The sequence below is a fragment of the Cicer arietinum genome, chromosome 1, assembly GCF_000331145.2.
Source record: "Cicer arietinum cultivar CDC Frontier isolate Library 1 chromosome 1, Cicar.CDCFrontier_v2.0, whole genome shotgun sequence".
NCBI lineage: Eukaryota > Viridiplantae > Streptophyta > Magnoliopsida > Fabales > Fabaceae > Cicer > Cicer arietinum.
The window spans coordinates 38,631,631-38,700,347 of NC_021160.2; the positions used below are offsets into that span (position 1 = coordinate 38,631,631).

At 31.0% G+C, this 68,717-nt stretch overlaps 1 protein-coding gene and 1 pseudogene across 1 annotated transcript; one reads left to right on the forward strand and one right to left on the reverse strand.

The window, feature by feature from the left end:
- Window positions 1-11,832: 11,832 nt before the first annotated feature.
- Window positions 11,833-27,081, reverse strand: LOC101511276 (cucumisin-like; annotated as a pseudogene).
- A 375-nt stretch (window positions 27,082-27,456) lies between these two features.
- Window positions 27,457-48,614, forward strand: LOC140918914 (uncharacterized). Its single transcript, XM_073363906.1, has 6 exons — window positions 27,457-27,471; window positions 27,649-27,768; window positions 28,058-28,261; window positions 30,695-30,817; window positions 47,234-47,338; window positions 47,433-48,614. The coding sequence occupies exons 1-6, from the start codon at window positions 27,457-27,459 to the stop codon at window positions 48,372-48,374; spliced, it is 1,509 nt and encodes a 502-aa protein (XP_073220007.1). The 3' UTR covers window positions 48,375-48,614.
- Window positions 48,615-68,717: the final 20,103 nt, after the last annotated feature.

A 68,717-nucleotide genomic window follows, 5' to 3' on the forward strand; every position in this document is an offset into this window, starting at 1 on the left:
AAATGGATTGACATAAATTGAAAGAAATTATAAATGGATTGACATAAATTGAAAGAAATTATAAATGGATTGACATTAATGAGTAATTGAATTTTTAACGTATAAAGTCATTACTCACCATAATTGGAATAATATAATTGTCTATTAAAGGAGGATATTTATGTCGATATTAATGAGTGATTATAAATTATAAATTATTATCAAATTGTAAAATAATTTATAAATTATAAATTTATTAGAAATAATTGTAAAATAATTTTATAATTTATAAATTTATAAAATAATATTATTATTGAGAGGAGGGTTGAAGGAGATTAGGCGCATGATTGAGAGGGGAGAAAGGAGAAGAGGTCCACATCAGCTAAAAGCTGATGTGGGAAATATTTGTATAGGTGGATGAAATAGAATGAGGTGACATTCGGGGGTCTGTTTTAAATATATAATAGATAATAGATTCCGCTGATATAGAAGAAATTAACATATTTATTGGTTAAAACATTGGATTAAAAATTGTCATAATGAGATAACATTCGAAACTAACAAATCAGAAGCTTTGTGTTATGTTGGTTTGAGGCGATTGATTTCTGGAGGCATGTTGGTTCTGATGGCGCTGAGATCATCCACTTTTATATCCTCTAAGAAGGGATTGGGATTCATTGGAAAAATGAAAATGTTGTTTCATTCACTACACCAAAAATGACATTTAACAGCGCCACTTTTACAGCGCTTGCTAAACACAAGCGATGTTGTAAATATATTTTAAAAATAACGGAGCCTTTTACAGCGCTTTTGTTCACAAGCGTTGTAAAACAAGCGGTGTTGTAGGTCATATAACGTTTGTGCATAACGTTATAAGGCTTTTACAGCGCTTGTCCAAAAAGCGCTGTAAAATGAAGCGCTTTCGCGTATCAGTTACAGCGCTTTTTTCACAAGCGCTGTAAACACATGCGCTTTCAAATATTTGAACTACCTAATACAACGCTTTTTGCACAAGCGCTGTAAAATACATGCGCTTTCATTGAATTTAACTACCTATTACAACGCTTTTTTCACAAGCGCTGTAAACTACATCTTTCAAATAATTATATACGTTGGAAGCCCTCATATCCTCTACATCTTTCAAATAATTATATACGTTGGGAACCCTAATATCCTCTACGTACTGTGCGGCCATCTACGTTGTCTCATGTATTTTTTACACATGATCTGTTATGTTTTGTTATATATATATTAAATCTACTAAAATTGTTATATATATATATTAAATCTCTTCTACACATGATCTGTTATGTTTTGAAATTGTCAAAAATTGTCAAAAACTCATACCACATGATCTGTTATGTTTTGAAATTGTTAGTTGATATTGGTTTCTTTTTGAAACTTGTTGATATGTTTTGAAAGCTTATTATTTTTGTAACTGCATTTATATAGGTGGTATAATATGGATAGGAAATGGATGTCAGCCAATCGATTGTCAAATGAGTATGAAATTGGAGTGAAGGAGTTTGTTGAGTTTGCAGTGAAGAATGCAAAAGATCCAAATAGAGTAGTTTGTCCTTGTTTAAAATGTTGTTTTGGAAAACGTGTTAGAGAAGATGAATTAGAAGGACATCTAGTATGTAATGGAATTGATCAAAGCTACACATGTTGGATAAGACATGGTGAGAAAAAAAAAGGAAACATTAATTTTGAGAATAGTTCTACATATGCTTCAACTGATTTCGATACAGATACATATGAGCCGGACCGAGTTGATGAGATTGCAAAAGCAGTTGAAGAAGATCTTCGAGATTGTCCTAAAATGTTTGAAAGTTTGTTGAGTGATGCAGAGAAAGAATTATATAATGGTTGTACTAAATTCACAAGACTGTCAGCGATATTAAAGTTGTACAACTTAAAAGCGAGTAATGGATGGTCTGATAAAAGCTTTACAGAATTATTAACACTCATAAAAGATATGTTGCCAGATGATAATGAACTTCCCAGTCGAACCTACGAGGCTAAACGGATTTTGTGTTCTATTGGAATGAGTTACGAAAGGATTCATACGTGTCCTAACGATTGCATTTTATTTCGAAACAAATATGAACTACTTAAGGCGTGTCCGAAATAAGAAGGAAGAATCTACTCCAGCAAAAGTCGTGTGGTATTTTCATATAATACCAAGATTTAGGCGCATGTATCGCAGTGAAGAAGATTCAAAACACTTGACATGACATGCAAATGAAAGAATTAGAGATGGAATGTTTCGACACCCTGCAGATTCCCCACAATGGGAAAAAAATGATCACGAGTATACTGAATTCGGGATAGAGTCCAGAAATCTAAGACTTGCACTTTCTACTGATGGAATGAATCTACATGGTCTTCAAAGCATATCACATATCACGTGGCCTGTGATTTTGGTAATATATAACTTACCTCCATGGTTATGTATGAAGCGTAAGTTTATGATGTTGTCTCTGTTAATTTCTGGACCCAAACAACCGGGGAATGATATCAACGTATACTTGACTCCTCTAATCGAAGATTTAAAAAGTATCTGGGAGACAGGTGTGGAAGTTTATGATGGGTATAGGAAAAAGTGTTTCAATTTGAGGGCTATGTTGTTCGGCACAATTAATGATTTTCCAGCATATGGTAATTTATCAGGATATAGCATTAAAGGTCAGTGTGCATGTCCTATATGTGAAGAGAGTACAAATTGGATGCGGTTGAAACATTGTAAGAAGAATGTGTTTCTTGGACATCGTAGATTTTTACCTTATAGTCATCAGTATCGTGGGTGGAGAAATGCATTCAATGGAAAATCAGAGGAGGGTAAAGCTCCTTTAGCACCGACTGGATGTCAAATACTTGAAAAAAGCTCCTTTAGCACCGACTGGATATCAAATACTTGAAAAAGTACAAGGTTTGACCAATAAATTTGGCAAACCTTTTTCGGGAGAGCTGGTCAAAACTGGGTGGAAGAAAAAGTCAATTTTCTTTGAATTGCAATATTGGAAGTCATTGTATCTAAGACATTTCCTCGATGTGATGCATATTGAAAAAAATGTATTTGATAGTGTTATTGGTACGTTACTCAATGTTCCAGGAAAGTCTAAAGATGGCGTCAATGCAAGATTGGACTTGGTCGATATGGGAATAAGAAATGAACTGGCTCCAGTAAAGAAAGGAAATCGCACATATCTACCTCCAGCCGCTCATACTCTATCTAGAAAGGAAAAAATTGTTTTATGTAAATTTCTACACGAAGTTAAAGTTCCAGAAGGATACTCTTCGAACATTAAAAATTTGGTTTGTATGAAAGACCTCAAGTTAAAAGGTTTGAAGACCCATGATTGTCATATTATAATGGAGCATTTGCTACCAATAGGTATACGTTCCATTTTACCTGAAAAAGTTCGACTAGCCTTAACTAGATTATGTTTCTTCTTCAGGGAAATTTGTAGTAAAGTGATCGACCCTCAGAAATTACCGACATTGCAGAGGGAAATTGTTGTTACTTTGTGTGAGCTTGAAATGTATTTCCCACCATCGTTTTTTGATATAATGGTTCACCTTACTGTTCATCTGGTTAAGGAGACACAACTTTGTGGGCCAGCTTATATGAGATGGATGTATCCGATAGAACGATATATGAAAATATTAAAAGGGTACGTAAAAAGTAGAAGTCGACCAGAAGGTTGTATTGCTGAACGATACATTGTTGAAGAGGCTGCTGAATTTTGTACTGAATATCTGTCCAATGTTGAATCCATAGGGCTTCCCATGTCTCGTCATTCGGGAAGACTATCAGGAGAAGGGATAACTGGAAGGAGACTACTGACTATATCAAGGACAGAATGGGAGCAGGCACAATTGTATGTTCTGCACAATGATGATGAGGTTCAACCGTATGTTACAATACACATTGATCAGTTATCTCGTTTGAACATGAATAGGAATCAAAATTGGATAACTCGAGAGCACAATCGAAGTTTTGTAACATGGTTAAAAAATCACATAATGTCAAAATTTGATATAGACCCCGGATCAATTTCAAATAGATTGAGGTGGCTAGCAAATGGTCCGAGCTTACATGTCTTTTCTTACACTGGTTATGTTATTAACGGCTACACATTTTATACCAAAGAACAAGATGATCAGACCACTATGCAAAATAGTGGAGTCACTCTCGTAGCTGAAGCGATGCATGTCTCAAGTGCAAAAGACAAAAACCCAATATATGCAAATCTATCATATTTTGGGGTTATCGAGCGCATATGGGAGTTAGACTACACAATGTTTCGTGTTCCCATATTTGGTTGCAAGTGGGTCGATAATAATAATGGCGTTCGGATTGATGAGTCAGGATTCTTGCTTGTCGATTTTAATAGGGTGGGATACAAAGACGAGCCTTTTATTTTAGCGTCGCAAGCTCAACAAGTGTTTTATGTCACTGATCCTTCTAATGATAAATGGTCTGTTGTCCTATCGACCAATAAAATAAGTGATGATAACAATAATGATGAAGATGTTGGTAATGATCTTTTATTTGCAACATCACAACAACCACATGAAATTGATTCAACTGATGATGGTTTATATCTTAGAGATGATCATGATGAGGGAATTTGGATTAATCCATCGTTTCGTATTGTAAATGGACAAACAAATGTGAATGTCACCAGGAAAAGAAGAAGGGCATCTTAATGTATATATATGTTTAATTGTTTTATATAAGCTATGCATGTAATCTGAACTGTGTTATTGTAAATATGCATGTAATCTGAATTGAGTGTTTTATACTAAGTTCTGATTAATTTATTTTCTGATTAATTTATTTTCTGCTTATATTTAGCTTGATTTGAGTGTTTTATACCAAGTTCATGTAACAATGAGTGTTTTATATTTAGCTTGATTTACATGAACTGAACTGAATATAAATTAGTAATTTACATGAACTGAACTGAACTGAATAGAGAGATTCTCTTTTGCTCAGTGCATATATATATATAGATTCTTCAGAATACTCATTTCTAATAATTCATCATCTCCTAAAGTATTGTGATAAAGACAATGATAACAATATTTTTAATCCAATAAACAATGATAAAAATGTTTTTAATGTCATCCCAACCCAAATAAACCAAACACAAAAATAAAATAAAGAGACATTTTACAGCGCTTATCTTAAAAAGCGCTGTAAAAGATCCTTTTAAAAATAAAATAATGAGTGTTTTATACCTTTTACAGCGCTTTTCACACAAAGCGCTGTAAACGACTCTTTTGAAAGTGAGTAAAAAAGACATTTTACAGCGCTTATTTGACAAAGCGCTGTAAAAAAGCTTTAAAAATAATATTCATCAGACACCTAATTTCTTCAAACACCTTGTACGCATCATGGGAATCCAAAAAACATCAGACACAAACCCATTTCTTCAAACACCTTGTACGCATCATGGGAATCCAAAAAACATCAGACACAAACCCATTTCTTCAAACACCTTGTACGCATCATGGGAATCCCCAAAAACACCAGACACAAACCCATTTTTCGCAACATGGCAATGATCCTGAATACCAATTAAGTTTCGATTTAAGAAGGAAAGAGAATGTAAAGAGATAAAAAGGGTGTTGAGGTGGAGATTGAATTGTGAAAGAGTAAGCTTTGATGTTTGTGAAGAAGATGCATAAAAGGAGAAGAGTTTGGTGAAGAGGAAGGGATTTTTGTGGTGACCAGTTACTACTATGTGGGTTTTGCATGCATGTTGAGCTTGTTTAAAAAATAACATAACATAACAAAACACAAAAACAATAAGGCCTTTTACAGCGCTTATTTGGAAAAAGCGCTGTAAAAGAGCCTTTTAAAATTAACATAAAGAGACATTTTAGAGCGCTTATGTGGAAAAGCGCTGTAAAAGGCTTTAAAAAACATTCATATAACATAATAACACACGGAGGTCTTTTACAGCGCTTATTTGGGAAAAGCGCTGTAAAAGAGCCTCTTAAAATTAACATAAAGAGACATTTTAGAGCGCTTATGTGTAAAAGCGCTGTAAAAGGCATTCAAATAACATAATAACACACGGAGGTCTTTTACAGCGCTTATTTGAAAAAAGCGCTGTAAAAGAGCCTTTTAAAAATTTAACTAAAGAAGCCTTTTAGAGCGCTTATGTGTGAAAGCGCTGTAAAAGGCATTCATATAACATAATAACACACGGAGGTCTTTTACAGCGCTTATTTGAAAAAAGCGCTGTAAAAGAGCCTTTTAAAAATTTAACTAAAGAAGCCTTTTAGAGCGCTTATGTGTGAAAGCGCTGTAAAAGGCATTCATATAACATAATAACACACGGAGGTCTTTTACAGCGCTTATTTGAAAAAAGCGCTGTAAAAGGCATTCAAATAACATAATAACACACGGAGGTCTTTTACAGCGCTTATTTGAAAAAAGCGCTGTAAAAGGCATTCAAATAACATAATAACACACGGAGGTCTTTTACAGCGCTTATTTGAAAAAAGCGCTGTAAAAGAGCCTTTTAAAAATTTAACTAAAGAAGCCTTTTAGAGCGCTTTACAAAATAAGCGCTGTAAAAGGCTTATAAAAAGCGCTGTAAAAGTGTTACGTATATATAACAGTTACCTCTTCAGTTTCCTCTTCATTACGTAACCTTCATCTCAACCTTCATTTCTTCTCTTCTTTTGCAAACCCTATCATCCCGTCCTTTACGAACCTTATTTCCACGATCATCTCCTTCATTTCGAACCTTATTTCCATCCAAGATCATCTCTCCCATTTCACACAATATATTTTCATTGAAATACGTAACCCTCATTACGTATTTCTTCAAACCGTATTTCTGTGAACCATATTTCTGTGAACTTTCTGCAAACCCTCTTTTCTTTGCATTTCGTCTTTCTTCGAACCATCATTATTCAGGTATTGATGTTATTAAATTTTTGTAATCATTAGAATGCATGTTGAGCTTTTTTAAGATATACTGATACATGTTGAGTTTGTTTATAATAATGCATGATCCATGTTGAGCTTGTTGATGTTATACTAAAGTGCATGTTGAACTTGTTGTAGTTAAATGGATACAAACAAAGATTTAGAAGTTCAAAATGAAGAAGTTGGCACCTCTAAGACTTACGAAAAAGAAGTCAAACGTGGTGCAACTATCATGCAAAGGGTGATTAAAGCACGGAGCAGTGGCATTAAATTTGAGGTATACTATATATACTCTGTTTGCTGTGTGTTTTTTTATCTTTTTTTAGGGTTTAGGGCATGTACTTACTATATGAGTTTATTAGGTTGGCTGGAACGAGAGTGGTCAGCCAGTTGACCCCAACAGCTCCATGTTTGTAAGCTACATTGGGGCTGTTGTTCGTCAAAATGTCCCAATAACAATAGACAACTGGAGAGATAAGGCGTTGAAGGATGCCAAAGATATCATCTGGAATGACATTCAAGTAAATATTTTGATCTACTCTTTTGTCATTTATAATTTTTTTTCTGTAAAATACATTACTTATAATTGTTTTCATTGCAGACCACTTTTGTTCTTGATGAGGAACGAAAGTCATATGTTTTGAGAGTTGCTGGGAAAATCCATCGTGGATTTAGATCCCATCTCTCAAATTTCTATCTAAAAGATAGAGAAGGAAACACAAATGCTGAACCTCCAAAGATATATCAACATTATATATCAAAGGATGAATGGAGTGCATTTGTTTCCAAACGTTCTGACCCGGCGTTTGTCGTAAGTGATTAATTTATTAGCATTTGTGTTTTATTATTCATATTCGTAGCGTATTTTAAATTTTTACACAATTGCTATTTTTTTTTTATATAGAATATTAGTAAGGCAAATCGCGAACGGGCAAGCAACCCAAAACACCCATACAAGAAATCACGTATGGGATATGCACGCCTTGAACAAAAAATTGTAAGTAATTAAACATCACTTGTAATTTGTATTATAAACTATAGTGTGTAACTAATTTGTATTATTTTGTTTATGATTTTAACGAATAGAGAAAAGACACCCAAGCCGATCAACCCTTGGGTCGTCATATCTTATGGAAGGAAGCGCGTGTTAACAAAGAAGGAGTGGTTGATAATGAAAATGTCAAGAAAGTTGTAGAACTTTGTGTAAGTATATTATCACTTTAATATTTTTTAATATTGTATTTTAAAAATGCTATTGAACTTATCTTTTTAATGTTACATGTATTTTAGGAAACTATTGAACAAAGTTCTGAAACTCAAGAGGGCAACAAGGATACGTGCAGGGACATTCTTGGGAAAGTGTTTAATGTCCCTGAGTATTCCGGTCGAGTGAGGGGGAAAGGATTTGGCGTAACTCCCAAAAGCTTTTTTCCTCAAGAGAAGCGCCAAAAACCTTCCAACGAGGAAGTATTAGAGAAGCTCAGAATCTTATCGGAGCAAGTGGCACTCTTGGTGAATACGAATAAAGACAAGCAACTTCCGGTTCAGCTCCAACCTGAAATACAAATGGAGAGTGAAACCGGGAGTTGCAACGTCGGTTTGAAGAGTATTCCCGAGGTAATTAATTACTTACTACTTACTTGCTTATGTAATTACTTATGTATTAAACAAACTTATATATTAACTGTACTTATGTTTTAACTATTGATGTAGGGTGTCACTACATGTGTCCTATACTTGTCCTCGCCGACTCAACGGAAGGTGGGAAAAGGAATATTGCACAATACTTCGGGAGAAGTATTGCACAATATTCCGATCCCCGCGGGCCATGTCAAAGTATCGCCTACGGTTGCTTTCGAACCAACTGCACCGTTGCCCATACCGGACAACGATGGAGATATGAAGTTCTTAAGCGACGCTATTGGCAGTTACGTGGCATGGCCCACACACCTTGTTGCCCTCGAAAAAAAGATTCCCAAGGACAAATCAGTTACATCTCCCGAAAAGGTTTGTCACATTTATTGCCTAAGGTTTTTTATTTTTTCAGATTCAATAAACTAACATTTTACCTCATTTTTGTAGGTCCAAATAAATAAACCACCCCTACAGCCAAAAAAAGGCAGCAGACCTCAAAAATTGGAGGTTAATAGGGCTGCCAAACTACAAAGGCTGGAGGGTAATAAAGCTGCAAAACTTGCAGCAACAAATAAAAAAAATGCCATAAAAAGCTAAAAAGCGCTTTTCATTTCAAATAAATAATTTACAGCGTAGCGTTTAAAAAAAAAAACACATTTTACAGCGCTTTTTTTAAAAAGCGCTGTAAAATGTTGTTTTAAAGCGCTTGAGAAAGCGCTGTAAAATGTACAACAAAAGCGCTGTAAAATGCAGACCCATAATTTCATATAATGGGTGTGCATTTTACAGCGCTTTTGTTAAAAAGCGCTGTAAAATGCAGACCCATAATTTCATATAATGGGTGTGCATTTTACAGCGCTTTTGTTAAAAAGCGCTGTAAAATGCAGACTCATAACTCATATAATGGGGTGCATTTTACAACGCTTTGTTGAAAAACCGCTGTAAAATGTGCATAACAAGCGCACGTTATATTTACATGTTTTATAGCGCTTTTTTAAAAGCGCTGTTGTATCATTTACAGCGCTCGATTCCACAACGTTTTTTTTTTTGAAAAAGCGCTGTAAATGGATTAAAAAAAGCGCTGTAAAATGTAGTTTTTCGCATAGTGATTTTTATTTAACTAATTAATAAAGTTTAAAGTATAAACAAAATTTAATTATGTTTTAATGTATTTGCATTGTCATAAAAAAAAAAAGGCATGTGACATTTGCAACATGAACTAAACATGAACCAATGTTATTAACCGTAGAGACTAAAACAAGTAGTCAAAAATATTTTGACAAAGAATGTTTAAAAGAAAATTTTGTAGAGATTAAAATAAAAAAGTTATCTTATATTTCCTTTTTTACACAATGAAGTTAGTTTATTTAATTTGTTGTTGTTAAAATTTATGACAAGAGTATAATAATATATGAAAATAGTATAGTATTTTTTAATTTGTTGTTGTTATTTTGATATAGATCACAAGGCCTTTGAATGTAGAATTATGAATGTCATGTAATAATAGATATTAATATATTAGAAATACAAAATACAATATGAAGTGTTTAATATTTTTTTGTTTGTTATTTTTTATGTATGTATCATGAGAATATTCTTTTGTAGTCTTCGTATATTAAATATGTGATAATATATATTAGAAATAGAAAGTGATTTTAAATTTTAACCCTATTAAGTTTATGTATTTATCTGCCTATTATATATTTTTCAAATAACTATATTTTTAATTAACTACATAAAATTTTGTAAAATTCATTTTCTTTTCACAAATTATAAATTTCAACACTAATTTTTTTTTATGGTCTCAATTTTCTCTTTATCTACACTTTTTATTTATCTCTCTATCCTATTTTTGTAACATGCGTTAATCAAAACAAAGTCGTGCTTACGTGCAAACACTATTTCAAATAATTACTACTTAAAATAAACAAAGGATGCTAAACCCAAAATCAACTAAAATAGTTTCAGTAAACACATTTCATAAATATATGCTATCATGCATGGTTCATATTTAGAATTAGGGGATTAGTAATATTTTTAAAACATGTTAGAAGAATGTGACCCACAATTTTAGTGACGTGTCACCTTGGGTTTCTTACATCATTTATATAATATTTTTGGTAATTCTTTTTATATAATAATTTATTTTTGCATATATTATAAACATACTTAAAAGATGAGTGGACATATCAGGATATAGTGATGTTAAATTTGGCTTTCAGTATACAGAATTGGGTTTTAGTATGCTGAAAAATCTCAATAATTGTAAAGAATCTTGATAATCTCTCTAACTAACAACAAATGTGTGTGATATAAAATTTACAAGTTTTTTAAATAAGTTGTCAACATGTCCCATCTAGGACAAAAAAATTGTAAACTCAACCAAGACAACCACACAAACGATATGAATCTCGACCACATCAATAAAGTAGTGGAAAGCTCAAGTTTTAAATTGGTGGTTGATAGTTTACCAACACAACCTCGGTGAAGATCGATTTAAACATAGAATCATCTAAAGTCTTATTACTAGTTTAGTCTAATTAAGATTGTTTCAATCATAAGATTATCTGTTGGTCGGTATTAAGATCGATTTAACCGTTGTATTTGTAAGCTTAAAATCAATTTAACCATTGGATTGTTGTCCTTTGTGGAGAAACGTTGCCATCGAGAAGTGTAGATGTCGATTTCTTTCACAGTCGAGAAGTATTGTCCTTTGTGGAGCAAATGTTTGTTCTTGTCTTTTCTATTTCCATTCGTCTTCTTCCCTTCGTCGGTGTTTTAACCCTTAGTCAGTGTTCTTTTTCAATTGAATAGAATATGAAGTCTAGGTAAAGAAGAACAATTTTGCAACAAACCAGGTGTTTCTTCTAAACAGGTTTTTTCCTTTCTCTGCTAATTTTCTGATAATTATGTTTCTTACTTAGCAATTTTAATTATAGGTCATTTACCTAACATATTTGGTTCTAGCAGTTTCATTTTGCTATTGATCAATTGGACAATTTTTTATCTCACAAAGCTTAGTCAAAAAGATCTTATGTATGAGGAATTTCTCAGAAAAATAAAGTTTCAAAACAAAATAATGAAAGTAAAAAACAAGAAGAAGCTCAAATAAGGGACAAAATCTTAATGTCTTATAAGTTTTACAAACACCTTTCAAAGACTTGCATTCAGTGATTAAGGAAAATAGCCAAGAAGCAGATAGAGTAAGGAAAAGTAAAAAGTCCATTCCAACAATGTAATTGTCAGAATTGAAAAATAAAAACTCAAATGGTGAGGCATGAGTACCATATCAGATCAACTATCGTAGGAAAGAGTGATTTGGAAATTCCCAAAGAAGTGCAATCAGTTGGAGTCCCTGCAAAGAATTTGCATAAGGACATTTTGTAACATAGGAGAATCTATTATATATATTTAAAACAGACCCCCGAATGTCACCTCACCCCGAATGCCACCTCATTCTATTTCATCCACCTATATAAATATTTCTCACGTCAGCCAAAAAGCTGATGTGGACCTCTCCTCATTTCTCTCCTCTCAATCATGCTCTCAATGCCTAATCTCCTTCGATCCTCCTCTCAATCACTAATTTATAAATTTATGAAAATAATCATAAAATAAGAATATATGAAAAATTATTAAAAAAGTTACTTCCATATTAAAATACACAAATTTATTTAAAATTATAATATATGAATGTATTAAAAAATATAATGAACAAAAGAATACAATTTATTCAATAATAATGTACAATATTTCTTTTGAACAAAGAATACCATTTATTCAATAATGATATAAAATAGTAAATTAAAAATTACAATATAAATAAAATTTATACAATATAATTTTGTACTCTCGTCTTCCTCTGCTCGTTCATCCAAAATAATAATTGGACTCCTTACTTGAAAATTTCCATCATCCCAAACTAAAGAAGCCAAGTTGATAGACTTCTTTAGTTTTCCTTCTATGGTGAGAACATATGTTTTTTTTTTCTCCCAGTGAAGTGAACGACAAAACACTAGGGTTTACTGAAACAGTGAGTCCTTTAGGTACTATCACAATTGCTCTATATATCGACATCGGTAATCCAACATTTGTAACAGTCCTTTTAAAGCTTCCACTTAGGTGATGTTTGGGACGTGGAGCTTTGAGAACAAAGGATGGATAATTCAAATCTCTTGCTGATACAGTGTCGAAGCAACTAATGACATCCTCTGTGATTAGCTGTAAAACTGACTGGCTGTAGCCTAGTCCACATAAAAAGCTTATGCAGTCTATTTCCGTGGCATCATATACCATGCCGGGATTCACAGCCTTAACAGGGTCAATTTGGCCTGCTCCGTAAGCAAATTCTGCATCTTGATTATAAGTGGGACTCATCTGCTTCGCTGCAACACAAGTCATACACAATGTTTTCTTTTTTATATTAGCTTAAGATATACTAAGTAAACTATATTGACCTCAAAGTAGTAGAAAATTTTGAAAAATCCTTCAAAAATCTTCTTAATCTACAATTGTTAGTATCACTTGTACCAAGCTATGTACTTTATTATTTATTAATAACTTTAAAGATAAATTAATTTTAAATTTATTAACTTTAAGTTTTATCTATTTTTTTTATTGTTTATAATTTTTTTAGTTGACAAAATAAGTTCAGTACTATACACTAATAATACTGACAATAAAAATTGACAAAACAAACATAAAAGTTTGAATGTATTAAAAATTTAAAATAAAGTGAAGTATAAATGTACTTATTTTTCAAGAGAATACATATTTTAATATAAAAGGAAAGAGAAGTGTAATTTAAAATCTTCACCTGTTTATAATAAAGATTCAACTTTGTAAAAGACAACTATTTTCAAATATTAAGTAAACTATGCAGCGGGATAAGTTTAGTTTTCTTAATGCATGCACATTTTGATTGAGGTGTGAAACTACTCATTTCAATTACCTGTTGTCATTAGAGCTGAACGGATAACAGCAGGTGACCATGTAGGATGAAAAGATTTGATGTACCCTGTTGCACCAGAAACACGTGGACAGGACATTGATGTTCCTGACACAATATTGAACTCTAATGTTTTGTTCTCACCAAAATATTCAGAAATTGAGGAAAGTAGAGACCAACTAGCTATAATATCTACTCCTGGAGCAGTTAAATCAGGCTGCAATATTAAACAAAAAAATGTTAACAAGAAATTAACATGATAAAGATTTATTTAATTTATTAATTCATATGAAAGATACCTTGAGAATCTCAAGTGTAACATTGTTTGGACCCCTTCTTGAGAAAGAGGGCACCTCGGGTGCCAAAGTATCTCTTAACTCATTTGTTTTGAAAATTGTTGCAGTTGGAGTTCTGCAAAATGATTTATACAATAAAAATTAGATGAGTTTGGTTTTGTAAATTATTGTTAGTGAATAAGGAACTCTGATTTAATACCTTTTAGAATGCATGTATTTGCGTATTTTGGTGGCATCCTTGTTGTGAAGATAACACGCAGGCAAAGGAAAACTGTATGCGACATTTATATATGTTGTCCCTTGTATCAAGAGGCCCACAACACCTACTCTAAATGCCTCTGAGTCCCCTTCATTTCCTTCGCATAGAACAATTTTTCCTTTCACCAATTTTTCATCCAACGAATTGAAGGGGCAATTTCTGCAATTTTGGAACAATTTCATTAGCAAAATAACATATTTTTGGGAATATTCTGCAATTCAATTTTGTAGCACGTGACTATTTTAAATGTTATTGGGTTAAATATATCGAATGCCCCTTAAAAGTATGGCATATATATATTTGACAAATTTTCGCCTTCATTGGTTTGTCATAATTGTAAATTTTTACATTGTTTTTAAATTTAAAGATATGAAGGCAAAATACCGAGATGAATCTCCATCGAAGCCTGCTTCCTTATTCGGTGCATATCTGGAATAGATAAGAGGATACAATTCTCCTTTTAGATCAAAATTATTCATAGAGGTACCCTGTACATGAAGCAAATATATCATCATTCTTATCACTGTTATGATATATAAAAATGATTAATCTTCTAATTAAATATTCATATCATGAACTTCCAAACCAAATTGTTTTTCCAAACCAAAGTAATTTAAGAAACAGAGACTACTGTGAGAATAAAAATAGTGATTTACCTCATAAAATTTGTTATTCCCTAATTTGACTTGGGTAACAAATTTTCTATCCAAAGTGGTTGCAGCCACAGAAATTGCCCAAGGTGCAACATTCATTACCGATGCATGATTTGGACTTGAGTTCCCAGCCGCACATACAGTTAGTATTCCATTTTTCATTGCATGGAATGCACCAATGGATAATGCATCGCTGAATGAGTATCGGCAGTTATTTTTCGTCCAAGCGAAAACGAAATTATGTCGACTCCATCAGCAATAGCATCATCAAATGCGGCGAGAATGTCCATGTCCTCGCATCCACCAGACCAACACACTTTATAAACGGCAATTCGTGCTGATGAAGCCCCACCTCTTGTCATTCCTTGCCCAAACCCTAACATATTGGCCATGCTAACAGGGTTTCCAGCTGCTATTGAAGCTACATGGGTTCCATGCCCATTTGTGTCTCTTGGAGATACGCTCAAGTCTTTATCAAAATTACTTTTATAATATTTAGCTTCAATTATTTTACTACAAAAAAGTATTTTATATTATTAGCATTTCAACATAAGTTATAGAAATATGAAATTTCTACCATATGAGATTACTAGCAGTCACATTATTGGTCGTAGAGTGAAGATTAGACAACTCATAGTATCTTTTGTATTTTAAATCATTTTGAGGATGGTAAAATATGTGTCATTAGATCTTCATTCAACAACCAATATCCACTTACTGTGGTGATTAATTTTTTTTTGCAACTTTAGGAAAATTGACTATGAATTTATAGCATATTACTTGTTGCAGTGGAAATCAAAAGCTTGGCAGGGTCCCTTCCATTTGCTAGGAGGTGAGCTCAATCCTATATCATTGAAACTCTGAGACTCCGGCCAAATCCCATGATCGATTACTCCTATGATAATGTCACTCTCTGGTTGTGCTATCTCCACATTTATTGGAAAACTAATAAAGTCCCAAGATTTTGTTGTGAGGACTTATTTTTTTTCATTGGGAAAGACAGATACAACCCCTTCATGCACTACATTACCAATTTTAATGGTTAACAAACATACAAATATTTAAGTAGAAAAGATTGGTCATTTTTCAATTAAAAAATATATAATTTCTTTATTACCGGCCATTTTATTAGCTTCTTCCTCTGTTAATTAAGTCTGCCACAAAGCCACTAAAACTACGTTTATAGTGCTTGAGTATAGACTTTGATTCTTGTTTGCTGAAATTGTGAATAGAAAAAAGTGGTAAGTAATTAAGTCAAGTATACAATTTATATTTTTGTTTTTTATTAAAGCAGTAAATTTTTCAAATATTTGCTATGTATTTTTAACCAATAGACTCGACCTGCTTGCAACTTCTAACATGTTTTGATGACGGGCCAATGATGAAACTTCATCGTTCATAGTCTTGCCGGTGTAGACAATGTAAGTCTACATTTAAAACAAACATTTATCATAAATAAGAACATAAGTAAAATATGAACCTTGACATTTGATAAAGAGAGATGAAGAATATTATTTGCCTTTAGGTCATCTTTGGATGTTCCGTGACATTGTAGCAATAGTGAAGAAATGTTAACAAGGAGAAGCAAAAGATATACAAAAGATGTCCCTTCCATTTTCAAGCTATGCACGCAAGAAAAAATGTGTAAATACAAACATGCAATGAAACAAGTGTAAATAAATCAAATGGATTCTGTTTTTAAAACTATTCTCACTTTTATTGTTTTTAAAACTAATAAATGAAAACAATAAAAGATATTAGTGACATACATGTAAATAAGTGAGCACAAACATTAGTTTTTTGTAATGACATTAATATGAAATCAACGTGGAGGGGTTAAATATTCAATTAACATATTATATTGTAGTCTTTAACAATAGAGTATTAATATGTAATATTTTGATTACTATTGTATAATTTTAAGAATATATTTCCTAATTTTCAAAATTTAGGGATTAATTTCACAAATTCTGTTTTTGAACTAAATCTTTTTTATAAGAATGATTGTGTGCAATTTAGTGTTCTCCATTAAAAGAATATGGTCTTCTCCATAAATGAAAATCATACACAAAATTAGTGTCCTTAATTCTAAACCACGTCCAAGAAATGTGTACATTTTCAATTAATAATGCAACATCACACACTTTATGATTAAAAATAATCGAGTTACGAGATTTCTGTATATAACATACAGAAGCCAATAAAATGGCGCTAAATTTGGATCAGATGCTTCGTCCACCCTGACCAAAACCGTAAAATTGAATAAAATTAGCTTCAATCTCTTTATGTAGCGTGCAACTCAACCCATGCCACCTCAAAATAACCACTCAAATCGATCTAAACATTGGAAAAACATAAACAAAAGGGAAATAGATTCCTCATCACCACAACTCACCACACAAAGCAATGAATCAATGCATTTAGCTCATCTTCTAAGCAAATTATCTTTTGTAGGTATGCGATGTTGAATGAGACATCATGCTAACATAGTTTCCTTCAAAGGAATATCTTAACAATTTCGACTATAATAAACGTGGCAAAACAAACATAAAAGACGAGTGTATTCAAAAACTTACATCAAAGTGAAATATAAATGTACTTATTTTTCAATAGAATATATATTTTAATAATGAAAGAAAATAAAAGTGTAATGTAAGCTTCTCACCTACTTGTAATAGAGATTCAACTTTCTAAAGACAATTTTTTTCAAATGTTACTTAAATTAAGCATGGATAAGTTTAATTTTCTTTATGCATGGACATGTTGATTGAGATGTGACACTACTAATTTCAACTATTTGTTGTGGTTAAAGTTGAATAGATAACAACAGGTGATTATGTAAGATGAAATGATTTTATGTACTTATTGTACCAGACACGTGTAAACGTAATATTTAAATTGACACAATCTCAAACTTTAATGTTATATTCTCATGAAGATGCTCAAAAATTAAAAAAAATTAGAGATCAACTAGCTATAATATCTACTCCTAGTGCGGTTAAATATAGCTACAATTTTAAACAAAAAATGTTCACACCAAACTAACATGATATAGATGTATGTAATTTATTCTTTCATATAAAAGATACCTTGAGAATCTCTCTAAGTGTAGAAGTTGAAGTCCAAGAAAGCAAGGATGAAATGGCACGGTGAAGGGATAGGAGCACTAATTACTTCAATAGAATAGCCAAAATGAGACAAACCCTGCCCTTTTATAATACTTAGGTGTTCCAATCTTCAAAGGAAATCCAAAAGCTATTCATTTTCAACTTATTGTAGATAGAATCAAAGTTAAACTATGCACTCATGCGGTAGATGGTGATGGGATGATTGTTGAGTAAATGGTGTGCTAACTTAGCTAGGATATCAGTTGTTTATCTATAAAAAAATGCTGAAATAAATTTTTCATCTCTAGGATATCAGATGCATAGACTTTGCAAAATTTCTTCCATCTTTCGTCCCTTGAATACTTTTTGTATTTTGTCGATTTTAATCTCTACTTTTTAAAATTTTCACACGACAAGTTTCACATGACTTTTTTTAATTAAATATCTAAAATATTACTAACTTATTAATTTAATCGTTTAATATTTCTACGTTGTAACAACAACAAAAAATAAGAAGAGATAGAGTTCAGTTCTATTCAGTGACATTTATAAAATAACAATAAATTTTATTGTATTAACTATAATTTGTCCATTCCCTATTTTAGTTTCCCTAAAAAAACTATGTTTCTTAGTTTTTAGAAAAAATTTCTACCTCCTTATTTGAAAAGAAATGTGCTTAATTGTATTTGAATTTTTAAATTTTTTAATGATTTTTTACATAGACGTTTAAAACGTTATAAAAAAAATTTCCATAAAAATTTAGAAATTTTTAATTTAAAATAAATTAAATATAAAATTTTTAAATGTTATAAATCTAAGATGAAAGTAACAAAAAAAATGTGAATTTAAAAATCAAATTTTGAATTACTGTTTTATGAAAGAACTTTATGCAGTATTGTTTTCTTGTTTATAAAAATCTTATTCAAAAATATTTATGACATTTTAAGAGAGACTAAAAATATTTATATAATAATTTTGTAAAATTAAAAATGTTAAATTTTTTAAAGAGACTAAAAAAGATTAAAATTTTATAAAGATTAAACATTTATTTAACCCAAAAAAGAACATTATAAAAATTATAGAATTAAATAAATTTTTAATCATTATAAAATACCAATATTTTACTTTGAATTCCTATAAAATTTTCTACTTTTTAAATTCTCTATATGTGATTTTTGTCCCCGATGAGATGTCAATTGAAGTTGACCAAAGGAAGATGACGTGGAACTACCAATTATAATTGCGTTAGCGATGCCACATGGGCAACTCTATGTTTTTTAGTTATTATTAGTAATTTGGAATTTTTATGGTACAACTGAAAATATTTTGATAGTATTAAATTAAATCAATTGAAAATAATGAGTATATTCGTCCATATTTTAAATTTAACATCACTAAAATTTAAAGTTTAAAACTTTTGTTTTATTTTATTTTATAATAATTAATATTTATTTATTAAATTATATAAAAAATAACTAAATTTTGTTTCTCCTCCCGTTATCTCTTTGCTGCATAGTCTCTCATTCATTCTTTATCGTCTTTTTCCTATGTTCTTCTCCGTCTTTCTCTTTTGTTCTGCATCATCTATCTGTAGTCCCTATTGTTAGTTCGTTAAGAATCAAAAATAAACTTAGAAACGATGATGATGTGTGGTCGATGACACCAAGACAATATGAATGCAAACATAAACGAATTGAGAATGAGACATTATGGTGAGAGAGTTTTTCTCACGACAGTGGAAAAATGACGAAGGAGAACGATTTTCTTTGAGTGTAGAGGGTTTTGTAAAAATAATTGCATCAACTTCATTTATATATATATAAATGAATTAAATCTATTCAATGTATTTGGTTTATATTTCTATGTTATTTGACTTACTTATATTTTAAATTAAATATGTTCAATTTGTTATATTTCCAGTTTCCACCTCAACCATATCACTTTAATAATATTAATATTAATATGTTTAGTTATTTTGATAGAAGATGTGGAATATATAAATAATATTTTAGGTTTTTTTATTACTTAGAAAAATATATTTTTGTTGATAATAAATAGTAAATATTATTAATAAATATTTAATGTTAAAATTTGTTAAATATAATGTATGCAGCATTAGTTAACTCAATAGTAAAATAATTAAATATATTTTTTTCAAAGTTATTGCAGTTGAAAATTTTGGATTGAATTCAATTTGGTTGAGTAAATGAAATTTTGAATGGTGGGAGTATTTGTTGTGAGAATTTAAATACAACGAGTAGTAATAATATTGTATATTTATTAATATTAAAGAAACAAAATATTATTTGTAATTAATCTAAAGGTAATTTATTTTTTATGAAGGTTTGTATGTCAATAATAGTCAATAAAAATTAAAAAATATAATAATATAAATAATATTTTCGACTTTATAAACTCAAAAATAAATAGTAAATTTACCTTATAAATACTTTATCTTTGTTAGCATATAATGAGATAACATTTTCAGTCTCACTAGAAGCAATAAATAAATTAAGGTAATCCACATATCGACCAAATAATGTAACCTTAAACTTAAATATCAAAATATATACATAAAAAGTATATATAAAAGATATAAATATATATTTAATATATAATTAAAATAGTATCTATGATATATATATATATATATATATATAATACGCGAAAAGATATATGTAATTAATATATTATTAAAATGATATAGACATGTTATATATAATTATTTGAAAAAAAAATATAAATTTAGCTGCCAAATTTAATGTCAGTCTGCAATACCAATGTTAGTTAGCATCAATTTAACATTGGATCAGCGCATGCTAGTACATAGTTTTTTTTTGTTTTCTAAAATCATTAGCGTAGCGCCGGTTTGTGCGACGCTAAATTAAATATGACAAATACAACATAGTTGTTTTATTTTATTCACCCTTTCTAATTTGTAAAATTAAATATTTTACTTATTTTTTAAAGTAAAATTTCTTTATTTTTATTTTTCTGTGACCCCATCCATCTCATTTTCCTAGACTCATTTTTTCCCCTAACCCTCACTCACGGCGGCCGTTTAGGTGTGTATCTAATCTATTATATATATTTAAAACAGACTCTCATGTCAACTCTCATGCCACTTCATAGTATTTCTTCCACATGTGCAAACATATCCCACCTCAACAAAAAAGCTTATGTGTACGCCTTAGAGAGTTCTCTTGTGTGTTTTTATGTTTCACCTCATTTTTTCTAATTAGTTTCTAAATAGTTTTTTTCCTCTTTTAATCCCTCTAATCCCTAATTTTTTTAATGACTTCCTCCAACAATTTCTTCTTCCCTCTTGTGTACGTCCCAGTCATTTGCCATCCTCGCAAAATCATCTTCTTCTTTGAAATTGCCGACTCTACTCCAAAGGTACACTGCAAGAGGTATAGGTTGGCCAAAGATACACTGAAATAGGTATAGGTTGGTTCGTTGCAACAAAAAAAATTCTTCTCTTTGTCTATTTCTAATTTTGGTGCCATGTTCACCTCATTATTTTTTACTTAGTTTCTAAATAATTTTTTCCTCTTTTAATTCCTCTAATCCCTAATTTTTTTAATGACTTCCCAGTCATTCGCCATCCTCGCAAAATCATCTTATTCTTCGAAATTGTCGACTCTACTCCAAAGATACACTGAAAGAGGTATAGGTTGGTTTGTTGCAACAAAAAAAAATTATTCTCTTTGTCTTTTTCTAATTTTGTTGTCATAAATTCAATTATATTCTATACAATCTTTGAAATCAATTTGGCTCATAGTGACTTAATGTTATGTATAGTTTCTTACATGAAATTCTATCACTGCGACTATCCAGGAAATCCAAGTTGGGATGAGACCAGCCGGCAAATTTCGCTACCCATCATACCCAGAGCAAAATGGTACATGAAAAATTCAAGGAATTAGTGTTTTCCAATGTTATGACAAAGTATATTTATACATCAATATTTTTTTCATCTCTCTTCTAAACTCTTTTCCTTCTTTAGTTGTTTTTAAGTGTCACTTTGCTTTGTGTGTCTCATATTCTTAGTTTTACTTCAATGTAGTATATGTTGAGTAGCTTACAAATTACAGTTGAAAAAGTTTGACTCAAATAATTTTAAGCATGTTTTAAAAGATGTCTGACATTGAATTGAATTGAGTAAATTTGATCATTTTAAATTTCAGAACACAAATCTGAATGTATTGTAGAAATATATCAAATGTTAAATCGATCTTTGTGGTAATTGTGAATTTTTTTATTTTAAATCGGATTTATTAGAATTTTAATTTACAAACATTCACAGTATTATTAATATTGGCAAATGAATCATAATCATTAACATTTTGATTACAAACTATTAACTGTCAAACAATTATAAGTATACAAATAATTACAAATAAATTACTTTAATTTCATCTATTATATATATTTAAATATTTTTATTTGACTTTTTACTTTGAATATTGGTAAATATATATAATATATAAATATTTAGAAATGATGGACAAAGTCATGTCTCTTTTAATTTTAGTCAGTTTTATTTTACTGAAACTAATTAAATTTAATTTGTTGTTTTATAATGTTAATTGACATGAAATTAAAGTAATTTATTTGCAATTATTTGTATTTGATGTATACTTATAATTGTTTGACAATTAATATTTTGTAACCGAATTGTTATAAATTTTAGATTTTGATTTTGAAATCAAAATGTTAATGGTTATGATTACTATATTAATATTAATAATAGTTTGAATGTTTGTAAATTAAAATTCTAATGTATCCGATTTAAAGTTAAAAAATATCACAATTACCACAAAGATCGATTATTAAAATGATAGTGAGAGAAAAAAATAATATTTGTATTTGATTTTTTACTTTGAATATTGGTAAATATATGTAATATATAAATATTTAGAAATGATGGACAAAGTCATTTCTCTTTGAATTTTGGTTAGTTTTATTTTACTGAAACTAATTATATTTAATTTGTTGTTTTATAGTTTTAATTGATATGAAATTAAAGTAATTCATTTACAATTATTTGTATTTGATGTATACTTGTAATTGTTTAACAATTTCATAGTTTGTAACTGAATTGTTATAAATTTTAGATTTCGGATGAGAAATCAAAATGTTAATGATTATGATTACTCAATTAATATTAATAATAGTTTGAATGTTTGTAAATTATTAAAATTATAATATATCCGATTGAAAGTAAAAAAAATTCACAATTAATACAAAGATCGATAAGTAAAATGATCGAGTGAGAGAACAAACAATATTTGTATTTAATTTTCAACTTTTAATATTGGTAAATATATATAGTATATATAAATATTTATAAATTATTGACAAAATTATGTCTTTTTGAATCTTGATCAATTTAATTTTATTGAAATTAAATAAATTTAATTTGTTATTTTATAGTGTTAATTGACATGAAATTAAAGTAATTCATTTGCAATTATTTGTATTTAATGTATACTTAAAATTGTTTGGCAATTAATATTTTGTAACCGAATTGTTATAAATTTTGAATTTTGGTTTTGAAACCAAAATATTAATCATTATGATTACTCTATTTAATATTAATAATAGTTTAAATTTTTGTAAATTATTTAATTTATTCAATTTTAAAATAAAAAATTTCACAATTATCACAAAAGATTGATGATTAAAATGATCGAATGAGAGAACAAAAAATATTTGTATTTGATTTTCTACTTTGAATATTGGTAAATATATAGTATATAAATATTTAAAAATGATGGACAAAGTCATGACTCTTTGAATTTTGGTAAGTTTTTTTTTATTGAAATTAATTAAATTTGATTTGTTGTTTTACCGTGGTAATAGACATGAAATTAAAGTAATTTATTTTGCAATTTTTTATATTTGTTGTATAATTGTTTGACAATTAATATTTTGTAATTAGTTTTCAAATTAAAATGATCGAGTGAGAGAACAAAAAAATATTTATATTTGATTTTCGTTTTTTAACATTGGTTAATATATATAGCATATAAATATTTAGAAATGATGGACAAAATATGTTTGTTGGATTTTGGTCAACTTTATTTTACTGAAATTATTTTAATTAAATTTATTGTTTTATAGTGTTAATTGGTATGAAATTAAAGTAATTCATTTGCAATTATTTATATTTAATATATATTTATAATTGTTTGAGGATTAATATTTTGTAATTGTTATAAATTTTTGATTTCGATTTTTAAACCAAAATGTTAATCATTATGATTACTCTATTAATGTTAATAACAATTTGAATGTTTGTAAATTAAAATTCTAATATATCCGATTTAAAATAAAAAAATTCACAATTACCATAAAGATGTATGATTAAAATGATCGAATGAGACAACAAAAAAGTAATAAAGTAAAATACAAGATGAATGTATTTCCAAGTATTTTACTTTAATCATTTTTAGTTTCAACAATAAAGTAATATATTTTGTAACTCAATTGTATATCTTAATTTCAATTATCAAATGTATTACTTCAATATTTAACATATCCAACGATCTCAATATTAATATGGTACTTTATTTATTCAAGTCATTCGTCTAAATTGATACTTCTCTTCTATTAATTATATTGGTAAAATTGTATATATATTATTGATATAAATACTTAATTATGACATAAAACTTCATATTTTTTTTTCTTCTAAATCCACTTAAATTTAATAAATAAAAATATACCCGCGCAATACGCGGATTAGCATCTACCTAGTTATTTTTATTGCTGACTTCCACTCTCATCCATCCCTTTAGTTTTCCCTCACTCAGAATAAAACCCTCTATTTTCCTCTCTGTCACCGCTCACACTGCACAAAATTTTGAAGATTGCAACAGACAACTTGTGACGGTTTCAAATCACTCATTTCTCTCAATCCCCAAATTTCTCAAATCCCTCTTTGATTGTGCTTAAAAACATGGTATGCTTCTTGTTTCTCAAATCCTTTGAATGATTTGGAAATAACTAAATATACTTAATTTGATTGTGCTTAAAAACATGGTATGCTTCTTGTTTCTCAAATCCTTTGAATGATTTGGAAATAACTGAATATACTTACCAAAAAAAGATGATGGATATCTATGTGGTGGTTTATATATTCTATATTCTTAGTCATGGTATCATGCAAGTCGTTGTGCTCAACGAATATAGAGGTTAAACCTCCGGCGATTTGTAAAATGCCAAATTAATTGAAAGCATAATGATAGATATAATCTTTCTCAATATCTTAGATATCATATTTTGTCTTTGAAAAAGTGAAATTCACCATGATGCTAATATTCTGTTATGTAAGCACCATAATATATTGAACTTACTTTCAGAAGTACAAAGAAGTGAAATATCACACTCCTCTCTCATTATTTTATTTCCAGTAATATTTAATAACATATACCCAACTAGACACTTAATCTACACTAACCCAAAACTAAAAGAAATAACTTCCTTCAAATCAAGCCAACCACCTGTGCTTCCATCTTCTTCTCACTATGTTCAGTTTCAATCGGATTATTGAACCAAAAAAAAAATTTTATTTCCAGTAATATTTAATAACATATACCCAACTAGACACTTAATCTACACTAACCCAAAACTAAAAGAAATAACTTCCTTCAAATCAAGCCAACCACCTGTGCTTCCATCTTCTTCTCACTATGTTCAGTTTCAATCGGATTATTGAACCAACAACAAAATATTATACCACAATTTTTGCTTTAAAACCAAGAAACAGAGTCCAACACAGGATATGGGCTTAATATGCACAACTCAATCATGACAAAAAAAAAAACATTAAAACCAACACTCTTTTAATAACTTATTTTGTTTGTCGTTTATATTTTGTGGCTCTGTTTGCAATATTATATGTGAGCCTAATGAAATATTACGAGCCATATCATGATTCAAAGAACAATATGAAATTTTATTTTTGTAACAAACGTACAATATTTCTTTTGAACAAAGAATACAATTTATTCAATAATAATGTACAATACTTCTTTTGAACAAAGAATACCATTTATTCAATAATGATATAAAATAGTAAATTAAAAATTACAATATAAATAAAATTTATACAATATAATTTTGTACTCTCGCCTTTCTCTGCTCGTTCATCAAAAATAATAATTGGACTCCTTACTTGAAAATTTCCATCATCCCAAACTAAAGAAGCCGAGTTGATAGACTTCTTTAGTTTTCCTTCTATGGTGAGAAAATATGTTTTTTTTTCTCCCACTGAACTGAACGACAAAACACTGGGGTTTACTGAAACAGTGAGTCCTTTAGGTACTGTCACAATTGCTCTATATATCGACATCGGTAATCCAACATTTGAAACAGTCCTTTTAAAGCTTCCACTTAGGTGATGTTTGGGGCGTGGAGCTTTGAGAGCAAATGATGGATAATTGAAATCCCTTGCTGATACAGTGTCGAAGCAACTAATGACATCCTCTGTGATTAGCTGTAAAACTGACTGGCTGTAGCCTAGTCCACATAAAAAGCTTATGTAGTCTATTTTTGTGGCATCATATACCAAGTCGGGATTCACAGCCTTAGCAGGGTCAATTTGGCCTGCTCCGTAAGCAAATTATGCATCTTGATTATAAGTGGGACTCATCTGCTTCGCTGCAACACAAGTCATACACAATGTTTTCTTTTTTATATTAGCTTAAGATATACTAAGTAAACTATATTGACCTCAAAGTAGTAGAAAATTTTGAAAAATCCTTCAAAAATCTTCTTAATCTACAATTGTTAGTATCACTTGTACCAAACTATGTACTTTATTATTTATTTATAACTTTAAAAATAAATTAATTTTAAATTTATTAACTTTAAGTTTTATCTAATTTTTTTTTTATTGTTTTATAATTTTTTTAGTTGACAAAATGAGTTCAGTACTATACACTAATAATACTGACAATAAAAATTGACAAAACAAACATAAAAGTTTGAATGTATTAAAAATTTAAAATAAAGTGAAGTATAAATGTACTTATTTTTCAAGAGAATACATATTTTAATATAAAAGGAAAGAGAAGTGTAATTTAAACTCCTCACATGTTTATAATAAAGATTCAACTTTGTAAAAGACAACTATTTTCAAATATTAATTAAACTAAGAAGGGGATAAGTTTAGTTTTCTTAATGCATGCACATTTTGATTGAGGTGTGAAACTACATATTTCAATTACCTGTTGTCATTAGAGCTGAACGGATAACATCAGGTGACCATGTAGGATGAAAATATTTGATGTACCCTACTGCACCAGAAACATGTGTATTTGAACGTAACTTAAAAACCAATTAAGAAGTAGAGATACACAATTTTTAATACAAGTTATTGAACTATTGAAAATTTGTATCCATGATTTTTTTATGGTTCTCTAATTATATTCTCTGATTTTGCTATGGTTCTCTAATTATTATTTCTATATATATATAGAGATGTTTTTTTATTTTATTTTTTTGAAGTTTTCTGAGTGTTTTCTTATACAGATAAAATGTGATGGAAGATTCTTGTGGATATGTTTATATGTTGAGAATGATTTGTTGAATGCCATTTTGTTTAGGTTGAAGATGGCAAAGCTGATTGTATAGAAACGATTGTTGAAATGTTTGAAACTCCTGATAAGGAGCAGTATTTCACTACTCAGTGATTTTATAGAGCTGAAGACACAATGAAAATCTTGATTTTGTTCTTTGTGTTTTATATATTTAGTGGAATGTTTATGGAATTTTTAAATTTGGAGATTTGAAATGTTTGTGCAGGTTATTAAGGATCATGGTAATCTTGTTGATAAGAAGAGGTTGTTTATATCTGATGTTAAAGATGAAAATTCTCTTGATTGTATTGTTTCCAAAGATAAAATTGTGCAAATTGCTCCAAATGTAGGTTTTTTGTTTATTTGTTGTTATTTAGTTTGTGTAATTTATGATTGTTTTTGCATTAATTAATAGCTTGAATGTATTTATAATTTTGTAACTGCGGATGGGTACAAGAAGAAAATTCTTTTTTGTGATTTGTATTATGATATGAAGTACATTGTGCCTTAACCTTTTCAAAGATTGTAAACGGTACCGATTTCATTATTTATATATAATGATTTATGAAAAGTTTATGCATGCCACATTGTTGAGTTTTTCAAGTTGATTGTGGTTTGCTTTGATTGTTAACCAGCCCGAATTAGAAAGTAATTCAACATCTACAATTTCATGTGAATTTGGTTATAATGGTTGTGTTGCTGATAGTAATGTTGCCAATGAAGGGAAGTGTCAACATAAAAGTTCTGATAAGGAAGAGTGGACATTATTAGATTTGTATTCTGGGTGTGGAGCCATGTCCACTAGCATTTGCGTTGATTGTGTTGTGATTCCAGCGAAGGTACATGAGAGCCAATAGATGGCTTGAGGTAAACTCCAGTTATCAAACTACTGAAAGTATTGTTCTCCTTAACTTTTCTTTACTATATTTTTATCATAATGCATATGAATTAACATCAATTAACCAATAGATAAGGAATTGTCCTAGTTCCCTATTTGTTGGAAAAAAATCTGCATTTGTTACACTTTATCACCCCTATATCAGACGGGGACCAATTCGTCATCCCAAAATCAAAACTTGAAAGTTACTGCTCCTAAACTATGCACTTCTGCTCTACTGCATTTTTCCCACTACTGCATTTTTCCAATCTGCATTATTGTATGTGCCTCTCCAATTTCATCATCTCATAGCTTTTTGTTTTTGGCATCTAATATAGCCCATGTATGTCATTGCAGATTTCTCAACTATAGCTACATTGCCACTAAAAATGATTTTGGACTTTTTCATATTAATGAAATGTCTCAAGGCTTTTTCGTACCTATTTAGGACATGCTTCAATGCTTGAAACTCACTTGATGTAGATGTCATACTCAAAAAGCTATCATCACAAATAACAAATGACATATTATTGGTGCATGCATACATACCATAAAGCCATGTATACGACCACTTATCTTCTTCTCTTTAGAGTAAAGAGGTTAACCTTTATGCATAAAATATACAAATAAGAGGAAAGCGGGTTCCCTTGTCTCAACCCCTACCTCGTACCACAAGTCCTACCTCATTGTGATTCATAGTAACATAGAATTGAATAGTGCATACATACATATAGATCCAATCCACCCATTTATTATTAAAACTGAGTTTCAACATGACAACATATAAATAATTCCAACTGACTCGACCTTACAATTTACTCACTTCCAACTTTAATGCTACCTCTCCTATCTTCCCACTTCTTTACATTTCATACAGTAAGTAAACAATTATTCATAGATTCAACTATTCATTATGGCTTGTATAGTGCGTTTCAAAAAACAACATATGGTTTATATAGTATTATGCTTAATATAGTTTGTATAATTTTAGACTGCATTGAGGGTGGTCTAGTAGTTATCGGCTATGCTCTCTCAACCTCCAAAAGTTTGATATTTTTCTAGATTTTAGAGTTGGAAAGTATAAAACATCAATTCGCTAGTGAAAAATGAGATTGATATTGTTATTAGAAGCTTCAATATGGTAATATTTTTTTTTACATATTTTGAATAAATATTGGAGCAACCACATTGACAATCTAGTATGTTTTCTTTACGGTTGTTTGTTACTAGTATGTTTGTTAGGCCTATGTAGAAGTTAATTCATGTTAGCAGATACTGGATACTAGATGTTAGCCAATAGATAAGGAATGTCTTTAGCTTTCGTGAAGTTTTAATCATTGGAGTTTGGCTATTGTCATAATGCAGGAAATTAAAGTTGCATATGCCACTAATGAAAAGTGTCAGTTGACACTGATGCCGTTTTTCTTGAGGATGCAATAGTAGATCTCCCTCTGGTAGGTTTATTTTTCTTACATATACATTGTTAAATTAGTTTGTTTGATTCATATAATGTTTTGATGAAATTTCTTGCCTTTTTTTATTTTATTTTATATCAAACTGGTTGCAAATGATGAGATTCACGATGAAATGCGATATGGAACCACTCTTCGTACCAATTTTCGAAAATACATCAGATTAAAGATGTTTTTGCACTTATTTGAGTTTTTAAGTATGTTGTGTCTTGGTTATCTGCAATTAGAATACCATATTGTCATTGCAGGGAAATGTACGTGGCTATACTAAAATTAAATGTTTAACATATTGATTTCATTAAATAAAATTGAGTCAATTTTTATAATCAGTCGAAATCTACTTAGTGCAGATTTTGTCTTGCTTTGCATTGTTTTTGTTATAACTAAAATTGTGTACGTTGTGATCGCATTGCTTTAAAATTACAATTAGAAGTGAGATAAAATAAAATAAATTTAATAAATAATAATAAGTTTTAGTGATAGACAGTACCGTAGGAATAGATAAATTCTTAATTTCTATTTATTTGCTTTTTAGTGACAATCATCATGGTAGGTAGAAATTAAAAACATGTAGTGATAGTCTTAAAAACATAACAAAACGCACCCTTAAAGTTGACAGTGGATCCGAGTATCACTCAAAATATTCTTGACTTTTACCAATAACATGTGACTTTTAGTGGCAAACTTTGTCTGTCACTAGAAGTCAATTTTCATGTAGTATTTAAACCTTACATAACTTGAGGGTAGCTTTTTAATTCTAAAATAATTATGTAAATTTTTTTAGAATCTGATTTATATGCCTTAGAACCTAATTTATATGGCCGTGTTATTTCTGATGTGCCTATGAACCTGTTAACTAGAAATAATTGTAAGTAATGTTCTTCTATTTTATAGTGATTGTATCTATAAATTATATCTTGTAGGATTCATTGGTTGAACAAACGTCTCAAGGAACATTTGTTCCATATGAACGTAAACATATCTTGACGGAGGCCACTGAGAAACCTAAGTACCCTGGTCGTGTTCGTGTTGTTGGTCGAGGTGTGGTGTAAGACCCATAATTTTAAAGTACCCTTTATGTATTTTTGGTGTATTTTGGATTTTGACTCGGAGGCTTTTTAGCCAAAGTTAATAATAATTTGGAGTTTTTATAATCAAAAAGATATTTTGTTGCCGATTAGAACTTCTCGTCGATAAATAAATTGAATTAACTGCGGTGAATCCTGTACGGAGAATTTAATGCGTTACGGGTGAAACGGTAATTTAACAAATATCTAGATATTTTGAGATATTTGTTAAGTTATATTTATTATGTATATATGTGTTTGTTTGGGGGGAAAAAGAAAGGAAAACTAGAAGGAAGGAAAAGGAAAAGAAAAGAGTATATAAAGGAAAGAAGGAAAAAGGAAGAAAGGAAAAACAAAGGAAAGAAAAAGAAAGGAAGGAAAATTCGAATTTTCCATCTTCTTCCTCTGATCAACCGTGACCCATTTTTCCTCCTTCTCCCGTTTTCATTTTCGTCGCTTTCTTTTCTTCAAAACTAGTAACCCAAGGTTGGGTGAGAGTTAGAACAAGGATTTCGCAACTCCACTCTTCCTCCTTGATTCGAAAACGAAGAAAAACGGTATTTGAGATCCAAACACAAACCCTTCCATTTCTTCTAGATCCAAGCTTCATTTCGCGAAGAGTTAGAAGGGAAAGTTGCTCACTACCACGCCACGATGCTAGGGGACCAATTTGGAGGCGACGTTGCGAGCGAAGATTTTACCGGCTTTACTTGCGGTACCGGAGAACCACGTTGAAGCTTAAGAATGGGGAATCTCTTAATGTCTCGGTTACTTAACTATCGTTTTTGAAAATCGTTTCGGTAAATGAGTATTAAGAATGGGGAATCTCTTAATGTCTCGGTTACTTAACTATCGTTTTTGAAAATCGTTTCGGTAAATGAGTATTAAGAATGGGGAATCTCTTAATGTCTCGGTTACTTAACTATCGTTTTTGAAAATCGTTTCGGTAAATGAGTATTAAGAATGGGGAATCTCTTAATGTCTCGGTTACTTAACTATCGTTTTTGAAAATCGTTTCGGTAAATGAGTATTAAGAATGGGGAATCTCTTAATGTCTCGGTTACTTAATGTTTGTTTTGAAAATCACTTCAGTAAATGAGTATTAAGAATGGGGAATCTCTTAATGTCTCGGTTACTTAATGTTTGTTTTGAAAATCACTTCAGTAAATGAGTATTAAGAATGGGGAATCTCTTAATGTCTCGGTTACTTAATGTTTGTTTTGAAAATCACTTCAGTAAATGAGTATTAAGAATGGGGAATCTCTTAATGTCTCGGTTACTTAATGTTTGTTTTGAAAATCACTTCAGTAAATGAGTATTAAGAATGGGGAATCTCTTAATGTCTCGGTTACTTAATGTTTGTTTTGAAAATCACTTCAGTAAATGAGTATTAAGAATGGGGAATCTCTTAATGTCTCGGTTACTTAATGTTTGTTTTGAAAATCACTTCAGTAAATGAGTATTAAGAATGGGGAATCTCTTAATGTCTCGGTTACTTAATGTTTGTTTTGAAAATCACTTCAGTAAATGAGTATTAAGAATGGGGAATCTCTTAATGTCTCGGTTACTTAATGTTTGTTTTGAAAATCACTTCAGTAAATGAGTATTAAGAATGGGGAATCTCTTAATGTCTCATTTACTGAATGTTTTGTGTGGAAATCGTTTAAGTCAAAAGTATATTAAGAATGGGGAATCTCTTGATATGTCTGTTTGCTTAACGTTTTTTTTTTTAAAATCATTAAGATAAATCAGTCCGTGATAGGAGGCACCTCGGTAATTGGTACTTTGGCCTGCGATAGGCGGTACAATTATGATTTACGGCCCTTCGAGGAGGGGTTTGGTTTAGAATTCCGAGTCCATGCATTTTGGCATATACGCATTGCATTAGGGTGCTTGGCACGCGAGTCGTGTTTGATTCGAGTCTATGTTTGAGTGTTTTGAATTTTGATTTATCGTGGTAATCGCGTTGAAGGTGCTAAGTGTTATGTGTTAATTATTGTGTGTAAGTATGATGGTTTTCGAAATCCCATTTGTCGTGGTAATCGCGTAGGAATTGCTAAGTGTTAGGTTGTGGACTTGATTAGAAATGACTTGAGTTAATTCATAAATTTTTGGAAAAATGATCAGGGAAATCGATTTCCCAATCGATTGGATGGAAGTCAGGGGCTTGGCCAAATGGACAAAATCGATTAGCCAATCGATTTTGTAATCAGTTTTCGAAAATCCTTTACGAAATCGATTGCCCAATCGATTGGGCCTTAAGTCAGGGACTCATCCATATTCGACCAAATCGATTTGGAAATCGATTGGCTTAAAACCTGGGAGCTCAGTACTCACTCAATCGATTGCCAAATCGATTGATTCAGCTCAGGATTCTGTTTTCATTAAAAACCTTCATCCCAATCGATTTCCCAATCGATTAGCTCAGTGAAAATCCTCAGTTTGAGTTAGATGATTGATTACTCATCAACTTATCCATGTCTTGATTGTATGTGTTAATTAGGAGATTGAGAACTTCATTTTACTTTCATTTTTAATTGGCAAAGTATAGTATGAACTTTCCGCATATTGGAAATCCTGATAAGGTGCATGCTTAGTTGAAAAGTTATTTTGAGCATTTAAAAACTTAATTGCTATGTGTTAACTGTTATTTTTTGGTTGGTGACCCTTTACAATTATTGTGGAAATCTGGGCCTTGCCCTCAGATGAGAGTCGGGACGGTCCTACCGGTTCGTACCCTACGGACGGGAATGGAGATGGGAAGGCTTGACTGCAGTTACGTTAGGAGAATCTCACGGGGCGCGTGGAGATCACCCAGGGTGTATAGCTTTTTGGTAGGATGATCAGATTAGGATGATGTATAGGGACTAGGCGTCCTTCTTTTTGGATTGGAATATTTTTAGTTTGGAAAACTGTACTTATACTAATATTGTCAGTTTGACATCTTATTTGAATGGGTTCCATGTACCATTTGTTGTTGTGTAAATGTTTTGGATTTATAATTGGAGAAACTTTTCCGCTGCTTGTAAATAATAATGACTCAATTATTTATCCAAAGGCATTTCCTCGTTTATTCCTCTGTTTTAGTTTAATTTCTTTTAAAAAAAAAATATACCCTCGCTTTGAAAAACGGGGTGTTACATGTGGGGATTCAAAAATATTTTGGATTACATTCTAAGGTTGATTCTTGAACTAATTGAAAATGCTTGAAACACTTGTATCATTTTAGTATCTTTATACTGCTAATAGAAGATTATGTATTTTTTTTAACAAGTAGTGATGATTATGTAGCTCTGAATTTGATAACTCTGATTTTGTAAGATTTTTATGACTCATTATCATTGATTTTTAAATGTAAAGCTTCGTATGAAGTTTTGTATTTTATGGTTGAATGAAAAATTATAGTTAATATGGTAATATGTGAAACTTTGATTATGTATATGACAGGAATCAAAGTTATGAAGAAAAAAAATTTAGAGAGTTAATTATTTAAATTGGTTGACTCATCAATATAATAAATCAAATTTGAATTTGACTTATTATATTGGTTCAAATTAAACCGACCTAATAAATCAATTTTGAATTTGACTTGTTATATTTGTTCAAATTTATCTGATCTAATAAATCAATTGTGAATTTTGATTTGATACATCTGTTATTTTAGCCGATTTTATAGTTAACTATTTATTACAATGCTTGATGTTAGATCGGACAAGTAACCGATCTAACATGTACATAGGAACCGATGTAACAAGGTTAAAGTGCACTATTGTATTTTGAAATACTAGACTTATATTAAAAATTAGTTGATTAAAAGTGAGATTATTTCATTAAATGGTATGTTATAAACTTAAAATTTGATAAAATATATATATCACAAGAACAAAGTATTTCTTTGCAAGTATGTTGAGTCATTTCTCTCTCTAGTGGCCAAGGCGCATATGTCATATATCAGAAGAGGCATCTTCAATTGCATTACTTCTTCCTTGCTTAGCTTCGTAGGCATCATGTAGAGAGAAGTGACACTTTTCTCCTTTGCAATCGCTACATACCCTTTGATGATTTTATATATATCACCACCACCAAAGTAAGTATGATAACTTCCAACATCCAAGGCTTTCACTAAAATCAAATTGATACAAATATCAACAATATGTCTAACATTCTTCAATTAAAGCTTGCAACCAATCCCAGTTTCAACCCAAACATCTCTCACACCGATAATTTTACATACTCATTCGTCTTCCATTTTTACTGTCCCAAAATTACCAACACTGTAAGATGAGAAGAAATCATGTCTAGGGAGTAACGTGATATGAGGCACCTGAATCAATAATCCAAGTTGAAACATGACATGCAAGTTTTAAGGAATTATCATCACAAACAATGTAGACATCACTAACAGATGCAACTGTTGTTGTATGTTTATCATTTTTTTTTGCCTTCATCTCCTTTCCTTGATTGATCTCTCTTAAAGAACCTGCAATTTTTAAATGTGACCTGCTTTGCCACAATTATAGCATATCACTTTTTCTCTAGTCATCGACTTGCTACGATTTCAGAGTTGTCGCGTCTATGGAAGTGTCTCGATTTACTTCTCCTCAGTGACTTTGTAACTAGTGCTTCTGACTTTGATGAATGACCAATAAAACAAATTTCCTTTCTTATAGCCTCTACATTCAACATGTAACACTCCAAATTTTATAATAAACTAATTTATTAATTAAATAGGATTTCAAATAATTAATTTGATGTTAAAATTACTTTTAATATATGTTGATAAATTTTGGGATAATTTTCGTTATATGGGTGCTTTCTATGATGTGCAAGTTTTATAAGCGATATAAATAATAAATATTATATTTTATATATTTTTCTAAAAATAATAGTATTTTAGTGTATTATTTTAAAGAATAAGATTTTATGCGATTTTAAGTGTATATGTGAGTTGGTAATCAATGTGATATTTTTTTGTATGTTTGATTATTTGTAAAGTGTGCACGTATTTATATTTTAATTATTTTTAAGTATCTCGTATTTTAATTATTTACTTTATAAATAATTATCTTTAAATATTAGTAATATTGTGTTTGAGTTTTTTATTTTTAAATACTTGTTATGGTATTGTAATTTTATATATATTTATTATGATTTAATAATTAATATAAAATATTGATGTGATATTTATTTATTTTATAATTTTGACTATTTTCTAAATTGATGGTATTATTATAATGTGAGTATTTGAGAAATAAGTATAATTGTAGAGATTATTTTGAATGTGAGAATTTTAATTATTAGTAATATGTTTTTTTTATATTGATTATTTTAATTACTCTAATTTATAAATTATTAGTAATAATTGTAAAATTGGAGGGATATTAAAAATGAGATTAAATAATTATTAATTTTATTTTAGAAAAATAAAAATAATAGTAATAATAATAATAATAATAATAATAATAATTAAATGGGGTGAAATGAGTTAGATTAATAATAACTAATATATATAAAAGGTCAAATATAACCCAAATAGGCTACAATTCAAAAGCTGAATAGCAGCCCCGCACTTGGAGAAGAAGAACCAGCCACACTTGGAGGAAAAAAAAAATACAAAATTGACACCAGTGATCGATAACTGTCCTAGAAAATTTATCTGTTTTCCCCAAATTTGAGTATGTTGTTTCTTATATTTAGTTAGTCAATTAAACACGATTTTTCATATTTTTAACAACCTCAATTTCTCACTGAAATACCCGACTTCTCTGTTTGTAGAATTCGTTATTTTGCACCGTTCTTCTTCACCGTAAGTTTGATTTGAGTGAAACCAACGCCACAACGACCGTGTGAAAAGTGGTTATATTATCCACTAATTGGTTTTCTGATTTATGGTAATTTTCCTTGACCGATTTTCGAATTTAGTTTTTTAGAATACCTTCTCATAATTTATTTTTGACGTTTACCCATAAACTATCGAGTTAGATCGATTGAAGGACAAATAGTCAAGAACAAAGACGATTTGGTCGTGGAATCGTATTCATAGGTGAAAACGTCGAAATAAGGTAAGGGGTGGGAGAGCGTTTGAATTCATGAGTATAATATATTGTGAGATGAACAGGAAAACCGTATTTCCCAATGATTCATCCGGAGATCGCTACGTACGGCAATAGCCCTTTGAGTGATAAATTAATTAATATGCAAAATATAAATTGTGAGATTAAAATATAGAATAGAAATACTTATAAGGTGTTGATTGATTCGTTAAATGTGTGGTATTTGATATTATTGTGATATTTGATTTATTATCGTTAAATGTGTGATATTTGATATTATTGTGATATTGGATGTCAAATGAATTTTATGAATATGTTTGATTAGACATGTTTAGGTGATGTGATAATAAAAGGTGGATGCATTTTGATAAGTTTTATGTGATTATGATGATGTATAATTAATAATAATGATGTTATAAATTTGTGATAAGTCTATGTGATGATGTATGATTGATGAGATTGATGTTATAAGATTGTGACGAGTATATGTGATGACATGTAATTAATGATAGTGATGTTATAAATTGTGATGAGAATATTGTGATTCTAATTTGTGTTTGAGATGAAAGTCTTAATGGAGTACCATAGACCAACGATGGGAGAAAATAAATATTGAGAATTTGTGAAGTGGAGATTATTTTGTCATCATATAGGTAGGGCTTGACAAGCCTAGTGATTTCAGGGAAGTACAACTGAATGAGCCTGATCGTGGCGGTCTACTGTTGAGCCTTAAGGCAAAACTGTTAGACCTTGGAGGTATTTGGGTGGGGAATTCCTAGGTGACTTGGAGGTAGCACTCCAAATGTCGGGAGCTACCACGCAACACACGTTTACCTCGACTGTCGCGTTTATGTGTCTCGGGTTGAGTTGAGGGGATCTATGAGGTCAGAGCCAATTTGAATTGTCCGTCCACCGAGATGATGACATAGTATCAAGCCTCCTAACCAAACACTTCAGAGTTATAATGGTACCACATTGTGAAGTAGAGTCTAAGCTCATGCATAGCATTGCATTTCCTTGTGATTGTTTCGTTGTGATTGATGTGTTTCAAAAGTAATTATAATTACTCTTAGATGATTTGATGCATATTATAATGCGATGATTATTTTACTTGAGTGAATTTGATGTTATAATATGATACTATTTACTTAAATATTTTGATATATCGTAATATGATTATGATACAATCTATTATGATTGTTGTGTGTTCTTATTACTTATATTATACTATTAACATGATTTCAAAACTCACCTCCTTCGTTGTTTTTGTTTGACTGGCTTGGCCCTGCATTTGCAAAATCACAGTTGTTGCACCTTCTTTCGTTCATACAAATCTTTTAATTTCTCTCACATCTCGTTAGCATATATTCCAATTTCAACATGAGGATATACACTCATATCCAACCACTATCTGATCAAGGTCATTGCCTTTATTTTCATCTTTTTATAGTCAACTTCAGATTTATCTTTGGGTTTAGCAATGTCACCCTCAATGGTATCATAAAAATCTTTACTATATAGCATGTCTTCTGTGAGAGTCTTCCAAAGTGTGTAATTAAAATAGTTGAGCTTAATCATATTGAGACCTTTGTTTTCTTCCTCCATTTAAATGCAAAAACCAAACCAACCAAACTCTTATATCACTTTATTTGGAAATACCAAAGATAACTATTTCAATAATACATAATATTTTCCCCCACCTATAAAAATAAATAGCCAAACAGAAAATATAATTCCACATAGCAACAACAATTGGTAGAAAATTAAATATCAGACAAATACAATTTTTAACTTGGAAAATTTTCCACAAAATGAGAGAATGAAAACCACATGACCTAATTTAGTAAAACCTTTCACTATTATAATTAATATGTACATCAGAGTTTTCCTAGTAACATTAGGAAAAATCGATCGACAATAGTCATCACCAAGGAGTGGAAACCAAACAAATAACAAAAACATTTCACTAAAGTGGATATTCTAAAGTAACTATCAGGGAATGTAACATTATTAAATTGTATATTAAAAGAACAAACTCAACGGTAGAAATAACATATTAAAATTATAGATCAAACAGAACATATTTGCTACACACCTATTATCACCAAAAGCCATTTTCTTATTGTCCTATATGTTATGTGGTCACCCTTTTTCTCTTGTTCTTTCTATTGTGTGTGGTGCTCTTTTTCTTTTCTTTTCTTTTCTTAGGGATTTCAAAATCCCTTTTTTTTTTCCTTCTTGTCATGGGCCTAGCCCAAAATTGTTCCCTTTTTTTTCTTTCTTTTCTTTAGTATTAATAATAATAAATAAATAAATAAATAATTAGTGGATTCCACTTGGAGCATGAGTTCACCCAATATTTATTATATTTAGTAACAATGATATTTGTTTGTTGCATGAAACCAATATATCTATAATAGAAGTTTAGCAATGAAATATCTCAGGGATGCTTATTCTATATTATGCATTGTGGTGCTTAGAAATCATTCTCAAGGTATCATTGGATTATATCACAAACAAAAAAAAAACTATATCAATAAAGTTACAAGTAAATTCAAATATGAAAGATTATAAACTAAGAGATATCTCAATCACTAAAAAGAGACTATTTTAGTCTCAAATTTTCTCCAATAAAAGTTATGGAAATTCAATAAATTAAGTGTTTTTTATTCTTTAGTTATTGGGAGTCTTATGCATCATCTTATTTATGTGCATTTGGAAATAGTATATATAACATATGATCAATTTGTGGATACTTGATTAATTTATGTTTAAATTGTTTACAAAGATTAGTTATAGAGAATACTAAAGTTTATGTTCATAAATCAAAGATCTTAACAATTTGTAGATCATTCGCATGTTCAACTCTGATATTTTTTTTATGTCAGCATAAAGTGGACACCTTAACTCAAGAAAAGGTTGATTTATTGAAAGACTACTTAAGTTATATTAAGCCAAAAGTCAATCACATATTGCTTCAACAAACTTTTATAAAGTGTATTGACATATATGTAATTTTTGTTAAAAAATATAACATATAGAGATAAACTGTATGCTAGTTGACCTAATAATAAACAGTTTGACAAACTAAGGTCTTTCATATGATTTTTCGTTATTAAGGATGCTTTAGATCAATGGGAGTCTCTCGTCTTTTATGTTCTATACTTTAGTTTTGAAATTGATACATATTTTATTTTATAATTTTCTACAAAAATAAAGTTTAAAGGTTATTATTATCATTATAACCAGTTATAGATCGTGTATGCAAACATTGAATTCGCACTTGGAGATCAATTGGATCAATAAAGACTTCACTTGGATCAATAAAGTTTAGTTTGATCTCAATAAAGACTTCACTTGGATCAATTGAAAATAAGTATGATATAGAGATAACATTGTATAAAAAATTTATGTCACTCATCCATATTGATATGTGTCATCAAGTGCATTAGTGTGGTAGTCATCGGGATTTAGTCACGTTATACGTCAGTAACAACAGCCGCAGTGATCTCATTATTGATGTATGCGGTACACCATATTGTAAATGGAAAATCTTAAAATAAATAGCATTTGGATACAAGCATAAAGAATTCTAATATAATTATCAAGATATATTGTCCAAGTGAGAGATTGTTGGAATATTTTATTAATATTTTAATTAACTATTATATTCCAATATTATTTTATGGGCATGTATCTTTATTTAATTATATTGTTTATTTATCAATTAAAATCCTTAATTGATGAATGATTAAATTATGTGATAAGACTAATTAGATCTCTAATTAGATAATTCACTACAAGAAAAACACCATTTTGTGGCCAACTTTATAAATATTTTGTGGCCGAATAAAACTCTCACAAATTAGTGACCGAAAAAGCCCTCACAAATGTCAAAATTGAAATTGGTCTTTATTTGTGGCTGAAAAAGCCCTCACAAATTTTTAAATATTTAACTTGATTTTGTGGCTGCCTAAGCCCTCACAAAAAAGCCCTCACAAATTTTTGTGGCTGATCGTATATTTAACATTGTGATTTTGTGAGGGCTTAGGCAGCCACAAAATCCAGTTAAATATTTAAGGATTTTGTGAGGGCTTTTACAGCCACAAAAAATCAATTTTGTGAGGGCCAAATCCGTCACAAAGGCAGACGGGACCAGTGGCATTTGTGGCTGCAAAGGCCGCCACAAAGGAATGCGCACGTGGCATTTGTGGCTGCAAAGGCCGCCACAAAGGAATGCGCACGTGGCATTTGTGGTTGCAAAGGCCGCCACAAAGGAGGCCCAATACAGCTGGCGTTTGTGGCCGCTTAGGCCGTCACAAATGATTGTACCGTTGGATTTTCTGGCGGCAAAGGCCGCCACAAATGGCATTATAGCCGTTGGCTTTTCTGGCCGCCCAGGCCGCCACAAATATCAATATATCCGTTGGCATTGTGGCTGCTTTAGCCGCCACAAATGCTCAACCTGAATCTATATATATTTTTCTCCCCTCCTCCTTCATTTTTTCACATCCAACTTCTCTCTACAACCTCATTCTAACCATTCTCTCCTCCTTCTCTCTACACAAAATTACTCTTAAGCTTCATTTAAATTTGGTAAGTATAATTATATTATATATGTAGTTTTATAATTTTATTTTTTAATTTGATATAACTAATTAATGTTATTGATTTTTATTTTTACAGTGCTTGTTAATTATTTCGAAGACTTGCAAGCATATCGTACGTGAGTGAAAGCTTGAAGTCAGACGCTACTCGGCATCAAGTTAGTATTTTATATATTTTAAATTTAGATTAGTAAATATATATATTATTTTTAAAATATAGATTAGTAATATTTATATTTAGATTAGTTTTATAAATTTATTTTTAAAAAAATAGAAATGATGTTGTTTACATATTAATATATGATAAATTAAAGTTTCAAACCACGGTTAAAATATATTAGTTTTAATATAATTATTATTTAAAAAAACATTATTAAAATTGATGATATTATTATTTTTTGTTATAAATAAGTCTTGATTATTAGTCTTGATTTTTAAAAAAACATCATTTAAAATTTTATATAGGTTTATATATATTTATTGTATTGATATATATAATTTATTGTATTGATATATATATTATATTGATAATAATATATTATATATTATTGTATTGTATTGATAATAATATATTATATTGTATTGATATATATATATAATTTTATTTCGGTTTATATATATTTATTGTATTGGTAATAATATATTATATTGTGTGCAGATGCATGCTCCCCTAATTGACATATAAATATGTCAAAATTTATATATAATGCTTTTGAAAAATAAAGCAATTAATATATAAAACATCGATATATATATAAATATATATGCACATAATTTATATATTTATTTAATTTTTAGAATAAACATATACATATATATATACACACACACACACACACACACACAGATATATATATATATATATATATATATATATATGGATTTATACCGTAGTTGGATGTACGATAGGAATTTTCCTGGAAGAAAGGGTCTTAAACAACGTTTTGCTAACAAGGTTGAAGACTTTCTGAATTTTGCGAGAGTGCAACAAATTGTCCAAGATGAAGGGGGAATGAGATGTCCATGTTGTTTATGTCGATGTAGACGGTTTAAAAGTGAAGATGAAATAAGAGTGCATTTGTATGCAGATGGATTTATGCCTAACTACTGGATTTGGACTAATCATGGAGAAGAGTCTCCAGCGGCGCCTAATACTAGTACATCTATGGAGAATTATAACACAGGTCCTTCAAGTAGTACTACCATGTTAGGTATAGATTATTATAACTATCAACACTTTGAGGCGATGAATGATATGATCTCGGATGCTGTTGGGGTTAATTTGTCATTCAATGAAGATCAATATGACGATACCGATGGACTTCCCAATGAAGAAGCTCAGAGATTTTATGGTCTTTTGAAAGAGACAAATAAACCGTTGTTTGAAGGTTCTTCAAACTCAAAGTTATCAATGTGTATTAGACTATTAGGTCTAAAGTCTCAATTTCATGTTCCTGATTTAGCTTTGGATTTCATGACTAAAATGATGCTAGATGCAACACCTGTTAGAGATGGTTTGCCGCAAAGTTATTATGATGCGAAACGGTTAGTGTCAAAGTTAGGATTAGGTGTCAAGAGGATTGATTGTTGTGTTAAAGGTTGCATGTTGTATTATGACAATGAATTTGGTATGAATGATGCTAACTTAGTTGAATGCAAATTTTGTCAACAACCAAGGTATCACCAAAGGAATAACTCTAGGGTAAGTAGGGGAAAATCAATTCCAAGGAAAGCAATGTTTTACCTACCTATTGTATCAAGATTGCAGAGATTGTTTGCATCAATACAAACTGCAGGAAATATGACGTGGCATTATGAGAATAGAAGAAATTCAAGCGAGTTGCGACATCCGTCTGATGGTCAGGCATGGAAACACTTTGATCAAATGCATCCTGATTTTGCGTCAGATCCACGCAATGTAAGACTTGGATTATCCTCAGATGGATTTACGTCGTACATACAAGCATCGTCTACTCCTTATTCTTGTTGGCCGGTTATTGTTACTCCTTACAATCTTCCTCCTAATATGTGTATGTCTAAACCTTATATGTTCTTAGCTGCTGTGATACCAGGTCCTTCTAATCCTACAACTGGTATTGATATTTTTTTACAACCTTTGATTGACGATTTGAAGAGGTTGTGGAATGGTGTCTTGACATATGATATTGCTCGGAGAGAAAATTTTATGATGAGAGCTGCATTGATGTGGACCATTAATGATTTCCCCGCTTATGGGATGTTGTCAGGATGGGGCACCCATGGTAAATTAGCTTGTCCTATTTGTATGGAAGATACAAAAGCATTTACTTTAAAATTTGGCGGGAAAGCATCGTGGTTTGACTCGCATCGTAGGTTTTTACCTGCTGATCATGCATTTAGAAGGAACAAAGCTGCATTTATGAAGGGCTATGCAGAAAGTCTAGGACCACCGCTTAAGTTGACATCAGAACAAGTTTGGAATAAAGTAAAAGATATGCCAAAGGTACATGTTGTTAATGGTGTGGCCTGTAAACCACAAGGTTATGGACAATGGCACAATTGGACAAAAAGATGTATTTTTTGGGATCTACCGTATTGGAAAGATAATCTTTTGAGACATAATCTCGATGTAATGCATATTGAGAAAAATTTCTTTGACAACATATTTAATACTGTGATGAATGTGAAAGGAAAAACAAAAGATAATGACAAAGCCAGAAAAGACATAGGTATATATTGCAGACGACCAGATTTGTTGTTGGTGGAACAAAACGGCAAGACCCTAAAACCTCGTGCGAATTACACTTTATCTACTGATGAAGCCAAATCTGTTTATCGTTGGATCAAAGAGCTGAAGACGCCTGACGGTTATTGTTCTAATTTGGCAAGATGTGCTGATGTGGAAAATGGGAGGATGCATGGGATGAAAAGTCATGATTGTCATATATTTTTAGAGTGTTTACTTCCTATTGCCTTTAGTGCTTTACCGACACATGTATTGAACCCACTTATTGAAGTGAGTCAATATTTCAAGAATTTGTGTTCTTCAACACTCTATGATAAAGATCTCATCAAGATGGAAAATGACATTCCGATCATTCTATGTAAGTTGGAGAAAGTATTTCCTCCTGGGTTTTTTGATTCCATGGAGCATCTCTCAGTGCATCTTGCAAGTGAAGCTAGGCTTGGTGGACCAGTTCAGTATAGATGGATGTATCCATTTGAAAGGTGATATATATATACATATACTTGATTTTCAATATACTTCAACTTATATATACATGGAGCTTATTGTACATCTCTTTGTATATTATAGGTTCATGGGTTATTCAAAACGGTCGGTGAAAAACAAAGCTAGAGTTGAGGGCTCAATTTGTTCATCTTACCTTCACCGTGAAACAACACACTTTTGTTCTCATTATTTCAACAACGAAACGTTGTCACCAGTTAACGGAAGAAACGCTACTGATAGTGTTATACGTCATCCACATGCTTTATCAGTTTTTTGCTTGTCTGGTCATCATGCTGGTAGGGATTTTCCGATTTTCTGGCCAAGCGACAAAGTATTTAATGCGGCACATGTTCACGTTTTGATTAACTGCACCGAAGTTAAACCATACATTGAGTACGTTTCAAATTTCTCTTCATATTAATTATATTTAATTATATGATTAAATTGATATTCACCATATATATGGTCATCGATCAGGGCATTTTTAAATACGGGACAATCATCTGATGATATACATTCAAATTTCCCATTATGGTTTCAACAACAAGTGCATCTCGAAGAACAAACTCCTATCAACATCCACTTAAGGCACTTATCTATGGGCCCGAGTAGAAGTTTCAAAGAATGGCACACCTATTACGTCAATGGATACAAATTTCACACTGAATCTTGGACTGAAGGAAAAGAAACAATTAATAGTGGAGTTTGTATGAAAAGTGTCTCTGATAGTGGTGTAGTAGAAGATTTCTATGGCATAATTGAGCATATTTACGAAATTGACTACACGTTCCTAGATTATGCGAAAAAAGTGGTGTTGTTTTACTGTAAGTGGTTTGATCCATCTAGCAGAGGAACTAAAATAAATTTGATATCCAATACTGTAGACATTCGTATGAGCAAAAAATATCCACGGTTTGATCCATTTGCCCTGGCCCATAATGTAAGACAAGTCTATTATGTTCCTTATCCATCAACTGTCAGAAGCAAACAAGGTTGGTGTGCTGCAATCAAAACAAGACCAACGAGTGGAATCGAAGAAGTTGAAGCAGGTCAAAATGAAGAAGTTGCATTTCAAATGGATGAAATGTCAAATTTGGATCATGTGATTGGAGATGAGACTATTAGTCAACTTTGTCATGAGTCACACATTGGAGAAGAAGTTGATGAACAAGAAATAGATGAATTAGAGAATGATGAAGGCAATGACTTAATTCACTCATCAAATGACGACGACGATGATGACGAAGACGAAGACGAAGACAATTAATTAATTATATATATATGTGTGTTTCTATATCTATAATATTATATATTGTAATTGAAATGAACGACACCTTATATATATATTTTTATATTTTATATATATTTCTTTATTTATGTCAGTGTTATAATTTATTTATGTATATTTCATTATTAATTAATCTTATGTTAATTGTATACACACATATATTATATTATATATATGTATGGATATGGATATATATATATATAGACATGGCTTCAGTGTCGGGAGTAGGAGGATCAGGAGGTTCGGATGGATCGGGAGGAACAGGAACGGCGGCAATACGAGGAATATCCAAAACATCACGTGGTAAGAAAAAAGTTGCTAAACGTGTTGTTAATGACCCATCTCTCATGCCGATGCCGTCCATTGGTACTAGTGGTGGAGCTATTCCTCTATATCCGGAGGTCCCAGTAGAGCCTTATACCTTAGACGAAATAATGGATCCCGGATGTGTTGATTGCTACAACCGCATTGTCATCATTCCAGAAGGAGATGGGTATGTAAACTATGATTGATTAAATATTTCATTATTATTGCAATGTAAATACATTATTAATTTTATTAATTTATTTTTATATTTAATTTGCATATAAACTTTGAAGATATCTTCCTTTTAAATCATCTGCAAAGGCAATTGCTGAAGTCATACAAGAGAAATATAAAAAACCATGGTTGTCTTGGGGTGAGATAAAAGAGGATAAGACACCTCAAATTAGGGAAGTTGATCAGTTTTTACATTGTTTCAAAGTAAGTCATTAGATTAATTTATTTAATTACTATTTATTTATACATTTGATTAATTTACTGAATTACTAATTATATTTTTAATATTTTTTAAATTTCAACAAACAACAGACCAAATGCACTTGGAAAAGAGAGCATGATGCCGCAGTTTTGGCTTCATTTGACCATCGCTTTTCAAAGCGTCTCTCATCTATGTTGGCTTACGCACGTAATAAGGGGGAGGAAAAACGGCCTAATTGGATTGGTGAAAATGTTTGGACTGCTTTGTGGAGGAAATGGAACACAGATGCTTACAAACAGAAGAGAGAAAAAGCAAAGACTAATAGAGCATCTGAGAGGGGTACCAGTACTCATAAGGGAGGTTCCATGTCTGCTGGAGAAATTAAATATTATATGGTAATTTATTATTATTTATAATATATATCTATTAATTTATATTCAATTAATCATCACATTTCACCAACTTATAAACTTGACATTAATTTAATATTTTAGGAAAAGCAACTTGGAAGGGAGGTCACTCAGGCTGAGATACATCGCTATCTTCATGTTAATCCTGAAACAAATGAGTATACTGATGAATTATCAAAAAATATTCAGGTAATTATTATATATTAATTGTTATATATTAATTAGACCTATAAATTATTATATATTAATTATTAACTATTTTATTTTTTTATTTTTAATATAGGAACAACTTCAACAAATCATGAAAGAATGGGATGATCATCAAGCTACTCTTCCTCCTGCTCAGCGAGCTGGTCCAGTGCAGCGGAAACAATATGAGACCGCAAGTTTTATGCACATCAGTGGTGGCAAGTACAAAGGGCGTGTGCTGGGTGCCGGTAGTTTATCATCAACCTTTAAGAAAGGTCCAACCGGCTATATTCAGACTGAGACGTCTTCTTCTTATGCTAGTACGGATCGATCTCATCGTCCGTCGATAGATAATGATCTTGACCAGTTAAAGAAGCAATGGGCAAGTGAGCAAGAAGAAAAGACACAACAGCTGATACAAGCCGCAATTGATAAATTGAATGAGGAGTGGAAACAAAAGTTTCAAGAGCAGCAGCAGCAGTTTCAGCAGCAACAACAACAATTTCAACAACAACAATTTTCATTTCCTCCTGTGTTTCATCAGCAGTTCCCGCCTCGGCCTCAATACTTGCCTCAACAACCACTATTCCAGCAGCAACAAAATTACTCTCAATACTCCCAGCAGCAGCAACCGCCTCCAAATTTCCAACAGCAACACCAGGATCCTCCGAACTCTGCCTTCCAGCAAGTACAGCAGCAGCCGCCAATGTTTCAACAACAACAATATTTTCATAATTATCCGTATGTTCCGTCCTCTTCACATCAAATTCCTCAACCTCAACCAGATCATCAAACTGCATACCGACCAACTATGCCAACAGCTGGGTTGATCAGACCAGATTTAAATCAACCTCAACCAGCTAGGGCTCCTCATTCGACTAGTGGTGGTGCCATTGAAGATGAAATTCAATTTCAAACCATGATGTCTCCTCCAACACAAATTCATAATACTTTTGAGGGACTTCTTTCGTCGGGCATGGCAGGAAATAATGATGGTGTGAGTGGAGCTGATCAGAGGAATTATTATGAGGATTGATGTCATCTGAATAATTTCATAATTTATTTTTGGGTTGTATGAACACATATTAATTATGTTGTCTTAGTTAATTATTGTGTGTTTAATTTTGCGTTTGTAAGACATTATTTATAAATTTTGGGTATGTAAGACATTATTTGTTAATTTTGGAATGCATGTTTTATTTGATTTTGTGGTAATTAATTTAATTATTATTAATATTATATTTTTATATATAATATTTATTTTTATTTTAATATTTAATTTTATTTAAATTTTAATTTAATTTTAATTTTAATTTTTTTTATTTGTAATTTAAATTAATCTTTAATTATAATTATAATTTAAATATTTTATTTTAAATTTAATTTTAATTTTTAATTATATTCAGATTAGTTTATTATATATTAAATTTATTTTATAATGATATTATATTTTAAATTTAATTATAATTTTAATTTAATTATAATTTTAATTTAATTACAATTTAAATTTAAATTTTAAATTTATATTTATATTAATTTATTATATATAAAATTATAATATAGAATTAATTTTGAATTTAAAAAAATTAATTTTTTAATATACGTAATATTTTGTGGCGGCCTAAGCCCTCACAATTTTATTTTTTTTAATCTGGAGGCCATTTGTGGCGGCCTGGGCCCTCACAAAAGCTGATTTTAAAATCAGTCTGTCCTTTGTGGCGGCCTAAGCCCTCACAAAGGCAGACTTTTGTGGCTGCAAAAGCCCTCACAAATGTCTGTCTTTTGTGGCTGCAAAAGCCCTCACAAATGTCAACCTGTTTCTGGCACTTTGTGGCTGCAAAAGCCCTCACAAAATTTGTGACCAGCTTCTTTGTGGCTGCCAAAAGTCCTCACAAAAGCAACCTTTGTGGCTGATTATACCCCTTTGTGAGGGCAAAAGCCCTCACCAAATGCTTGTTTTCTTGTTGTGTATACCCATTTATCAAGCATTCATAAATACATTTGAATTTAAAAAGTCGATATAAAAATTATATGTTATTATTTATAACTTTAGTGCATAATAAGAACAAGTTGACACATTTTGAAATTCATTAAAAGTCATTCTTAAATTTTTAATTTTATAAATCAACTCACAGATTTATAGAAGTCTTGAAGTCTTTATTGATGGTTTCATATTTTGTGAATCGACCAACACAATTTAAAAAAAAAATTATTAATCGATTCATTCATGATATATAGTTGATATATAAGTGGATTCACACTCTTTTAGAACATGAAGAACATGTTAATTTAGTTATCTGTTTTGAGACTATAAACGTACTTTGGAAACTGGAAACGAATGTTGACTTCATGTTTGATGAGTTATTCAAATCCATTTGCAAAATTAAATATAATTGTAAATATGTGTTGTGTCAGAAGTAATTATACGATTGTTTTTTCTTTAGCCGTTTCTGTTTGGAATAAAACTTTCCTATTATACCCCAATCATCAATCTACGCTATCCATTTGCTAGTTTGTGATTGCTCAAGTTTTTCGTAAATTAACAATGGCAGTAACAATGGCAACATATTATTATTGCAATATTTTTTTGCAATTGCTATGTTATTATGATGCTTTTTTTTTTAGTTATTACATGCATTACTTTTTGGCATTTTTTTCGAATATACAATAATTTAAAATGCGCAGTCTAAAAAAAAAATTTAAATGCAGTAAACAAATTTATCATTTTAATTTTTTATTGGATTAAATATAAATTGTAAATTATTTTGCACATACATTCAAATATATATTTTTTTATGAATGTATCAAATTTCATATATTCTTAGTTTAATATATTTGCTATTGAAACTTATTGTGTTTGTAGTAAATTATTATTATTATTTAAGTCATACAAATATAAATATTATATATTGTAAATTTATGTCCATTATAGTAAATATACATTTTAGCGTACTTTTGACTAATATAATTTAAACGAACTTTATTTGTCAAACGAAGATTAAAGACATAATTCAAACATAATTAATCACGTTAGACAAAACTCATTTTTAGTTAAAAGTACGTTTGCAAAATAAAATTTATTTAAAAGTACATCTGCAAATGTTAATCTAAACACATACAAAATCCTAGATTTCTAAGACACGTGAGAATTGATTCACAAACTCTATAACTATATTCACAAAACTCGCAAAGTAAGTTTTTGTCAGTTTGTTTATAGTTAAAAAGTGGAAATGTGGTAATTTTAGTTTGGATACATTGTACTTTGACCAACATCTTTATATACTAATCTCGTTTCATTTTCATTTAGAATAGTTTCACTTATTCCTAGAGTTTCTTCCATTCAAGATGATAATTTAGGTTAAACACTTTTCTTATTCAAGTGATGTTAGCAAATGAAGCTATTTGAGAAACATCAAGAGATGTGATATCTTTTGTTGGGGTGATTATTTTAGATATGAGCAATCGTGGGGATATCGATCAACATCATGTTGTGGTTATGAAGAGGAATTTTATTTAGTTTTTAGAGAGAGATTTTCTCTAAGTGTTATCTTGCAAGAATTGAAGGGGTGTTTCTTCTTGAAAACAATGGTTCAAATTATCTTGGAAGGTGTTTCAAGAAATGTGGTTTAAGAGTGTTTAGGAAACACGAGATTAGTGTATGAGTTTGTAACAAATGCGGGTAGATCTTGTAAACTTTCTAATTGATAATAAAGTAAGAATATAACACTCATTATTAATTGAGACTAAATTTATTCTACATACAAGAACGAAATATTGAAACGAGTAAAAATCGTTGTGTGCTTTTCTCTTTCCTTTAACTCATTTAATATATGTTTATGTAAATTATCATTTTGGTATATGGTGGCACAAAATTCTATTTTTTGTTTTGTTTTTAAATGGTAGAAAAATTAGCAACGTTAACAATTCAGTTTTTAATCCACTTCATGTTTTAAATTGCTCAGCGTCAAGTCTATTTTGAACTCATCTAAAAAATTGTGAATTGTAATCGTAATTGAAGTTTCTATTATAATTTATTAGAGTGTAGTGAAACAATGAGTGTGTCAGGGGAAAAATTTGCGTGCAAAAAAGAGCCATTGTATTGTTAACCGAATTGGGTAATTTATTTGGTGAGAAAGTTGAATTAATTTTGGTTTCATCTCAATCAAACAAATAAATTGTGTAATGTATTGTAACCAAAATTTGATAGACACCGGTTAAACATTGTAGTTACAATTAATGCAAATGTTTAATTATCTGTTATTTTTTAGTTTCGAAAAACTTTTAAAAATTAATTTATGCCACCGAAAATATTACTGGATTGAGTCGCGGACTATGTCGCTCTCTTTAAGACGTTTCGCGGCACTGTCCAAAATGTCCAAGGCAGACTATCAACCACGAAGTCCCCATGTAAGAATGTCATCCTTCAGAACATTAAAAATAATATCTTTTGTTGCCATTGTTTAAAGTGACACCTACGACCACAAGGTTAAGAGCCTTGCGCTCTACCAACTGAGCTAGACGGGAATTTTGTTTTAAAAAATCGATCATAGTATATAATCGTGTTTCATTTTAAGCTTTACATTATTTTGATTGGAATGTAGGGCGCAAGCAATCCAAAATTTATGTACTTTGAACTACACATTTAACAAAAGACACTGTGGTGTGGCCCATTGTGCACCACATGTAGTAAATTTTTTATCGTATACCCTTTTATATCTCTACCTCACATTTTACATATTTTATCTTTTTAAAACAAACAAAAAGTTGTCTTACCCCACAACCTTCAATTTGTATTCTAAAAATCTTAAAATTTAGATTGAATTATTTAGTATCAGATTGTGTCAACCGACGTTGATATGGAAGTGTATTTTTAACCAAAAAAACATGATAGAATTAAGTATTTTTTTAGTCGTTTAATTTATTTTTAAAGTTTAAATTAGTCTGTTAATTTTTAAAGGTATCATTTTAGTGATTTCCGTCAAATGCATATAAAAGTGTATTATATTACACAGATGTAGCAAAACATGTATTTTATAGTTTTGATTAAGAGGCTATATGATGCGGCGAAAGAGTTTGTTCATCTTCTTCCTAAAACTTTTCTCTTTTTAATTGGGAATTAGAGTTTGAGAAAGTCACGTTGTTTTCCAAATCTTCTTCGAATTTCTGCAAATACAAGTCATGAAACAATCATGTGCCTTTTTTATCCTCATATCTAGAAACCTTGAGAATGTTACGATACTCATGTTTTTCTCTTTCAGTTAAGAAGAATATCGTTGACATTGATTTCAGGAATGTTCTAACACATATATAACTTTTAAGGTGAAAAAAACAACAGATGAATGCTAAAAAACTTCGTACTAATCCTTAACGCAACATATGACTTGTTTGTTATTGCTCTTAAAAATTTTCATTATATTTTAACATTTTTTTGGTGCAGCGGTGTATTTCCAATTATATTTTGGATTTGTTATTTCTCAATGTTTTAATTTTGTTGGTTTATCAAATTTTAAATATTATAGATTGTGTTTCACTATTTTAATTTCCTCTTTGTCATTAAAAGAGAAAAAAAAAAGATTTATTTGAATATTATTAGTTAGTATTTTATAGGCAAAATTATAGTTTTAGTCTTTTATAACATTTTGATCAATTATATTTTTTTTATTTAACATCTATCATTTATCACTTAAAATTTTTCTAAATTAACCTTTTTTTTTTCTTTAACTTTTATTAAAAAATACTGAGATGACAAGTCACATAAGTATTTTTTTGATATTTTATATTTATTTATTTGAATTTTAAAAAAAAATTAAAAAATTGAGAACAACCTTAATCACCTTCTTCATCACCATTTTCACCATCTTATTTCTAAAACCAAGAAAAATTAAAAATCAAAATTCCCAAATTAAAAAATAAACTTCTAGATCTACTCATCACATCAAAATCCCCAAACTCAAACAAAACCATACTTCTATTCAAAAATCCCCAAATTGATGGTCAACCTTTTGTTGTTGTTTCTAGAAATCCATATCTAAAAAGTTAAACCCACAAATTACAATGCTAAAACCATAATCACTCATGTCATTTATGGTTATTGAGAGCACAAGATCTCCAAAGAAGCTTAAGGTCGTTTTTATCCAAAATCAACTCACCCTTTAGAAAGCTCCAAATTGTAAATTTAAAAATTGTTAGTGTCTCATATTGGAAAGCTCTCATACATTGAGTAGTTTTCAACTCTATAAATATGAAAGTCCTACATTGAATAGTTTACGAATGTGATATTGCTTCCATCACTATATAGAAAATGTCAAGCTCTTGTGTAAAGTACAACAAAGTTGGATGCAATTCTCAAATTTTATCTCTTTTCTCTCTTCTGCATAATGAACTTACGAGTCATTTCCCCCATTCCTTTTCGTCCCTCCAATTTTTTTGAGTAGTCCTAACACCACTGTCCTTTCAGTTTTTTAGCAGCTTTTATGTCGCAGTCCCTTCGATTTATGAGTGTCCCTTTGATTTTAGAGCCGTTTTGTGTTGTAGTCCCTTTGGTTTATGAGTGGTCTTAAGTACCATATTTTTAGACTGACCGTTATAGTTATATTGAAGCTGTAATTCAAGAACAATTTTCTACAGTGTAGTAGAATAATAATACTGTTTTAACTGGCCTATTTTAGCCTAGGGACATCGTGTTTGATAGCCTACCTTGCATAATTTTGGGCAATTCCGTGAAACTTCTTAAAAAGAGCGATGTGATATGCGAATTAATTCAGTCATATCTTCGGTGTCTGAAAATTATTTTAAAAACTAAAAAACAACAGTTTTAAGATGTTTGTCTCTGCCGTGTCAACCGAAGAGATTACTAGATCTAGTTCCGCTGCTTCTGATTTAAATAAACTATTTCAGTTTGAAGGATGTCACTTCAAACGATGACAACAAAAGATGCTACTTTTCGTAACTATGAAAATGTTGTCAATGTTCTAAAAGATGACATTCCAATTGTTTCAAAAATAGTTGAACAAACAAAAAAAGATAAGAAATATACTGAATCAACTCAATGGGAACATAATGATTACCTTTGTAAGAGTTATGTTCTTAATGGATTTGTTGATGATCTATATGATTACTACCATTATAGCAATACTGCTAATGGGATGCTTTGAAGAAGAAATATGATATCGAGGAAACTAAGGCTAAAAATTATGGTATGATCCACTACCTCAATTATCAAATGACCGATGAAAGATCCATGGAGGCTTAATCCCATGAAATCAAAAGATAGCTCGCGAGATCATCTCTAAAGGTATTGTTAGAATCAAATTGGTTTGAAGATATATGCTCCTCACTTGTTTTGATGATAACAAAATAGTTTTGTGGGAATAGTTTAATGCACTAATATTTTGATTAAGTATGCAGGTCTTAGATCAAGTGAATTTTACAGATTCTTATGTCGAATCCTCTGATAACTACACAAAGACAAAGAAACAACTTTGCTTGACTCCATTTATTTTAAGTTTGATACGCAGGTGATGATGTGTCTTTGTTGTCTCTAGAAACGCAAGCAATGTTGTAGTTCAATTGCCTCTAATGAACTCAAATGTGTTGTGGATCGTCTGCCTCTAATGACTACAATTCGCACTCGATCATTTGCCTTTAATGAATTCTTAAGTTTGACAAACACGTGATTGACTCTGCCTTTGATTAATCACATCAAGCGTCTGATCATTTGACTCTGAGTTACTATGTATCCTCTAAAGAAAGTCAACGCTCATAAAAAGTTAACACTCTGAAGAAGTCAAAGCTCTTATAAAAGTCAACGCCCATAAGAAGACAAATCATTTGCATATCATTTGACGGACATCCTGAATCTGCTACTTGTCTGAGGATCGTAAGACATGCTCTAACATCGCATCCTCTTCTTCCAAACTTTTTTAAACAGAAAACGCTCAATTGATTACAAGATTAGTTTTGGAAAGTTTCTATGACAAATAAATCTAAAATATATGATATGAAACTTCATGAATTATATTGATTTCTTACAATCTAGACAATAACCATAAATCCTAATCGTTATCTATAAAATGATGTGCATCCCTCAAAGAAAAAGACAAAAAACATATAAGCTATAAGCACATCTATATTCTTGCTAATTATCATTCTTTTCAGTTTAGTATTGAAAAAAAGTTTTGAAGTAACATATTTGTAAACAGTCTCCTAAGCAAGCTAATTTAGAAAAGCCCAAAACCTTTCATATTGACTATTGTTAATAATTAACGAGATCAGGTTCCTCCACAAGAAATAATTAATTTAACGAGATTTTGTTGTGCGCTTTGGTCCCAACAACTGGCATCATAACTTTGGTTCTCTTGTGGTAAATTATGGAAGTCAATACAATTTTTATGATGACCCTGAATGGATTAAATTATGCCCTATATAAAAGTAAGATGGAGTATCTGCTTTATGTGAAGAGCTTTCATCAATCTATGTTTGATGTAACAAAGTTGGATAATAAGACTGTTGATCAGTGGACTCTACTACATAGACAAGTGTGTGGACACATTCGTATGTGGATTGGTCATAACATGTTGAACCACATCTGTATTCTTGCTAATTATCATTCTTTTCACTTTAGTGTTGAAAAAAAGTTCTGAAGTAACATATTTGTAAACACTCTCCTAAGCGAGCTAATTTAGAAAAGCCTAAAACCTTTAGTTTGTAACAAAGTCGAGTTGTGGTTGCCTTCCTCAATAGCTTGACTATACTAAGCTAGAAGGTTAAGGAGATTGAACATAATAAGTGTGACTAGTAGGTGTTCAAGTGTAAGTTTGATTCCGTAGTGATCTAGTAGATTAAATCCTTATGGTTGAAGAGACATTACATAGTTATCGTATTGGTAGTGTACTAGGATAAATCGTTTGTGTCTCTTTGCTCTGTTTTCATTTGGCTACTCTCCTTTCTTTACTTTAGAGTAGCCATGCAAAAAGTTTCTCAATCAGAAAACACAATTCAATCCCTCTTTCTTGTGTCTTTCGTTCAATAAATGGTATCATAGCTCAGCCTCAAAGCTGAGCACTTAACCGTGTTTGAGTAAAGATTTTTTTTTTATGAATAACTGTAGTGAAGAAGTTACATGTGGAAACGTTAACATGCCTTCCTTGTTTGATGGAGAGAGATTCGAGTATTGGTAAGACTCAAAGTCCTTGGCACTAAAATCCCAAGGAAGAAAGATGAATTCTAATACTCTACAAGCAGCTGAAGACTCATAGGAAAGTGAATGGGAAAATCAAAGTGAAGACTCAGATGATGAAGAGTTGTCTTTTATCTCAAGCAAAATCCATCACATAAGGAACAACAGAAAAACCATTTCATTTCAAATAAGAAAGGAATATCCTAAAGGAAAAACTTTGGATGACTCTAATGAATCATCTGATGAAGATGAAGAGCATGCAAACATGACTCTGATGGAAGATACTCACTCTGATTATGACTTTAACTCTGATTCTATTGATGAAGAAATTAAGGTATTCTCTTACCTATCGCATAGTGAACTCATAGATATGTTAAATGAGTTTCTCAATAAGAATCATAAAGTTTCTTTAAAACTTATGTCTTTTAGGAAGGCTCATGACATCTTAATAAAACATGTAGTTCCCTTGAAAAGGATTTTGAAAACCTACAAAGGGAAAATCCCATTCTAAAAGAAAGGTTTCGAAAACTTCAAAGGATAAAGTTTACAATTCTGTTAAGTATTAAATAGCCTTTCAAGAATTTTTGGCAAATGGCATAGACAGAAGTAAACAAGCTTATATTATCTATGTTGTCAGCAAAAACAATAAACATGACATATACTTTGAAGAAACGACAGAAAATCCTAGATTTACACAACCTGATATTGTTTGAGCATACTGCTATAAGAAAGGTCGAAACAAAATAACTTGTCCTATGTTGAAAACAAGGAAAAACAAAATACCTTTTAGAATTAACAAATCATAACCCAACTAAATTTGGGCACCTAATAATAAAATAATATATCTTGCAGATATCCTTAGCAACAAAGTCGAAACACCAGTCATGGTACCTGAATAGTGGATGCTCACGACACATGACAGAGGAAAAGTCAATGTTCTAAGACCTGACCCTCAAGAATGGAGGATTTGGAGGTGATCAAAAGGGTAAGATCATTGGGCATGACATAATAGGTAATGGTTATCTTCCCTCTATTAAGAATTTTTTATTAGTAAAATGACTAATGTATAATCTATAGAGCATAAGTCAATTGAGTGACAATTGTTATGATGTAGTCTTCATTCAAAAGTCTTGTAAGGCAATAAGTTATACATATGGATATACTATTTACTGGCCAAAGGAAAAATAATATTTATAAAATAAATTTATCTGAATTAAACAAACAAGAAGTCAAGTGCCTTATGTCTATAAGCGAGGAACCATTTCAATTTTTATTTATTTATATTAAAATAGAAGTTGGCACAATATTCTACAGGAAATTTACTTGCGGAATTACCCAAGGATCTGAAAAACATAAAACATTGCATAGGAATTTGGTTTGGAAGTTTTACGTGGAATCTTACCTACATATAAATCCTCAAGAAAAGGGATAGAGTTTGTTGCAAAATTATTGTTACGCAACAAAATAAAAATTTATCTACGGTTTTACCTACGAAATCTAATACTGTAAGAATGTTCATAATATAAATGTAATGTGCAGGAAAATCTGATACATGTGGAAATTTTGCGCAGGAAAACCTAAAGAAAAAATGCTTATAGTTGGGATTGGTGGACTGCGGTTGGGACTGATGGACTTTGAGTTTGACTCAAAAATGGTGTTTGATAATTTCTATATTTATATTACTGAATTTGTGGGGATATCATTGTGCAACATAAATCATTTGGTCTGAACGACTCGTAGTATTTACCCTTGGTTTGAGAGATTTTCAATGGTAAAATCTACGGTGTCTGATTTATAGTTATGTTACTTCTTTTATTGTTATTATTTTTCGTATTGGCTGTTGTTATTAATTTATGAGTCCAGGTTCCTCCACAAGAAATAATTAATTAAACGGGAATTTGTTGTGTGCTTTGGTCCCAACAACTAGCATCATCACATTGGTTCTCTTGTGGTAAACTATGAAAGTCAATACAATTTTTATGATGGCGTTGAATGGATCAAATTATGCCATATATAAAAGTAAGATGGAGTATCTGCTTTATGTGAAGAGCTTTCATCAACCTGTGTTCGATGTAACAAAGTTGGATAATAAGACTTTTGATCAGTAGACTCTACTACATAGACAAATGTGTCAATACATTCGTCTATGGATTGGTCATAACATGTTGATACACATTAGTTGGGACACATGCTAAATCTTTGTGGGTTAAGACTAAGCAACTATATGCGAAATTAACAAGTAACAATAAGATGTGTTTGATAAATAAGTTGTTAGCCTTGAAACTTCAAGAAGGGACTTCGGTTGTTGATCATTTGAATACTTTTTAAGGAATTATAATTAGTTGTCTGCTATGGGTATTAAATTTGATGATGAAATTTAAGGGTTATTTGTTCTCGATTCCTTGCGTGACTCATGGAAACTTTTTAGAATGTCATTGTCTAATTCAACTTCTAATGATGTGTTGTAAATGGACATTGTTAAAAGTATTGTTTTGAATAAGGAAATGAGAAGAAAATCTCGTGACTTTTTGCCACAACAAGATGTATTGGTTACTGAATCAAGGGAGAGAAGTAACAACCGATATTCAATAAATAGAGATCAAAACATACGCAACTCTAGAAACATGTATAAAGTTGTTGAGTGTTATAATTGTGGTGAAAAGTTGTAAGATATATGCCTCGTTGACTGTGATTTTGATGCAACTCCCAAACATACAATGTATATGCATTATCTGATTAATCTAATAGTTTGAGTTGAGATACATTTCAGGAAAGAATCAAACACTACAATTGGACAAATCTTGGATCTCAAGCAATCAAGCAAAGATTGATCATATCATACAAGGCTTGAAGATTATGTGTAAATGTGTCTATTGTTCATAGTGTTGATTAGTTAGATTCATCATTATGATTTCACACATCTAATATTTGCCAATTAAAACTGAAATCATAAAATAAGTATATTAATCAATCAATTGGTAAATCAATTGGTTAATCGATTTTTGGAGTCATAGAACCAAGTTTTCACTAAGTTAATCGATTAGCAAATCGTTTACTTAAAAGTTTTTATCAGACCTGTGTTCTATGATTAAAGGAGATCGATTGGACAATCGATTGATATACTTTTCTTAAGTTACAAGCTTTCTACTAATCAATTGGTTAATCGATTTTCTGATTCACAGAACAAAATTTTCACTGAGTTAATCGATTAGCAAATTGATTACTTAAATGGTTTTGTCAAACCTGTGTTCTATGATTAAAAGAAATTGATTGGATAATCGATTGCATAAATGAATCAGTTTATCATTTATCAGAAACATACTGCATATTCGATTGGCACGTCGATTGTAACTAAACATCTGAGTTACAGGGAGAAATCAGTCGATTGGCAAATCGATTTGATTAAGTGTCTAAGTTACAGGGAGAAATCAGTCGATTGGCAAATCGATTTGAATGAGTATCTGAGACACAGGGAGAAATTAGCCCATTGCCAAATCGATTATGTTAGTGAAAATGAATCGACTGAGTAATCGATTGTTTGATCTCATATTTTGAACAAAACAATTATAAATCGATTACTCAATCGACTCTGATATGAACTGAGTATCAATTTCTGATATATGCACTAAAAACATCGATTAGCAAATCGATTAGTTCATCTATTTCAACAATTTCAAGAAAAACAAGAAACGCGAAATCGATCCGGCAATCGATTGAGCTGGTAATACACATTAATAAAATCGATTGGGAAATCGATTTGTCTGAAGTTTTTCTGAAACTATATAAACTGAATCAATCAGCATTTTTTATAATATATAGAAATATATAGAAAGAACTAAAAGAATCTCATTGACTTTTCGAAAAATACACTTTGAGAAAAACTATTATAACTCACAAACATCATTGGCAAATACTTAGTGTGAGAACCATTGAGATTGAATCAAGTACTTTAGTCTTTTTGAAAGAATTATCATTGTAAAAGAAAGTGTGTGGAAATCCAGTATTGTGAAACTGATGGTCATCTTTTAGAGTGTGTGTGATCATCTAAAAGAGATCTCAATCTGATCTTGCTAGAGCTTGGGGATTAGTTCTTAAGGATAGATTGGTTGTTGTTGTGGATTGATGTTGAGTTAGATGTATAGGCAATGAAGTGCTGGAAAGTCTGTAAACATACTCAAATCATTTCTAGTAAAGGCTGGAATCGGTAAGTGATTCCAGAACTGGACGTAGACTATCGAATTGATAGTCGAACCAGTATAAAAATCCATGGTGCACACTTCTCTATCTCTATACTCTTTATCTTGATAATACATGTGTTCTTGAATCTCAGTTTTGAATAAATTTTTGAATCTATTACTGTTAAATTGGAATTAATATTAAACAAGTTGGTTTTAATATTAAGTTCATCACTTAGGAAGGAATTAGATAATCTAGTTAAAAATATTGTATACAACTTCCTAAGGATAGAGGTCATTACACCAACAAAAGTGACATATTTAGAAGAAGTGTTGGTTTTTGAAAAAGGAGAATGAGAACAAAGGTAAAGGAAAAAATAAAGAAGATTACAATGAAGACAATACTAATGTTACATTCCATGATGACTTTGGTGATTTGAAATTGGCTCGTGAAGGTGTGTTAAAGTGTGTTTGTCTTGTTGAGTTTGATTTGGAGACGACTAATGTTACCAAGTTAACTTTCAAGGGTGTGAATCATGTTCTGGACATTCGATTGAAATTAATTTTGGTGGCTAAGCTTTATGATGAAGGCTACGATATTCGGTTCTCGCGGGACACTTGAAAACTAACCAAGGGTTCTATGATTATTACTGGAGGTACGAAATCTTCTACTTTTTATGTAAAACATGCAAATGTTATTAAAAATATTCATGAAGTTGAACTAATTGAAAATTTTGAGTTATCGCATAAGAGGTTGTGTCACATAAGTGAGAAAGATATGATTAAGTTAGCTAAACGAGATGTGTTGTCGAACATGAGAAATCCAGACTTGAAAAAATGTGATCATTGTTTTACAGAAAACAAGAATAATTTTTCTTTTCAGAGTCACTCACCTAAAAGACCAATATTATTTTTTTGATTTTGTGCATATGCATCTATGCGGTCCTTTGAAGGCAAGAATGCTTGGGGGAAGTGCATGTTTTATGATGTTTATGATGTTCATTCAATAAAGACTTGGTTATACACTTTGAAGAGTAAATTTGATGATTTGAGGCTTTTCAAGAAATTTAAGATCTTAGTTAAGTGTGACACTAAGAAGAAGTTGAAGTGCAAACACACAAATAATGAAAGTGAATATTTTAAACCATTTGACTCTTATTGCAGAGAGGTGAATTATATATAGGGGTGGTAAAAGGTCAGGTCAGACCAGACTTTAAAAGGCCTGAGTTTGGCCTACGATTAATTTTTTAGGCATAAGTCGGTCTACGGCCTATCATAGGCTTTTTTTCCGGCCTGGCCTGGCCTGACCTTTTTAAAAGTCTAGTTTGGTCTGGAAGCCTATTTAAAAGCCTTATTCATATTAAAATATTTAAATACTCTACTCATACCACATGATGCTCTCCACATACCAATATCAATGTACATATCTATACATATTAAACAAAAAATAAATTTTCTAACAAAATAATTTTAAAAAAATCTGAAACAAACATCCTTTAAACCCTAAAACATAGTTTTTTGGTTTCAAAGAATAGATTTTTTCTGAAACAAACACACCCATTATCACCTCTCAAACAAATATGGAACGACTACTGAGTGATTGACTAATTGGATGACTACTGAATATGGAACGACAACCAAATATAGAATGGCTACCGAATATGGAATGACTACTGAGTGATTTCCTAAGTGATAGAATTTAAAATAGAAAATAGTATTATTAATATAATAATAAAAAATAATATTAATAAATAATAAAATATATATAGGTCGGCCTGTCAGGCCTAATAGGCTTTTTTATAAGTTTGAGCCTGACCTATTTAAATAAATAGACTTTAAAAATAGCCTGAGCCTAGCCTTTTTATTAAATAGGTCAAACCATAAGTTGGTCAGGCCATAGGCCCCTGACGGGCGGCTTAGCTTATTCCCATCCCTAATTATATACCAACAGTCAACACATATGAATGATGGTTCTTAGAGGATAAATAAGACCTTGGTTGAAATAGTTAATTGTTTGTTGTCACAACTAGAGCTTCCACAATCATTATGGGTGAAGCATTGAGCACAATTGTGGATATCCTATACCTTTCACCATGTGTGTCCTTGTAATATAAAGTACTAGAGATAATTTGGTCAAGTATGAATGTTTCTTATGATCACTTGCGTATTTTTATATGTAAAGTATTTGTGCATACCCTTAAAGCGGAGGTTAAAGGTAAACATTATGTATTCGTTGACTATGGTCTAGATGGATTTAGGTACATGTTTAATGATTCTATTGTGAAGAAACTTATCAGAAGTTGTAATGCCAAGTTTTTAGAAGACTAATAGTTGAAAAACATTATTAGTACAAATGTCTCATGTGAGCCTAGATAAGAATCAACAAAACTTGAGGTTTCTAATCAACCAAATGAAGTCAATGATGATGATTTTACTAAAGATGAAAATTGTCACAACGAACGAATGCAATCAAATGTTGAACCTGATGCACATAGAAAAACCATCATAGAAAGAAATCCTTTAAAGATGTACATTGCTGGACAGTATGCAATTTTGAATGATGTTAGAGCTTCTGTATTTGTTGAAGATACAAATGATGATGGTGTTGATTTATTTAGAAAGCCATCATTGAAAAGAAAGTTGAGACCTGCGACACGGTTGTCAGAATGACAACAATTTTCTCAGTGTGTGTGATATGGGCTTTAGCGCATGTGTGACAAATAAAAGGGAACTCTATCCCTAGTTGCAAAATTTCAGCAAGAATAGTTGTGCGAGAAAATTCAGAGGTGACCATATAACATACTAGCGACTAAGTGAAATAAGATTTTCTCTTACAAGTGATTGGTGGATGTTAGTTCCGCAAACCTTCTTCGTTTTGGCTGAAATTTTTATTAGTAGTTTTGTCTTTTTTTAGAGTCAATTTGTGATACCCACTTTTGTAGAGGTATTTTTCTATTGTTTAGTTTCAACTATAGAGTGATAATTATTGTTCTCTAGTGTTACTATGTGAACTATTGATTGTAGTCATTATATGATACAATGAAGTAATTTTTGGGGGTTTTTCTAGGTTAAAATTTATGTGCAATTTATAGCTATTTTACTCATTTTATTGTTATTATTTTTAGTATTGGTTGTGGTTGATAATTTCTAAGTTCAGACTCCACAAGAAATAATTAGTTTAACGAGTTTCCATTGTGATGGTCCCAACACACACTTGTAGCCGTAATATTGCATATTTTAAAGTCTCCACAAGCTACGTGATCGTAACCACAATTTAGTGTAATCAAAATTTTGCATATATTATAACTGAATTTTAAGTATTCTATTATGAAACTGACAAGTTTATCTAATTCAAGTTCGTTAAAATAATGCAACACATAATTTAACATATCCCATATTGATGAAACTTGGAAATTAGTTTAAGCATTCTTATTATTATTATTATTATTATTATTATTATTATTATTATTATTATTATTATTATTATTATTATTATTATTATTATTATTATTATTATTATTATTATTACTATTATTATTATTATTATTATTATTATTAATTCTAATGCAATTTCAGATAGAATTAGTTTAATCACAACATATATCATTATTTCTTTGTCTCCATTTCAACCTACATTGGTGGTTAATGTTATTTTTGAATTTTGAATAAACAGTTTAAAAATCACAATTCATGCTATCGAAAATATTATTGGGTTGAGTTGCGGACTAGGTCGTTCTCTTTAAGACATTTTGTGGCAGTGCCCAAATTGTGCAAGGAAGACTATCAACCACGAAGTCATAAAACAACACAGATTCACTGTATCGGAGTTCCATTATATCGTAGAAAACCGTTCTAGAATTATACCCTCAATATGGCGGTTAAAGTCATTTTCAATATGACGATTAAAGTCACTCGCAATATGGTACTATGACCACTCATAATTACGGCATAATAACCGCTCTAGAAACCGATAGGTACGTCATAACTCTAAAAGACAAAAGGACTACGACATAACAACCGTTCTAAAAACCGAAGGGACGACAGTACAAAACCACTTGTATCGAAGGGACAGAAAGAAAGGGGAGAAGTGACTTGAAAATTAGGCAAATAGAGTATAAAAGGGAGAAAAGAGACAGTTGGGAAATGCATCCGACTTTGGTGTACTTTTTGCAACATTTTGAAACTCATTATATAGTGATGGAAGCAAACTCACATATGTTTTCTATCCAATGTGAGACTTTAATGTTTACAGAGTTGAAAGCTACTCAAAATAAGAGAGTTTTCTAATGTGGGACTTCAAAAAAATATCTTTTCAATGTGGGACTTGAATTTTAAAAAATATGTTTCTTTCCACTTGAATTTACAAAAAATATTTGTTTTCCAATGTGGGACTTGAATTCTAAAAAACATGTTTCTTTTCACTTGACTTTATAAAAAAATATTTCTTTCCAATGTAGGACTTCAACAAATTTTGAAATGTACACAATAACATACAATATGTTCCAACAGTTAATATATCTGAATTTTACCAAAAAGATGAAGTCACTACAATCGTGCAAACCACAATCATCAAATTCATAAAGCAGTATTTCATAATGGTTATACCTCTTTGCACCTCTTGTTTTCTAAACTGTAAGCAAAAAAAGGCGCATACAATTTTCCAATATGCATAACAAAAAAAAAAAGATTATTTTCATATAATGGACGATAGAATAAGTAAAATAGAATAAAAATGTAAGAAAACACTTAATTTTTCAAAATATTATACATGCTCAAATTTTTTATATAGAAAAATGTAATGAACCTTCTGTTAACAATGAAAAGAGGAAGAAAGAGGAAGAAGAGAAACAACCACTCTAGAGTTTCATAACATATAATGAACCAATCTGAAGTTAATAGGGTTACGATGAGTATATATAGAGGAAAATAGAAAATATCTAAAATACCCTTACTACTAATATATAATAATATTATCTAATATATCCCCTCAAACTCACGATGCATTAACATGGAGCATCGAGAGTTTGTCAACTAAAAAACGGAAACGTTTCATGGAATGCATCTTTGTGAACAAATCAGCAATCTGTAAAGAAGAAGCGACAAATGGTAGAGTAATAGTTCCATGCTGAAGATGATGACGAGTAAGATGACAATCAATCTCAATGTGTTTGGTGCGTTCATGAAAGACCGAGTTGTGAGCAATTTGAATAGCACTCTTGTTATCGCAGTGCATCGGAGTTGGCTCAGAAAGAGAGATACCCATATCAGACAAAAGCCAACGCAACCAAATTATTTCAGCGGTAGTGGATGCCATAGCACGATACTCAACTTCTGTAGAAGAGCGAGAGACAATGTCTTGTTTCTTACTCTTCCAAGAAATAAGAGAGTCTCCAAGAAAGACACAAAACCCTGTGGTGGATTTACGATCGGTGGTATCACCACCCCAATTAGCATCAGAATAAGCTCGTAACTCCAATGAGGATGACGATGGAAAGAGAAGACTTTGAAATTGAGTTCCTCGAAGATAACAAAGAATCCGAAGAACTGCTGCCCAATGTACTGTAGTGGGAGAGACAACAAACTGACTAACAACATGAACAACATAAGAAATGTCAGGCATGGTAATCGTAAGATACACTAAGCTGCCAACCAAAGTACGATACAAAGTGGAATCTGGTAAAGGAACACCATCTGAGGGAGCATATTTTACATTCAACTCAAGAGGAGTATCTGCTGCTCTAGTATCAGAAAGACGAGCCTGATCAAGAATGTTGGCAATGTACTTGGATTGAGAAAGAAGGTAGCCTCTAGGAGAGTAGGCAACTTCAATCCCCAAGAAATAGCGAAGAGTTCCCAAGTCCTTCATCTCAAACTGTTTGGCTAACTGCAATTTCAACTCATTAATTCCACTAACATCATCACCTGTAATAATCATATCATCAACATATAGAGAAAGTATAATGCGACCATGAGTGGTGGACCTTATAAACAATGCAGAATCATGTTCACTAGAGCGAAAACCAAGAGAAGTGATCACAGTAGAGAATTTCTCAAACCAAGCTCGAGGAGCTTGTTTAAGACCATATAGAGCCTTTTTTAACTTACATACTTCCCCTGGATCATGAGAAACTCCTTGTGGAGGGACCATATAGACTTCTTCATGAAGCTCACCATTTAAAAAGGCATTTTTGACATCCATTTGGGAAATATGCCATTGACGAATAGATGCAACTGCAATAAGAGTACGAATAGTGGTCATCTTGGCTACAGGAGCAAAAGTTTCTTCATAATCCATACCATATTGTTGAGAGAAACCCTTAGCAACAAGACGTGCTTTGTAGCGCTCAACTGACCCATCAGACTTAGTTTTGATCTTGTATACCCAACGAGACCCAATAGCACGTTTTCCAGGAGGAAGAGGTACTAATTCCCAAGTGTTGGTTTTGTGCAATGCAGATAGTTCTTCTGCCATAGCCTGCTGCCAAAGAGGATCAAGAACAGCCTCTTTATAGGAAGAGGGCTCAGACAAACTGTGAATAGAGGTTAAGAAAGAAGCAAACGAAGCTGAGTAAGTTGAATAGACAAAATCAGGTAACTGAGTAGACTTACGTTGACGAGAAGGGTAACGAGGAGGATCAACAATCGCAGGAGGTGGTTGGACAGCCGGGGGGACAAGAGGGATGTCATCATGTGGAGTAGTAGTATTTGTCCTGCAATTCTCAATAGTACAATCACTAGAAGCGCTATCATTAGGACCAAACGGATCAATATGGGTTAGTTCAGAACTCTTAGTAATCTGCGAATCAGAGGAAACAGAGTAAAAAGGAATGTGCTCAAGAAAAACAACATTACGAGATACATAAAGTTTTCTTGCATGAGGATCATAACAACGATAACCCTTTTGACCATCCCCATAACCAAGAAAAACACACATGGCTGAACGAGAAGACAACTTACTGCGCTCTACTTGAGGGCGAAGAACAAAACAAGTAGAACCAAAAACTTTCAAAGAATAGTAATCAGGGGTAGAAGCATATAATTTTTCAAAGGGAGACAAACCTGATATGATAGAGGATGGAATTCTATTAATAGCATGAACAGCAGTAAGAACTGCTTCTCCCCAAAACTCACTAGGAACTGAAGCGGACAACAAAAGGGAACGAGCAGTCTCTATAATGTGACGATGTTTCCTTTCAGCAACTCCATTTTGTTGAGGAGTATCAGTACAAGATGTTTGGTGGCGAGTGCCATCATAAGCAAGTAATTCAGAAAATTTATTAGAGGTATATTCACCACCTAAATCACAACGAAAACACTTTATAACAGAATTATGTTGAGTTTTGACCATTGCACGAAATATATGATAAATGTCAAAAAATTCAGACCGATTTTTCATAAGATAAACCCAACAATAACGAGTGTAATCATCAATAAACGAAACATAATATCTAGATCCACCTTTGGTGAGCACCGGTGATGGACCCCAAACATCAGAGTGAACTAAATCAAAAGGCGCATATGAAACGGAAACACTTTTACTAAACGGTAAAGCTGGAAATTTAGCAAGTTTACAACCACAACAATCTGAGATATCACAGGGTTTTAACTTTCCTAAGGCTCCAGTAGAAGCCAAATATTTTAATCTAGAAGCAGAAACATGTCCAAGGCGAGAATGCCATAAATAAAAACTAGAAGATAATGAATTCAAGCGAAAACTAGATAATAAGTCAGCAGTAGTTGTTGAGGCTGCAATATCTGGGAGTCGTAGTTCATCCAAAACGTAAAGTCCCCCCTGTCTATGGCCTGTCCCAATCAGCCTCCCAGAATGTGGATCCTGCACACAACAAGAAGTGGAAGAAAACGTAACCGAATAACCGAAATCACATATTTGACTAACAGAAGCAAGACTCAAAGTAAGATTAGGAATATAATAAACATTAGAAAGAGACAAGTTAGGTGTGGAGACAGAACCAATGCCTGCTAGTGGCATAGGAGTGCCATCAGCAGTCATAACTGACACAGACGA

What these genes read in the sequence shown, in the direction of transcription:
- LOC140918914 (XM_073363906.1), top strand. An exon ending in TTGTGCAAATTGCTCCAAAT is followed by an intron (nt 27,769 to 28,057) that starts GTAGGTTTTTTG and finishes ATTGTTAACCAG; the next exon opens with CCCGAATTAGAAAGTAATTC. An exon ending in GTGTTGTGATTCCAGCGAAG is followed by an intron (nt 28,262 to 30,694) that starts GTACATGAGAGC and finishes TATATCTTGTAG; the next exon opens with GATTCATTGGTTGAACAAAC.